The sequence below is a fragment of the Dendronephthya gigantea genome, unplaced genomic scaffold (genome assembly GCF_004324835.1).
Source record: "Dendronephthya gigantea isolate DGI-Jeju-01 unplaced genomic scaffold, DenGig_1.0 000066F, whole genome shotgun sequence".
Classification (NCBI taxonomy): Eukaryota; Metazoa; Cnidaria; class Anthozoa; order Malacalcyonacea; family Nephtheidae; genus Dendronephthya; species Dendronephthya gigantea.
Window position 1 is genome coordinate 136,095 of NW_021163076.1, and position 72,089 is coordinate 208,183.

Consider the following 72,089-nt stretch of genomic DNA (forward strand, 5'->3'; position numbering starts at 1 on the left):
TCCTGGCTTACCCCGTAGCCTCAAGGACGTTTACCCTGGACACAGATGCCAGTGAGAGAGGGATTGGTGCCTTCCTGTCCCAGGAACAAAATAACGAAGAAAGAGTTATTGCATATTTTAGTCGAAGTCTATACAGAAGAGAACGAAATTACTGTGTGATGTGAAAAGAGTTACTGGCAGTAGTCAAAGCAACGGAAAAATTTCATTATCTTTATGGCCGCCGATTTCTTCTGGGGACTGATCATGCTTCGTTGAAGTGGCTCTTGCATTTTAAGCGTCCAGAAGGACAAATTGCTTGTTGGTTACTGAAGTTACAAGAAATATAACTTTGAGGTAATGCATCGTGTGGGAAGGAATCATATTATAGCAGACGCCCTATCAAGACGACCATGTTATGAGTCAGCATGCAAAATCTGCTAGTGGCTGTAAAGTGAAGTATCTCCACCTGACACCAAAGGCGATCTAAGATGATGTTTTGCAAAACCTTCATGACTCTCCAACTGCAGGACACTTTGGCATGAAAAAAAACGTTAATTCGTGTTCGGCAACGTTTCTATTGGATAATCCAAAAGTGGGTGCGCATCCCGTAAAGATATCCTAGAAAACTCAAAACTCCCTTGAAGCTGTACACCGTGGGGTCGCCGATGGAGAGGATAGCGATTGACGTGTTGGGACCACTTCCAAGAACAGACTTGGGAAACCAATATATACTCATTGCTCAAGATTACTTCACTAAATGGCCGGAAGCCTGTGCTCTGCCGGACCAACAAGCGGTTACAGTCACAGAAGTGTTAGTTAACCAGTTCTTCACTTGGTTTGGGATACCTATGAAATTACATTCCAATCAAGGAAGAAACTTTGAGTCTGAATCCTTTCGAGAAGTTTGTCGATTACTCAGAATCAATAAAACGAGAACAACGTTTGTGAATGCTCATCAAACAGACTGGGATATGCATATTCCCTTACTAATGGCATACCCTAGTGCAGAACACACGACAACGAAGATAAGCCCATCTTGGATGATGCTTGGTAGGGAGATGAAGCTGTATGTAAGGCAATATTTTGGCTGCTAATAAAGTAATTTTAGTTTTCACAAGGTTTTTTTATTTGATTCTTCTGACGCTATCTCGTTCGAGTTTGGAACAACAATAGTAATCACAAATCAAAACACAATACAGCATGTCCGATAAAGATTCCCTTTACAAAAAATATGTGAACAAAAAGTCTGAAATTTGTAGAAATATCTTGATACTTATTGGGAAAGAAAACATGGCTAACACGGAATTTCAAGACAAACTGGAAAAGCTATCATCCTATTTCTTCGACCCAGAAAATCCAGACCAAAAAAGCATACATTGTTTAACATGTGGCTTCCAACACTGTGCGCACTTCCAATGCAACAAATTTCTTAACAAAGAAAACGGGCAAAAATCTGGTGACAAAGAATTTGTATGGTGTGAACATCTCGAATGCAAGCTCTGCGTTTCCGTGTTTGATTTTGCATAAAATGCATAAAAGGTATAGAAACAATTGAAATGACAAGTGAAGAACCAGTACAACTTGATTCAATGTAAGTACAAATCTTCCACTTACAATCTAGAATTTTTTTACAATCTTTTTTTCTTTTTAAAAATAAGGATTGATTTTCCTGAAAAGGAGAGTGGAAAGATGAGAGCTTTCACAGGAAAAGGTGAAGATGTGCTCTTCCCCTCACCGTATATGTTATGAAAAAAAAAACAAACAAATACACAAATGAGGATTTGGGGAGTATGGAATCACTTCCACAAGATGCCAACGAAGAAATTAAGCATCTTACCCTATAAGGTGAGCATGATTTTGTCCCGCACAAAGACCGAGTAGAATGTTCGGTAAATCAAGGCTTCAAAATCACACAGGCAGAGCAAAGTTTCATTATGAAAGCATGTGGGTGCGATTGGGAAGTTGAAAGATTTGAAGAATTATTCGAAAATGAATAAACAGACTGTTTTTTTCCCAGATTACCTTGACTGACGATGAAGGATATGCACTTTACCTTTTTAAAGACATATCAACGCTTAAAATCATATTACATCGATTGAAAAAATATGGGTACAAATTACAGACAAATCAAAACACAAAATAATGAATGAAAATAATAATGAATGAATTCAACGTTTTCTAATTACCATTATGCTCAACGAAGAAGCCGTTGAGGATCCATTATATTATTCTCTCCGAAATCCTAGATCCTAATAAACAACAAAACCAGATAGAAAATCACGGACGAAATCTTCATTCTGGTTTCGATTTGTCAATGGACACAAAATCAAGCATTATGTTTGACTGCTTGGCACAAACAAACCGCTTTGAATGATTAACTGCTTTGCACGTATTGTACTCATTAATTCAAATGATTTTTGGTAATAACATTTTTTTCTTAAAATAAAGCCATTCTTTTGTTAAAAGCTGTTACTGATTCGTCAATAGCTGTTACAACATTTCAGATTTTAATAAATAAACTATTTAAAGCTGTCACAGATGTGTGTTTTTCTCATTTCAATTCAAATTCATTTAATTTATTTAATAATATTTATACAGGAGTGTCCAGTTTAGCGAAGGCTGTTTTAAATGGAGTCCTGATTGACAACCATAGAGTTACACTACATATACATTTACAGTTTACACTTTCACTAAACATACATACAAAAATAATGTATGAAAGTATACACTAGATTAATTAGTATATCTGATTTCTATAATGTTTCTTAGTACCCATTTTAAATTTTACAAAATTTGTTTCGTTTCGAAATTCTTGTGGCAATAAATTCCACGTGTTAGCTCCATTTATTCTAATGAGTTTTGATGTTTCTGTAAACGAGCACGAGGTGGTCTCAGCATATCTCTATGTCTTGTATTGTAATTGTGTACGTCAGAAGAAAAGCTAAATTCATCTAATAAGTATTCTGGTGCTAAGTTGTTTAAACATTCGAAAACCTGTAAACTTATCTGATAAGATCTTCTAGATTGTAATGACAGCCAAGAAAAGGTAGCATCTAAGTTAACTTGATCAAAAAGATTAACCCCCTCAATGACTCTGGCAGCCCTACGATGCAACTTGTCCAGGTATCTCTTGTTAGTCTTTCCGCAATTATCCCAGACGGCGCAACAGTAGTCATAGAGGGGCAAAATCATGGCATTATAAAGTGTGATACATGCCTCTTTAGGAATAACCTTTTGAGCTCTCCGTAACATGCCAATCCTCGATGAGATTTTGGACGCAATGTAATCGATATGGTCATTTCAGGATAGGCATGGATCAAGCACAACCCCGAGGTACTTAAATTCATAAACCCTATTAAAAGTTGTTTCTTTAACTTTGACTGTAAAATCATTTACTTTGGCTAACCTCTGGTGTGTACCAAACAACATTATTTTGGTCTTAGAGTAGTTCAAAAAGAGAAAATTACTGTCGAGCCAATTGATTACATGAGTGAGATCATTAGTTAAACAAGATTCTATGTTTTCGACAGATTTACTTCCGAAATAAAGGACAGTATCGTCAGCATAGAGTTGTATACTACAGTCTTTGACTACGTTGGGAAGGTCGTTTCTATAGATTATAAACAATAAAGGCCCCAATATGGGACCCTGTGGTACAGCATGTAAAATAGGTTGAGGTTCAGATACTTCACCATTGATAACGACACTTTGAGTTCTATTCGTTAGGTAGGTATTAAACCAAACTAGTGTAGAATTTGAAAATCCTAACGAAGATAATTTTGTTAGCATAAGGTTGTGATCTAAAGTATCAAAGGCCTTACTCAGGTCCAAGAAAACCATTCCGGTAAGTAATCCTTTGTCCATATTATGAGACACCTGGTTAGTCATTTCTATTAAACTAGTGGTTGTTGAATGGAGAGGTCAAAATCCTGACTGGTAGGTGGAGAGTATTTTGTTTTCATGTAGGTACATATAGAGTTTATTGTGTATTGCTTGTTCCATAATTTTCATAAACACCGGCAGGACCGAAATTGGCCTATAATTTGAAGGGTCGCTTTTAAGGTCTGACTTGTGTATTGGTGTTATAAGAGCATGCTTCCATTCTATTGGTATAGCTCCTTCAGCGATAGATCTGTTCATGAGTAATGTCAGGGGTCTTGCTAGTTCTCTAGCACCGTCCTTTAATAGGCGCGCCGGAATATTCTTCAAGCCAGTAGACTTCGATGTTTTGATGTTATTGAGGCTCTCTTCCACAAAATCTTCTGTGATGGAGGAAAGTTTAAACTTTTGCAGATTGTTAAAAGAGAAACAAGATGTCCCAGGAGTCACACAATGTAACGACTCTCTAATGCGTAAGATGGCTGAGTAGAAGTACTGAGCAAAACCTTCCGCAATTTCTTTAGGATTGTACATCAAGCCAGTTGCAGTTTCTATGCATGCTATGTTGGTAGACTTGTTTGTACTAGAAATTACTGATTTAAGTGTTTTCCACAAGGAAGCACAATTTTTCTTGTTCTCATTGATAATGTTGGTGTTAAAATCGCGCTTTGCATTTCTAATCATGCTTGTTGTTTTATTTCGCAGATTTTTATATGTTTTCCATTCGGTCAAACATTTCGTTTTCTGAGCCTTTTTGAGGTGGAAATCACAAATTTTCATTATACTTCTTAATTCTTTTGACAACCATGGAAGACTAACCCCGCGTACTCTACTAGATTCGAGGGGAGCATGTTTATCTATTATGGAAATTAGCATTGATTTAAATGCAATCCAGGCCTCATTAACAGTCAATGATGTGTCAACTTTTTCCCAGGGGACAGTATGCAAATCTGCAAGAAAACTTTCGGTTGAATAGGTTTTAAAGTTTCAGTGAACAATATTTCTAGGAGAAGAACGGGGCCTTTTTGCGCGTCTAATCATAAATATAAGGGAATGATCACTGATTGAACATGGAATCACTCCAGATGAAAGTATCTTGTCCCTGTCAGATGTAATAGCTAGGTCAATTAGTGTGGATATTTGTTCGGTGACACGAGTAGGTAATTTTATAAGTTGAGTAAGTTGGTAGGTATTGAACAATTGTCGCAAATCTCTTGCTTCTGTAGATAGTCTCTTTGGGAGCATGTCTTGATTAAAGTCCCCTAATAATATGGTCTCGTAACCTTCATCCGACGTTTTTTCAAAAGATTTTTCGACATCGTTTTTAAAAGTCTTATAGTCTTCGTTTGGTGGTCTGTAGATTGAACAAACCAGTACTTTTTTCTTGTTAGGAAGAGTAATCTCAAGCCAACAAGCTTCAACATTTTGGCTAATATCTGTTCGCTGCCGGGCATTTAACTTTATGTTGTAATAGATTGCAGTGCCTCCCCCTTTTTGATCAGTAATTCGATCAGTCCTAATAATGTTATACCCATCGATATGCAGCTCACTGTTCGACCATGTAGCGTTAAGCCAAGTTTCACTGAGACATAAGACATCAAACGGATTGTCCATTATCAACAATTTTAATTCATCAATATGCTTCGGTAGGCTTCGAATGTTAAGATGAGCTATCTTTAAACCAGGAGATAACAGAGCCGAATCGGACCAGCCAGGATTTGTTTAGAAGAGAAGATTTGGATTAATATCGCCAGCTAGAAGAAACATAGCCAGAAGGCAGCACTGAAATATCTTGCAGGCTTTAGTTAACTTTTCCATTCTTGATGAAACACTTGGTTTTGTCTTTGGTTTAGATTTAAACTTCGACTTTGATATCTCGCTAGACATCAATAATTCACTCACAAAAAATGAACTAGCAGCAGTTGGAACGTTTCCCGGCAACTCCAAAGGTAGAATTCCTTTGAACATGATGTAAAGCGTACAGAAACAGTACAATTTGAATGGAGCTCAAAAATACACACCCGTCATGCTTCACATCCAGACCACTTATGACATCCAGACCACTACTCAATTGTTACTTATTTACTTTTTAAAACTACCTTCGTCAACAACTACCGTCGGGTTTCTTTTCTCCACACCTTTGACCCTGCTATGACGTCATTCGCCGAACATGACACCACCATCACAACGCAAAGTTCAAATTCACTCAGTCGGCTCAACCAAAGCTTCAGGTAACATCTCCTTCGCTCAGTAGCCACACGCTGACATGTGACCTGTTTGCCATTAACTTGCTTTAATTAAGGTCACATGACATGCAAATGTGAACCAGCACACTTCCTTTTTTCATACTGATCTCATTTTTTGAACAATCTGGATGGTCAATGTTACGGTACCCCATTTTTTGTAATACAAAAATATAATAAAAGTGTGCTGGTTCACGCTCCCCCCCCTAAAAAAAATCTTTTGTTAATAGTTCTGGGTTTTTCTATGAAAATGTCTCACAAGGTTTGCAAAGCAGTACTGTTAAATTATTCTACAGTGAAAGAATAATTCCAGCACTATTATTGCAAGTTCAAGACAACAATGAGAATTTCTGAATAGCTTGTAAAATACAAGGTCACCATTGATTTGATTTTTCTTATGAATGACAATATCAATCTGTCTATAATATTGTTTTCAGCCATCACAGCACACATGATATTAATAAACTAATAATTAAAATGTTTTAGTAATACTGTTAAAATATAGTTGTTTACTTGATAAGTCGCTTTTAAAGGTTGGACCAGGCAGCACAAACAAAGACAATACGATCAGCTTTAATAGTAATAGGATAACTCCCAAGAGAATAAGAAAGTCTTTAAGTCTTAATATTGAGCATTCAACATGTGACCTCAAGGCAGCAACTCGATGAGTGTGGGTACTGCATTGGCAGAAAGTCAAGTCCTCTACAATATGCTGGAGAAATAAGTTGGACTTTCTTAAAGGCAAGTAAATCCATGTCTAGGAAGCCCTTATCTGCCATTACAGCATCACCCTCTTCTAAACAGACACTCAAACCTGAATTTTTAACCATCTCTTTGCCTGAAGTAATCCCTGTCCAAAGTGGGGGAAGAAATGAAATGATCTCAGTAGGTGTAATGCCAACCAGTAACATTACTGTATTGTAGCTTTTGTAATTGCTGCATGTATTTTTTTGACTTTCCGGAATAACTGGTTTTTGTATATAAAATTCACAACAGTCGATGATTATCCGGATATTAGGAAATTTTTTTGAAGGGCTGTGGTAGCACCCTTTTTATCTCACTTTGACTTGGCCATGGAAGAACAAGAAATATAGCTCTTCTGAGGAATATAATCCAAGTATTATAAATACGAGACACCTGGCCAACGCTGATTCCAAAAGTATCAGCAAGGAAGCGAACATCAAAACCCTTTCGTGTTCTTACTAATGTAAGAACAAACTTCTCCCAGCATGACAGAAGTCTGGATTGTCCACCTCTCTTTTATTCTGGAAACTGGTGTATCAACAGATCCTTTCCAATACTTTTTGCCTTCTCTTTCACCAAATCAAAGACTAAAGTTAAGTTTTGGCCTAGAGATTCCAGTGTATCTAAAACAGTTTCTGTAATGACTGTTAAACTAATTATGATAAATGTATGGAAATTTATTCCTGTTGAACAGTTAAAAACCCATGAACATGAACGTGGAACCATTTTCTTTGTGTAGAATTGTTATTTAAGTCCGTCACCAAACTTTTTAACTGTTTTCATTATTGCCTGCGAAAGCAGAGTTTTTTTAGTAAGTTATCGCCTGTAAAGAGTTTATTAATGAGAATATATATACAAGATTGGTAATATGCGTTTTTACTTTGGAATATGACTGTTACTTCGCCGAAATTCACGAAGTAAAATCGAAACACCGAGTTCAAATTGGGACTACTTTACGGATCACGAAATTGACTAAAACCACAGAGAAAGCCTTATGTGATGGCTAACGGTGATTCGACGTTATAACCAACGAATTACACTCGAGACGTGGAGGTTATATTGATTTGTAATCGTAAACTGAAATACAACATATAGGAAAACTTAAATAACTATAGCTTGCATTATAAAACAAATATCTATCTTTCAAGAATACATGCAATCTAAAAGAAAACAGCAGTACGCTGCACACAGGACACCATAAATGCATGCGACTATAATTAAACATAAGGTGAACATGCAAACAGAGCGTATTAACAAAACCATAATTTAGAACTAAACCAACAAAGTTTCATGAAATGTCACTTACATATCAGTCCCGTTTTGCCCACAGCGCTGAACTAGTCCTTTCACCACTTTAACAACAAATTTTACTAAGTACGCACCAACTAACGATACAGGTGTTACTTCTGTGACTATCTCACACAAACTAAAACTATTATTAATCATACGTAGTCCGTGCCTTGCGTTATAGCCCCCGGGGCCGATCAACGTACAAAGACATACATTAGATGCGACGCTGGCACTGTGTCTAAAGATAAGCTAACACAACAAGGGGAGTGTCATAAGTCCTTAACATGGCTCCCCTGAAATATAGAACGTTAATATTTCACTAAACTTAACTAAATAAACCTTTATTGAATGTTTCGAAATGAAAATACCCGTTCTGTTCCACGACATCTTTATTCTTGAGGCTCCTCGGTTGGGATTCCCTCGGTCTTCTCACTCACCATTATACTACCGGGCTGTAGTGTATTTGACATCAGGAAGATCAATTTCTGCACTGGTCGGTCTAGAAGGCGTAGTGGTGTTCTTCTTTTACCATCCTCGCCAATACTTCGATCTGCGACGGCAACTTGAACCTTTCGAACCCTTGCGTCATCACTTGGATAGACTGCTGCGACACGAGCTAGTTCCCATTTGTTTCTTGGTACGTCCTTTTCTTTCATAAGGACGATATCACCGACACGTAGATTTTGACGAGTCTCCGTCCATTTCTGCCGATGTTGCAAACTTAGAAGGAATTCCTTTCTCTAGCGCGTCCAGAAAAGGTTCGCCAAATGTTGCACACGTCTCCACCGTTTTCTGCTGTACAAATCCGGGGATTCAAATATACCTGGAGGTGGTAGGATGACTTTCGACTTCATCGTGAGAAGATGGTTCGGTGTCAATGGTTCTGGTGAGTCCGAATCTGCTAGTTGGTCTACTGTTAACGGTCGACAGTTAACTATAGCTTCAACTTCACACATTAAAGTCCTTAGCGACTCATCGTCCAACTGGATTCCGTTGTTGTGCAGCAGAGAAGAGAGAACCGCCCGAACAGTTCGTATTTGACGTTCCCACACTCCACCCATATGACTTGCTGATGGTACGTTCATCTTGAACGTAAACCAATCACAGCTTTCTTCTAACAGCTTCAACTTTATTCTTTGGTGATCCATCGCAGCTAGAGCTTCCATGAGCTCTCTGCGAGCATCGACAAAATTTGAGCCTTGATCGCTTCTGAGCTGGCGAATAGGGCCCAGTCTGCTTATGAACCGTCTAAGAGCATTGATAAATGAATCAGTATCAAGGGAAGCTGCCGTTTCGAGGTGAACTGCTCGAGAGCCCATGCACGTAAAAAGAACTCCGTATCGTTTGAGTTCCTTTCGTCCTTCCTTCACGATAAACGGACCGAAATAGTCAACCGCGCAGTAGGTAAATGGTGGACAGCTTTCCGTACGATCCTCCGGGAGGTCCGACATTTTTTGTTCGATTACTCTTCCACGAAGCCGCTTGCATGTGACACAGGTAGAAATTAGATGCGAAATTGCAGACGAACCACCGATGATCCAGAACCCACTTGATCGAACTTCGTTTAATGTCAATCCCTTTCCCTGGTGTTTCACTCGTTCATGAAAGTATCGTACTATTAGGGTTGTCACTGTTGGAAATTGTGCGGATATATGATAATTAGCATAATGCATGCAAATGTCATAGGGATAATTAACACTGCATGAGGAACAATGATAAGTAAGGAATTGGGATGATTGAAAACAGATTGGAAGTGACGTTCAACTGGAGAGTATCAATAAGGGATTGCGATAGGGAAAGTGAATTGGCGTCTTTACTTTACTCTTTATTATTAAAAGTTAAACTATAATTGTGATTGTGTTGGTTCAACATAGCCTCTAACGGCATTCCCAACACAAGTGGCACCTCCGACGGGATCTTGTGAGAAATGGAAGAGTTAGTAAAGCGAATCGACACGAAACGTAAAGTGATCTTAAGTACAAGTGATACAATAAAGAGGGCTATAGAAAATCGGAACGTAGCGAGCATCGAACGTCAAAGGAATACGATGAGGAAAGCGGCGGATGAAATTTACGAACTTAAAGTGCAAGTACAAGAGATAAGAATTCAGAAGGACGACAATGAGGACGAAATTCAATCGTGGACAAAAAATATAGAACAGGAGCTCGAATCATGGGACAACGAAATAGCGGGCATTTTGGAAACTACGCAGGAGTGGAAACGGGAAGACAACAAAAAGGCGAAATCGCGTGAACAAGAAATAGCAGCAAAGGAACGGCATGACTTATTCAAGGAACAGTTAGAATACGACAAAGCAAAATTGGAACAGCAAACACAGCACGAGATGAAGATGGAAAAGTTGCGCAACGAACAAGGGAAATTGCAGGGTAAGAACGCGAAGTTACCAAAGCTTATAATAACGAAGTTCAACGGAACGCCGGTAGATTGGTTGCGGTTTTGGAACCAATTCGAAGCCGAGGTTGACAAGGCTGACGTGGCACCTGTTACAAAATTCTCCTATTTAAAAGAGCTTGTGGATCCAAAAGTAAAGTCTCATATCGATGGGCTACCGTTCTCAACAGAAGGCTACGAACACGCGAAGAATATCTTGAAGACAAAGTATGGTGAAATAAGTGAAATTGTGAACGCGTACGTAGAAAATATAATGAATTTGCCAACTATCCAGGGAACAAACACCGGTAAGATCCATGATTTTTATAGTAAGCTTTCGTTCAACGTGCAATCTTTAGAAACGCTGGGTAAGCTAAAGGAAGTTAATGGTTATGCGCGACTATGCTTATGCAAACTAGAAGGAATCAGAAACGATTTAGTAAGAACAGACGATAATTGGCGCCAGTGGGATTTCGTGCAGTTGGCAGACGCGCTTCGGAAATGGACGGAGAGGAATCCTGTCAGAATTAGTGATAAAAGCGATAAGCCAGATAAGCACGCGAGTTTTGGCAGAACAAATGCATACCAGGCGCATCAGCGTGACACAAAACAGAGACGGTGCGCGTATTGTAATGAGACAAGTCATGCGTCTGTCAATTGTACAAAATTAATTACGTCAGCGGAACGTAAGAAGTGCCTAAGCGAAAAACGTCTATGTTTCAACTGCACCGGAGTAGACCACCGTGCGGGCGAATGTCGTAGTCGAGCAGGTTGCACAAAATGTAAGCGCCGGCATCACACCTCAATTTGTGACGCCCCAAGTGAATCGCCACCCCCACCTGAGCCGAAGCGCGACAGATTGCTTAATACCGCAACCGATGCTAATAAGCCAGTCGTTTATCCTGCTGTGATCGTTGATGTGAATGGTGTAAAATGTTGCGCTTTAATCGATACAGGGGCGGGCAGTTCATACGCTTCGTCAGCGCTTTTAGACACGATCAAAGCCAAAGTTAAAAAGCAAGAAATTTGGCGCGTTGAAATGATGTTTGGCATAGCGACAAGGAACGTAAAAATTTATGATCTCACGGTAAACGAAACAAACAATAAATTCAACATTAAAACAGAAGTGACACGTGTTGAAAGGAATGAACTATTAACTTTAGACAATCCGAGATATGCGGACATTATTGCTAATCATTCCCACCTGCAAGGCATAAATATGCACGATAATGATCAAAAGGAGCGGCTGCCCGTCCATTTAATTCTAGGGACTGGGGACTATTCAAAAATTAAAACCGCCACAAAACCAAGGGTTGGTTCTCCCGGTGAGCCGGTTGCAGAGCTCACTAAGTTTGGCTGGACGATTATGTCCCCCGGCAAAGAGATTGATCTGAACAACATGTTTTCAACTCAAGTACATCGTGAGGAATATGAAAAACTTTGTAGGCTAGATGTTCTAGGTCTCGAAGATTCAGCTACGGGCGATCAACATGATGTTTATAACGAATTTAAGGAACAATTGTCGCGCAGTGGCGAGGGTTGGTACGAGACCGACCTGCCGTGGAAGGGAAACCACCCCCCGTTACCTAGTAACAAGACAGGCAGCCTAAAGCGACTAGACAATTTAGTGAAAAAGCTAGAGAAGCAAGATATTTTGGAGAAGTATGATAAAATCATCATGGAGCAAGCGCAGGAAGGTATCGTAGAGGTAGCAGAACCGGAGGCAGTCGGTAAAGAGTTTTATTTACCACATAAAGCAGTCATTAAAGAATCGGCAGAAACCACCAAAATGAGAATCGTTTACGACGCCTCGGCACGTGAAAACGAGAAAGCGCCTTTCTTGAACGAATGTCTCCAAACAGGACCCCCTCTACAAAACGATCTCTGGCAAGTGTTAGTTCGCGGACGATTCCACCCCGTTGGCCTAACTGGCGATCTTAAACAAGCATTCCTCCAAGTACGCATCCGAAAAGAACATCGTGATGCAATGCGTTTTCATTGGTTTAAAGATTTAAAGTCGAGAGAGGTAGTGACATTTCGATTCACCAGAGCGTTGTTCGGGTTGTCGCCCTCGCCTTTCCTCCTTGGGGGCGTTATTCAACAACATCTAACAAATTATCAGCAACATCATCCGGAAGTCGTGACAGAAATCAAGAAGAGTATGTACGTTGATGATTTGGTCAGCGGTGGTGATTCTGTAGAGAAAGTGAAGCGACTAAAGGAGAACGCCATTGACATCTTTCGGGATGCTACGTTCAAATTATATAAATGGCACTCCAACATAGCAGAGCTCGAAAGCGAAGAGACGAAGCCCACAAATCCGGAAGGATCATCAAAGTCGCTAGAGTCGTCCCAATTGCAAGGAGACGAAACATTTGCCAAACAACAATTCAGCACAAAGCCAGGTCAATCAGCAATACTTGGTCTCGCATGGAATAAAGACAAAGATGAAATCAAAATCGAGTTTCCTGCTGACCCAGCAAGTCCGACGAAGCGAGGAGTCCTCGGGAAGATCGCGAAAGTTTATGATCCCCTCGGGTTGATTTCGCCCATTACTCTGCAAGGGAAGTTCCTCTACCGCGACTGTTGCGACTCGAAGGTCCCCTGGGACGCCAAACTGCCTTGTGAGTTAGAAGCTAGATGGACGGCGTGGGAGAAAAGCCTACCAGAGAACGTAGCCGCGCCAAGGAGTCTAGCGAAGTTCCAGGAGCCAATTGAGGATATCAGGTTGCACACATTCGGTGATGCGAGTATTCAAGGAGTGGGAGCAACGGTGATAGCCGTGGTCCGACAAGCTAGTGGCACAACCCAAGGTCTCGTTGCTGCAAAGTCGCGGTTAGCCAAGAAAAACCTTACAATACCCCGCTTGGAGCTTGTATCAGCACACATGGCAACCAACCTCGTTGACAACGTCCGAGAAGCATTGGAAGGATTTCCGGTGAGCCAGGTATTCGGATGGTTAGATAGTACCGTGGCCTTACATTGGATCAGGGGAAATGGAGAGTTAAAACAATTCGTGGGAAATCGAGTAAAGAAAATCCAGGAGCGAGACTATATTCAATGGCGACACGTAACATCACGCGACAACCCAGCGGACCTTGCCAGCCGAGGAAGTGACGTAAGCAAATTAGACAAGCTGTGGTGGAACGGCCCTGACTGGTTGAACGACGAAGACAACTGGCCTCTGAACATCAAAACGCAAGAAACAACAGAAACGCAAGCTGAAACGAAAGCAGTCAAGGAATTGTTCTCACTGACGGTACCAGTGCAAGATGAATTAGATCAGCTTCTTAAGAAATTCGAGTTTTGGAAAACGATACGAATTACAGCAACAGCAAAACGATTCATGGACAACGCGAAAGACGGTCGTGAGAACAAGAACACCGGTCCTTTGACAACAGAAGAAACCAGCGAACAAGTCAAGTTCTGGGTGAAGAAGATCCAGGCGCGTAACGAAGGAACCGCTAAATTTGAAGAAGATCGAGAGCAACTGAATCTTCAGCAGAACGAAGCAGGAGTGTACGAGTGTCAAGGAAGAATCCAAGGTCATTTCCCTATCTACCTACCAGACAACGAGCTCTTGACTGAAAAGATCGTAGAACATGCCCACAAGCTTAGCTGTCACGGGGGAGTGGGGATGACAATGGCGAAATTTCGTGAAAAATACTGGACCCCTCGATTGCGAAACATCGTCAAACGAGTGACAAAGAGTTGTCATACGTGCAAGAGATTCCGTGCCATCGCAGTGGCAAACCCACCAATCGGAAACCTCCCAAGGGATAGGACCGAAGGGAACACAGCGTTCCAAGTGGTCGGCGTAGACTACGCAGGTCCGATAAAGTACCTTAAGAAGAGCAAACGCGAAGGGAAGGCATACATTATCCTGTATGCTTGCAGCCTCACTCGAGCCACATATTTGGAGCTTCTTCCAAATCAAGAAACAAGCGAATTCGTGCGAAGTTTGAAGAGGTTAGTAGCAAGACGAGGACGTCCCCAGAGAATTTATTCCGACAACGCCAAGACGTTCGCGGCGGCAGCGAAATGGCTGAGGAATATCATGAAAGATGAACGCCTACATGACTGGCTCTCCAAGTTTGAGATCAGGTGGCAGTTCAACACCAGTAGAGCCCCATGGTGGGGCGGTCAGTACGAGAGAATCATTGGCCTGGTCAAACAAGCGCTATATAAGACTGGAGGAGGCACCTTGCTTACGTGGAATGCATTGCAAGACCATCTTCTTGACATCCAAGTATCCTTGAATAACAGACCTCTCAGCTACGTAGAAGACGACATTCAATTGCCGCTGTTAACGCCAAACACCCTGATGCACAATAGACCAAACAATATCCCAACGCAAGACTACCATGAAGTAGAGGAAAGGGATTTGCGAAAAACAGCTAAACGTCTGGAGAAATGCAAGGACAAGTTATGGCGACGATGGACCGATGAATACCTAAAAGGGCTGCGAGAAAGACACAACTTGAGACATAACAACAAGCAATTCACGTTGAAGGTCGGTGAAGTAGTCATTATCAAATCAGACGAACGAGATCGGAACAAATGGAAACTTGGGATAGTCGAAAACCTAATCCGAGACGGTGTCGTACGCGTGGCGAAGTTGAGGGCGGGTAAAGGTCACCTGGAACGTGCCGTGCAACATCTCTACCCTTTAGAACTAAGTTGTGACATATTCAAACCGGAAAAGAAGGGACCGATCCTACGCCCCGAAGCTGAAGTATTCAGACCAAAGCGAGATGCCGCTGTGGCTGCAGAATTGCGAATCCAAGATACTGTGGCAAACGAAGATCAGTAGATCTGGTCTTACACGAAAGACAGTATAGAACTTAGAGCTTTAGTTTTAAACATATATTTCGAACAGTTACGTTAAAATTAGAATCAAATCAAGTTAATAATTATTGGGACGGTGAATACTGAACGAAGCACAACTTTTCATATTCGCTTCTTCGAAAATCGAATAGGGGGAGTGTGTTGGAAATTGTGCGGATATATGATAATTAGCATAATGCATGCAAATGCCATAGGGATAATTAACACTGCATGAGGAACAATGATAAGTAAGGAATTGGGATGATTGAAAACAGATTGGAAGTGACGTTCAACTGGAGAGTATCAATAAGGGATTGCGATAGGGAAAGTGAATTGGCGTCTTTACTTTACTCTTTATTATTAAAAGTTAAACTATAATTGTGATTGTGTTGGTTCAACATAGCCTCTAACGGCATTCCCAACATCACGTGACCTTTGCGGGGTAAGATGATTGGATGTTTAATTTTCTCCGATAGGTTCGCGCGTCGTAAACGCCCTCCGACACGCAGGATCCCTTCTTCGTCGAGGTACGGGTCGAGTTTGCGTAGTGTGTTGGTACCCTTCTTAGCATTGACGTTAACGTCCCGATTAGCAGCTGTATCTTTCTTCAACGCAGTTAAGACTTCAGAAAACGCAGTAGCTTGTGCCGAACGAATGATCAATTTTTCTGCAGCGCTCAATTCGCTGACAGTGAGTTCAGGTAACGTCAATGCCTCCGATTTCTTTCTTTGAACTCGTGCGCGAAGTTTTCTCACATAGCGGAGACATAAGGCTATTGCTCGCTTTCCTCGATACCAATCAGAGAAGTACAACAGTCGATCTTCGATAAGAGAACCAGTCGAATTTTCATCAGAATCCACTCTCGAGGTAGAGCAAACGACGGCTTTCTTGACTTCCGGATCAGATGAGCTCAGCTCGCGAATGTGCTGATTCTCCTGGTTGTTGGATGGCCATTGTTCTTCTGGTTTCCACAAGAACGATGGTCCAGAAAGCCACTTGGATTCTGAAATTTCCTTAGCTTTCACTCCGCGAGATGCTTCATCCGCTGGATTTGATTTCGACTCCACATATCTCCACTGATCGACTGAGGTATGATCTTGAATTTCTTGCACTCTGTTGGCGACGAAGATATGAAAACGCCGAGTTTCATTTGCAATGTAGCCGAGCACCACTTTGCTGTCTGTCCAGAAGATTTCCTGGTCGATTTCCAAATCCAATTCATGACGCAACTGGACGCTAACTCTGACAGAACAGACCGCGGCCGTTAACTCCAATCGTGGAATGGTTACCGATTTCAACGGGGCTACTCTCGACTTCCCCATCACGAAGGCGCAATGAATAAGATCACATTCATCAATAAATCGTAGATAGCTGCATTGACCATAACCTACCACGCTGGCGTCTGAAAAATGATGAAGCTCAGTCCTGACTACGCGACCAAAATCAAGAGGTTTATAGCATCTCGGTATGGAAAAACCTTTCATTCTAACCAAATCTAACTTCCATTCTTCCCATCTCGACTTTGCTTCGTCCGGCACAGCGTCATCCCAACCAATGCTTTGGCGACATAGTGCTTGAAGAATTGACTTTCCCTCAAGCAGAAGGGGGTCGACGAATCTAATTGGGTCGAATATTGAACTGACAGTTGACAGTATACCTCTTCTTGTGCACGGTTTCGCCTCAAGCACGATTGGAAATTGGAAGCTGTCCGACTCTGCGCACCACTGGATACCTAGCGCTCGTTCGATTGGCAGAGAGTCCAAATCGAGATCTATTTCATTCACCGCATCTGCTCTGTAACATTCCGGTATACTTCGAACAACGTCCTTGTTATTGGACACAAACTTGTGAAGGTTGAATCCTCCACGACTGCACATCTCCTTGGTGTTCTTGATCAGGTTCACCGCTTCGTCCACCGATTGCACGGACTTTAGACCATCATCAACATAGAAATCCTTTCGAAGAAAATCAGCTGCTGCGCTTCCAAGTGCCTTCTCGTTATCGTTCGCGGTCGTTTTCAAGGCGAAATTTGCGCAGCTAGGTGATGATGCTGCACCAAACAAGTGCACCGTCATTCTAAACTCATCTGGTTCTTTGGCAGTATCGCCGTTTTCCCACCAAAGAAATCGCAGAAGATCGCGATGTTCTTCGTTGACCTTGACCTGGTGGAACATCCCTTCTATATCACACATGAAGGCAACTGGATCTTGGCGAAACCGACACAATACTCCTGTAAGATTATTGGTAAGATCGGGACCTTGCAGCAGATGCTTGTTCAGCGATTCGTTTTGGTACTGTGCTGCGCAGTCGAACACGACACGAATTTTTTGAGGTTTCTTCGGATGGTATACACCATGATGAGGAATATACCAAATTTTCCCCTTCGTATTTTCTCGTTCGCTATGATTTCAATCTTCAATCACCCTTTCTGCAAATCCATTCTCAATAACTTTCCCCATGAAGGCAACGTAATCTTCTCGGTACTTTGTGTTGGCATCTCGCTCAAACTTTCTTTTGAGGTGATTCATCCGCCTCACGGCCACATCTCTGTTATTTGGAAGGTTGATATTTCCATCCTTCAAGGGCAATGGCAGTTCGTAGTGATTGTTATCAAGTTGATGAATACCTTGCCCGACAATCTCAAGGAATTTTCTGTCGTCTCTCGATAGGCTTAGGTTTGATGAATGTTTCTCCGAAAAGTCGAGTTCAAAGAGTTGCTTCACGACCGATGGGTTGATTTCCTCTTTCGTCGAGGTATTCAGGGCGAACGTCGGTCCCAAACGAGCTTCAGGAAGGACTTCACGAGTAGCTATACAGTTGCAAGTGGAGGGGCCAATATCGACATTGTCGGTTGATTCAGAGGCAGAGGCGACAGGTCCGACTATACACCATCCAAGGAGCGTTCTTACAGCGTATGGTTCTTCTCCCTTGCCTGAGATCACTTCCTTTGGCTTGATTGCTTTCGGGCAGTTGCACCCAATCAGAAGACCAATTTGAAGGTCAGCTTGACACGGAGGTATTTTATCCTTAATTTTCCGTAAATGCGGCCACTTGTCTGCGACTTCTGGCGTAGGAATTTGGTCCCGTCTACAGGGTATGTTATCTCTGGCGTAGACTCTCGGTAGATCCACATGCGCACGCTTATCTGGCCGTCGTACAACCAAACCTTCGACTTTACACGCAGAGATTTCTTCACGGCCAAGCATGGTGCTCAAATTCAACTTTGTGTCAACCCCAGAAACACCGAGCCTTTGTTGAACACTGTTCGTTATAAACGTAGTGTCACTTGCATCGTCCAGAAGAGCATAGACGTTGACTTCCTTTTCGGGGTTATCCTTGTGAGACAAGATGACTGGGACGATTTTAGAATTGGTAGTATAGTAACAACTGTTCGTATTGGTGTGTGTAGCACTGACGTTTGCATTATCCTTACTAGTAAGAACTTCCTCCTTTTCTTTATCTTCAGGTTTATTACTACTCTTCGTTTCATCAAATTTCGAAGGCGAATCTTTCTTTGTCTTTGGTTTTGCTCCATGTAGCAGAGTGTGATGTCGCTTTCCGCATTCGCTGCACGCAGCAATGTTGGGACAGCGGTTCGATAAATGACCCTTCGCGAAACATCTGAAGCAAAGTCCATTGCTTCTTATGAACTCACTACGACCTTCGACAGGTTTATTGATGAACTTTCGACACTTCATGAGGCTGTGAGAACCTTCGCATAATGAACAACGTAACGTCTTCTGCCCGTTTTGTTCTGTTTGTTCTGCGCCAGACGTAGCAAATGAACCATGACCTCTTTTAGGGAGAGCTGGCTTCTTTCCATTTTCTCTCTCGTTCAACTTGAAGCCACGCTTTCTTTCCGTCTTAATTGCGTTTAGCGAGAAAACTGGGTCATTGGCAAGCTCCGACTCTCTTTTCACAAACTTTACGAAGTCACAAAAGGTCGCGTTGATAGTGCTGGAAGACTTCTCTCTAATCTCACGGGCTTTCCGGCACCATTTCACAGCACAAAACGAAGGCAATTTTGCACAAAGTTGACGTATCGTATGCGCAGAATCAAGTTCGCCAATGCATTTGACAGATTTTGCAGCTTCTTCGCAACGTACTAGGAAATCAGAGAAGTCTTGCAAGCCTTTATTATCAGTGTCATTAATCTGTGGCCAATTTCGTAAACGAGACTTGTAAGATTCTGCTACATGCAAGGGATTTCCAAATCTATCTTCTAAAAGTTTACGAGCTTCTTTGTACGAGTTTTCTGAAGCCACCGCTAAAAAGCCTTTGACAATCTCATTTGCTTTGCCTTTTGTGTATTTTTCCAAGAAGTACAAACGATCACGGTCAGACGAAACTCTTTCCGAGATAATACAATCGAAGGCTGTGGAGAATGCGGGGAATTCAAAGGGGTCACCAGAAAACGTAGGTGGCTCTTTAACGGGAAGATTAATAGCGTTTTGCTGATCAATAAGACAAGAATTTAGTTCAGTCTGTTTTGCTTGCAAGTCAACTATCTCTTGGAATGCTGAATTAAAGGTACATTCGGCTGAAATTTGTTGCGTCACAGGCTGAGAGGGGATATTGGGTGAACACGAGGGTGCCTTCGGGGTAAACGAGGCTGAATTCGGATCTAAGACTAAATCTGCGCATTTAACGCTATTGCCAGTTTTTATCTCTGTCTTTACACCTTTGATTTCTCCGTTAACACTATTCTCCTCATTGATAATTCTTTTAATTGCATTTTCTTGAGCGTTCGCGATAGCAATTTCCTTTTCTAATTGTAAACGTCTTATCGTTCTTTCCTGGTCAAGACATTGCAATTCCGCTTCTAATTTGGCTGCCTTGGTGGCCGCATCTACGCGAGCAAGAGATAAGGAATGTTTCGATGATGAACTTGCCTTAGAGGAAATTGATTTGCCGCGCCCAGATCTTAAACTTGATTGTACGGATCGCGCTCTATTGGATTTCCTTTCGAGGACATGGATTCGCTCACAAATTCTCATTCGACATTCGATGTACTCGCGATCTCGAACGTCAAACCAGCTAGAAGAAGCTTCTATATCTTCCTTTGAATTTAGCTGCGAATTGTATTCATGATTTGCTATGTCAAAGTCATCTCTAAGGAGATCTAAATTATCTCGTTCCCTTTCAAATTCTTCTACGTCCGGATTTGAAATATCTCGCAACATGTCATGAATTTGATCGATTTTTCTCTTTAATTTTTTGTAGGAAGAAATCCTGTTCACCTCTTTTAGTTCGAATTGATAATTTTTCCATTTTGCAGTTGGTTTTCGCTCTCGTTTAGTCTGTTAGACTTTTCGGTGATTTTGGCGAGTTATGTGCGCGGGCAATCTGGTCTTCGTTTTCGCGACGTTCAAGGTGCGCTGGCGCGCTGTTTGCGCTATAAATGCTCATTGATTCAATACAGTGCTTTACAAACCACAGTTATCAATGCTCAGCAAATGAATGTCATTGTTCAATGAAATCGAGCTTGACTAGTCCACAACCGTTGGGAATTAAATGTTTGATGATATTTTACTGTTACTTCGCCGAAATTCACGAAGTAAAATCGAAACACCGAGTTCAAATTGGGACTACTTTACGGATCACGAAATTGACTAAAACCACAGAGAAAGCCTTATGTGACCGCTAACGGTGATTTGACGTTATAACCAACGAATTACACTCGAGACGTGGAGGTTATATTGATTTGTAATCGTAAACTGAAATACAACATATAGGAAAACTTAAATAACTATAGCTTGCATTATAAAACAAATATCTATCTTTCAAGAATACATGCAATCTAAAAGAAAACAGCAGTACGCTGCACACAGGACACCATAAATGCATGCGACTATAATTAAACATAAGGTGAACATGCAAACAGAGCGTATTAACAAAACCATAATTTAGAACTAAACCAACAAAGTTTCATGAAATGTCACTTACATATCAGTCCCGTTTTGCCCACAGCGCTGAACTAGTCCTTTCACCACTTTAACAACAAATTTTACTAAGTACGCACCAACTAACGATACAGGTGTTACTTCTGTGACTATCTCACACAAACTAAAACTATTATTAATCATACGTAGTCTGTGCCTTGCGTTATAGCCCCCGGGGCCGATCAACGTACAAAGACATACATTAGATGCGACGCTGGCACTGTGTCTAAAGATAAGCTAACACAACAAGGGGAGTGTCATAAGTCCTTAACAATGACAGTTAGCTGTTTTGGCAGTAATAACAGTTTAAAACTTTGAAGAGTTAAAGTTAGGTTTAAAATGGACCTGACTAGTGAAATGTCTTGTCAGAGTTCAAGGACAAGATCCCAACTATACACCTTAAAGGACATAGGCAACGAAAATTTTTATTCCTTATTTACAACAAAGTTGGGTCAGTTAACATTGGATATGAAATTATTTTTTTACTGAACTCTTTTGCTCAGGAGTTATTTGCAGCTAAACAATTTATCACTTCTTTCGCAATCTTTGATGAAATCCGTAAAAAATTATCTATGGGTCACATAACCTGTTGTGATGTCATTGGCTGGGTTAAATCAAACAGCAATATGGAGCTGACCAAAAGACAACAACATTAATTGCGGACTATCTCTCAAACCGACGTCAAAGAGTCAAGCTCGGAAACAACTATTCTTCATGGGAGAACATTTTCGCAGGAATACCTCAAGGCTCTATCCTTAGGCCACTGCTTTTTAACATCTTCATGAATGACCTTGCATATGCTTTCACACAGGGCAAATTATCAGCCTATGCAGTGACACACAGATCTCTTATGCAAATAAAGATCCTGCAAAAGTGGAAGAAATTATTAATCTGATTTAGCCAAAGTCGACCACTGGTATAAAGAAAACAGAATGCAAAGAAATCTTTCCAAGTACCAAGCAATTGTAATGGGAAAACCAAAAGTCAAAATCTTGAATTCCGCTGTGAAAATACAACTATCCCCAACTGCGAGGAAATGGAACTTCTTGGGGTCACTATGGATAATAAGCTCAAATTTGAGAAACACATAGGGAAAATTTGGTCATTAAATCATAGCAACCATCCAGAGAGCTTAAAGGAAGTACTAAACCGAAGGCAAAGCAAATACTCACTGAGAGGAAAACACATTCTTCAAATTCCAAAGGTGAATACAACTACTTATGGACTGAAATCCTGGAGATACCAGGCAGTAAAACTATAGAATTCCCTTCCCGACACTGCTAGAGGGGCTGAGAACTACCGAATGTTTTTAAACTACCATATATAACTAAATTATCAATGTCATCGGTCATCAAACACTTGCTAACAAAACAGATCGCGTTAAACGTCATTACTTCCCCATTAATGAAGAAAGAAGAGGCATTGCCAACATTGGAGCCATCATTGCCAAGGGTCCAATACCCCCTTTCTGTTTATGTATATTTTTTTCCCTTTTCAATAATTTTTTTTCTGAAATCACCTTTGTGATTTCAAAGTGTGCTAAATTTTTTCGTCGTTTAGTTCGTTGAATTATACTATAAGCTGATTGTCATGAACATCTTGGTGATGCTGCTGAAGTGCACTCATTTCAACATCAACATTGCAAATGATACATTTAATTAATGGCTCATCAATGGAATGCTCTTCAAAATCATCCTAAGATGCAATTGTTGAAATATATGTACTACAATGATTTATCTTAATCAATTAACATATCATAATTATCTGTGCATTTATATAATGAACTTACAATTATAGTGCTACTCAAATGGGAATCTTCAACCAGATCCTTTTGTAATGGCTTCATATAAATTTTGCATTGCACAGCCACCTCTTTTAGCCGTTTTGGGATGTATGGTGGTTTAATGGGCAAAATGCAGAATTGCGGGAAGGTTCGACGTATGCAAAGTCAATGTTCATTTGTAGACTAGTCATCTCGTATTGTTTGTTTTCTGAATTCTCTTGTTTGATAGCTAGAAGTTTGATATAGAGTCAAATGACTTTATAAATGTAGAGTAAGGATGAGACGATATCATGGTAATTTTCCAACTAAGGTGCGTATACCAAGATGTTCATTTTCATAACAGCGAAAATACGAGGTTCGCATCGGTCTCGGGTCTTCATATTAAAGCACAAACAAATCAATTTCACAACAACCTGACCTGAGCTTGACATTTTTGACGTTTGACAAAAGACAAGCTCGAAACATCGAGAACTCGTTTGTATGTATATTTTTCATATCCTGCGTTTAATATTACTGAGACCTATTAATACTTATTTAAGAGGGCTCAAAATATTTCAGTTATTTTAGGTGCTGGTACAGTTGCACTAAATTTTTATATCCATTTATAATTTCAAAACCTTCAGTGATATACCAATGCTTACCCAGGGCAAGTTTATGTTATGAAATTTGTTGTTGTTGTTGTTGTTGTTGTTGTTGTTGTTGTTGTTGTTGTAGATGCTTGGTGTATACCTATTTAAGTGAGGCAGTATACCACACAGTAAATTGGTCATGCAAAGGTTGTTTAGCAATCCACTTATACCTCCCCCCGAGAGCAGTTTGCTAGGCATTATAAGATGACATAGTCCGATGATATCTTAATGTATTTTTCTTCAGAAGTACTATAATATGTGCTTTTCATTAATATAATTGCAATAATAATATAAAATCTATATTCAGAAAGTATTTTTGACCAGTATTACTTACCATTTCCAACAGGTATCATGGTTGTGTATTATGGTAGAAGAAGCTTAGAACTTGTGGCTGCAAATAGAAAAATTAACATTAGAGCAAAATAAAGTAGCAAAATAAAGTAGAAAAATTTACTCAGTGCTTTTTCTTCTCTATACTCTACCTTACATCTCCTGCACTCATAATTGTATAATAGTCCAAGAAAATATCCATAGGAACTAAACCATGTATAGGAACTGACGTTTTGTGCTATTCCATTTTCTAAGTGTGCTACAATAGCAATTATGTAACATACAATACATTTTATTTTGTTAGGGAAAGGCTGGGGTATGCTGTATACCTGGTTGTCCACAATTAGGCAAATTCTTAAAGTGACTTGACAATCATCTTTCCGCTCGCCATAAAGGCATAACACGAGGCATGAATGACAATAAAGTTCTTTTGTCAAGTGGTAGGCAAATGGAGATATGCCAAGTATCAGGTTGTGGGAAACAAGTGATACACCTCCGTCGTCATTTAGGGAATTTTCACAAAATGGACATGGGATCTTACCTTGCAGAAATTAAAAAAAATGCTGAGAAAAGATTGCAAAGAAGTCCAGAAAATAAGGTCAAGACTAATTTTAGCAAAAAAATGTTGTTTTAAAAATATAATAGTACCAATTAATCTTCATCATTAAAATAATTTGTTCATTATAATTATATAAAGTATTCAAAATGAGAATGATTACCACCATCGGCTGTTTTGCAGGCTCGCTGTTCTTTCCAGCGGAATATGTAATAATGTAAACAAGTTTTAGCCTCGTGACTACATTTTAAAGAATATAGACTAGCCACTCAAAAGAAGCAATTTTTTCCAGTATCAGGAAACCTCGCTTTCCTATTAGAAAAGTAAGTGTGATAATGGGATTTATTATTTATTTAAAAGAATTCACAGTCTGTGATTGGCTAATAGCCATGTGTGAAATCGTCATATCCAATGTGTGACGTCATAACGTGTGATACGACTTTTTTTAGTGTGATAAATAGTCGTATCTCACATTTGACGTCACACGAATGGCGAAGACATCAACACAGTGGCTTCCTCAAGTGAAATGTTCAGCAACTTTGAGTTGTCACACAGTTGTCACAACATAATTAATACCTAAAATGCATTGAAATAAATATTCATACCAAGTTTGATGAAAATATTTTCTAAAGGTTTCATCAACTCAGATAGTACCTTCTCTTTTAGCTCTGACTCCTCATCATCATCAACAGCATATCTACCATTTTTTTTGGAAGTTCACAGTCCTCTTCCATGTTTGGGAGTATCCACTAAACCAGTGTCAACATATCTTGCACGAATCTCACGAATTTTTTCATAGTCATCTATTGCAATACATAAAAAATATTAAAATAAATTAACATTAATGGCTTAGCTTCAGTCATTAACCCATTTCAAGCAGTTGTCATAAATCTAATACTTGATGGGTTAGTTTATGCCTAAATATTTACTGATTTAAAAATTTTTCTCCTTTTATAAAGTTATAGAAAAACAAAATAATATAAGAAGAAATTTGATCGCATGTAAAACCCTAGAATAATATAAGAAGCTATCAGAAAAATATACGATTTTGCATCTCTTCTTGATCAGCTTGTAGTCATACACTGGGTCGCAGAGCTTGATTGATCTCGTGGCTTAGGCTAATTCATAATCTTATAAAGATCAGGCATATCTAAAGATAGCTACTGTATACACAAGAAAGGAATTTAAAGACTAAAACGCATGACACAAAGGCCAAAGCCCTAAACGGTATTTTGCGCAAACTCAATCAAACTAAAATACAAAAATAAAACGCTCTGTGTTTTAAATTATATGATTTTATACATACACTTACCACAAAATCTTATCACCTTAGCCACGCAAGTCTTTGTAGGAACCAATGTTGGATCAATTGATCCCTTTATTATCTTCTTTGAGACTTTTGTGAATTCGTCTGGCCAAGCTACCATAACGTCTTTGCTTGTGTCCCAAGTACTATTTTGAAATGTAGTAGGGTCTTCACGAATAATCCAACGTGTTTCACCGATCTCGCTCGATGTATCACAAAACTCGAATATTGCGTACTTCATATTGTCGGAAAAAGGAAAGATTTTTGAATGTAAAAACGTTAAATATTATAAAAAGAGCGCTCTTTCTGCATCTACCGTAAAGCGCGCATAAATTTTTAAACCAGTGAGATGAAACTTGATACAATTTGTAACACGTGACCCATGCGTGAACGCACGAGATTTGCCATAGGCTCGAGAATTGCCCATGAGTCTTGGCGACCTCAAAGAAAGATCGCAGGCGAATTTTGTGACAACAAGACCAAGGCCATTTGGACGTAGCAAATTAATATTATTAAAGAAATAGAATTGAAAACTTTGAAAGCAATGTCTAGAGGACCTTATAAGCGCTATGAACATGATCCTACTATCTCTGTTCCAAGAACTACATCATTTAACAGAAGAAAACGTAAACACGAGGAGGCAGAACCGATCGGAAATATTCCCTTAGTAACAACGCGTGGCGTCTATAGTAATGATATGGTATGCGATATATTTATACTACATTTTCTGAATGGCTAGGTATACATTGTCTTTCTTAGTTTACCTTTTGATTTATTGAAAGTGACTAGTCATTGGGTTAACAATGCCTGATACATCATGTTTTGATTTCATTCATTAAACACTTAAAACTTTTCTCACATAGCCTGAAAATGTAAGTGAAAAATTAACCAATCAGAGTGAAGATGAACCTACTGGAATAAACACTAACGGCAGAACAGATGAAAGAAATAGTAGCGATGAAGAGGTAAAAGTAAATGAGTTAGCAGATATTAGATATATGGCAGCTGACACCATGCAAGCTCAAGTTACTATATGATTTTAAGTAACTACAATTTCAACACAAATTTATAATAATTTTTGTGTCATATACAATTTAGTTAGATGGAAAAGAGTCAAAAAACAGGTTGATTAAGCAACTCTCTGGCAAATAATGTACATGAGAATGAGATGAGGGTGCATTATTATTATTTTTTGTACATGTTAGCAATCAGTGAGCTAAATATTGTTGCTTATGTGAATCTCCCATAGATTTCAAATATAAGTGAAGAATCAACTGAAGAAAGTGAATATGAATCTACTGCAGAAACACCGATGGAGAGACAAATGAAAAGAACAATAGCAGTGAAGAGGTAAGAGGTTGTATATATACCAGTTATAGTGCATTTAAGTATGGCATATTATAAATATGCATGTTTATCTTTCTTTTTTATTAAGCAGTCCTGTTCTAATTCCATTTTCAGAGCTTAAGTGGAGAGAAAGATCCAATTTATCCAGGTTCAAATGTTACAAAAGCTGAGAGCCTCCTGCTTATCCTTTCCTTTGTTTTGAGGCATAAACTCACTGATGTAGCATTAGCAGATCTGCTGCTGCTGTTCAACACATTTTTCCCAAATACTGTTCCAGCTACCAAGCACCGATTCTATAAATCGTTCCAACCAGAGCAGTCAGAGGTATGTGTGCCATACATTATTTTTTAAATTTACAAGGTGTAAGCCATCTGGAGCAAAATATATAGGAGTAATGAAAAACATTGTGCTGCTGCCAGTACCAGTGCCACTTGTGTTCATTGGATTAAATGCATTATTATGTACAGAACTATTCTTTAACAAATTTTATCCTTTGTTATAGAAACACTTCTACTGCTCCTTCTGCAAGTCTTACCTGGGAAAAGAAAAAAACATAGAAAACTGCAGTTCATGTGGCAACATATTCAATGAAGATGACAGTGTAAAGGGAGGTCATTATTTTATGTATATTCCTCTCCAGCAACAAATTAAAACCTTGTTGTCAAATAGTAAGTTATCCCCATATCTCTTCAATAGAAACTTAGATGTTAGTTTGAAATCAAAGACTGTGAATGATATCACTACATCAGCTTTGTACAAGGAGCTTATAGTTAAGCATGGCTTTGGTCAAAACGACTTATCATTGACATGGAATACAGATGGTATTCCTATTTTCCACTCTTCTAATTATTCAGTCTGGCCTTTACAAGCTTTTGTAAATGAACTCCCTCCACACTTACGAGCTAGAAATATTATTTTGCTTGGGCTTTGGTTTGGTGGGAAACCAGTTATGAATACCTTCTTGCAACCATTCGTTCAGGAATGTAGAAAGCTTGAATCAGATGGTTTTTTCTTTGGTAATGAGGTATTGCCAAGGAAGGTATTTGCTTTGCTTTTATCTGCAGATTCTCCTGCTAGAGCAATGGTACGTAATACCAAACAGTTCAATGGTGAGAATGGGTGTGATTGGTGTGAGTTTGAAGGAGTTTGAAGGGGGTTCTAAAATAGGGTTAACCTTCCGATTCCTCCTGCAAGGACCTACCTCTTGTAATAATTTGTAGGTATCTTGATTAAATTTTTTGATTGATTGATTGAGTTACTGTTCCAACAAACAATGGTCCTCCTGTTAGATACTATCCTCACAGAACACCAGTTGTTTTGCTTACTGCCAAAAACCAAGCTGCATATGCTCTAGAGGCTACGCCTAAAGCTCCGATTAAAGGTGTGAAGGGAATGAGTTTTGCTGATCTCTTGCCCACTTTTGACACAGTCAGGGGTACAGTTGCAGACTACATGCATTCTGTGTGCCAAGGAGTTGTACGGCAAATGGTTGACCTATGGGTTAACAGCAGCAATCACAATGAAGACTATTATATTGGCCAAAAGGTCAAGTTAGTTGATGAACGTCTGCAGTTTATTAGTCCTCCAAGTGAGATTCATAGAAGCCCTCGTAGTCTTTCTCAAAGATGTTACTGGAAAGCATCAGAATGGAGGGCATTTCTCTTCTATAGCTTAATTGTACTTCGTGGAGTTCTTCCTGCTTGTTACCTAAACCACTTCTTTCTTTTTGTGTATGGCATTTACACACTTTTGGGCGACTCTATCTCTGATGAGTCAATTGTCCTTTCTGAGATTTGCCTTACAAAGTTTGTAATAAAACTTGAGGAGTTGTATGGCATTCAGCTGCAAGTTTAATGCACACTGTTTGACACATCTGGCACAATGTGTTAAAGCATGTGGTCCATTGTAGGCAACTTCTGCATTTACCTTTGAATCACACAATCATGTACTTGTCAATATGTTTCAAGGAACACAGAGTGTTCCACAGCAAATCGCACAGACGTTTTTGCTTAAAAACAAACCTGCTTCACTAGTAAATAGTTGGGTTGATGATGATTCTTCTGTGAAGGATGTTCTTGTCAGGCTGATGGATACGGCCAGGTTTACACACAACGATTCCAGTGGATTAATCCCATTAGGTTCTGCAAAATCAATTACTTTGGATGCTCATAGAATACTCGCTGTGGAGGATCTTTTAAACATAAATCTTTATAATCAAGTTGGAAACGTTTTCGAAAGATTTGTTTATAATCACCAGATATATTCTAGTGTGACCTATGTTAGATCAAAACGCCACTCAAACCACAATGTGCTGTTTAAGCATTCTGCTTTTACTTATGGAGTAATCTTAGGTCTCTTGAGTATCAAGCCATCTTGCGATTGTTCCATACTTAACTCCCAGTACTGTCAGTGCCCTTCATACAGCATAGTTCTGGTAAAACCAATGGAAGCTAGTCAAAGAATGTTGCACAGAGATGTGGATTTTAACATCTGTAGTACTTTTCTCACAGAAGTTCGAGAAACTAATTCTATAATTGCTTTATATCCTTCACAAATTGAACGGAAATGCATAAGTTTAAGTGCAGAGAACAAGTCATATTTCTGCCCACTGCCCTACCGTATTTGTGATGATTAGTAAAGTAGCTAAAGTAGGTTTGTGATTATTTAGAACTTAGGCTGTAAAAAGGGTATAAGGGATGGGAATAAAGGGTTGGAACTGACTGGGATTGGTGTGAAACCTGAGCATCTTCACATCTATAAAATGTCCCATATAGTCCCCATGTCCAATCAAACTCCTTTTGCTTTAGAGAAAAGGTGTGAAGGCGTGTGCTGGCGCCTAAAAACCAGTCTGCTCGACAGTCTTACATAAGGACTGTCCATGTCGGATCACAAGGTTACCATGTGGTATGTGTTTCCTAGGCATGCTGATGAGCCCTGACATTGGGCGAAACAGTCATTTTTGTTTGTGCCATATGTTTTCTCAAAACCCTTTTCAAAAAGAACTAAGTTTCAGTACAATTGTAAGGAATCACAGCTCGAAAAACTTCTTTATCCATTTTTTTACTAAAAAAATCCAGCTGGCAGTTTGATACTATGCTGCTATTGAATATTCTAATATCGAATATGCAACAGATTTTATTCAGAAGATAAAGGAACTATATAGAATATTCTATAGGATATTCAATAGAATGTAAAGTGCTTAAAAAATATGAATATGGGGCTATTTAACTTTTGTGTTTCTGGTAAGATGAAAACACATTTCTCGACTAATCAATATTCTATAGGATATTGTGTACAGCATATTCTATAGAGTATATTATTGGATATTTAATGTTAATGTACAATTCAATATTCTATAGGATCTGTAAAATAAGTACATTCGTTCAAGATGGTGGACTCTCAACAGCCCCGACAATCTTCATTATTCAAACCTAAATACTTTACAAATATACTCACCCGGGAGGGCAGAGTATGCTTATGCTAATTATATCACATCTTTCCCTTTTTAATAATAGCCTAAATTCTAAATAAATTAAAGTTCAAGTTACTAAGACAAAATGGTAAATGTTCTAGATAAAGCAAAGTCAAATATAAACGTAAGATAATAAGTTCATTAAACTTATAAAAATAACTAAAATTAATGTCAAATAATGTTTCTAACGTTACCACCCAAATCGTTTGGGTTTCACCACTAATCGACCACTTCTTGTAACGTACGGGCTGGTGGTCTTGACAGGTGGTCCAGGTGGTGGGGATATTTCTGGTAAGGGTAAGGGATCTGGATTCACGGTCGATGAGGCAGTGGATTGGTCAGAACCAACGGACGGTGAAACTGCATTCTCGGGAGATGACATTTCTTTGTCAACTGCCGGAGCTATAGTTTGGTCGTTACTGTCAGATCCAAGGGCTGGTCCAACTCGCAAATGCTGTCGATTGCGGCGATACTTTCTTCCATCATCCGTTTGCACTATATATGATCTTGGCGTATGGTGATGCCCCAGTACCGTCGCTGGTTTCCATTCTCTGGAATACGTCCACGGTTCTAACCGGACTTTAGCTCCAGGCTGTAGTTCTTTCAGCTCCTTACTTGCATGCTTGTTGTAGTACTTTTTCTGGTCTTCTTTAGTCTTCATTAAATATTCGGAAATACGTTGTGGGCTGGTGTTAGCAGGTTGAAGTAAACCTTCCATCACAGGCAAGTCGTTTCGCAGTCGACGTCCCATAAGTAGTTGAGCAGGAGACAGTTCAATGTTAGGTAACGGCGTTGTCCGATAGTGAAGTAGGGCTAAGTACTTATCATTATTTTTTCGCCACAAATTCTTAATAGTTATGATGGCTCTTTCTGCTTCTCCATTTGCTCTTGGAAAGTGCGGTGAGCTGGTGGTATGTTTAAAACCATACTCTTTTGCAAATTCTTGGAACTCGCGACTACTGTATTGGGGCCCATTATCAGAAATGACCTCGGCTGGAATTCCATGGACACCGAATTGGCGTTTGAGCTCGTCTACGACAGCACTACTTCTTGTAGATTCCATCTTGGTGACCTCTGGAGAACTTACTGCGGTAACACACAGAAACCAAAAATGTTCTCCACGAAATTCAAACAGATCGGTTCCTATCTTTTCCCACGGAAACTTTGGAGGGACGGTTGGTTTCAAAGGCTCTGAAGGCTGCTTCTTCGCATAATCGGCACACACGCTACAATTAGTAACCATTTCTTCAATCTGTACTGACATGCCAGGCCAAATAATACATCTCTGGCTCTTTGTCTACATTTGACTATCCCCAGATGACTCTTGTGAATTTGACGAAGCATATCTGGTCTAAGAACTCTTGGCACGATTAGGCGTGTTCCTTTAAAGAGCAACCCGTCTGCTGTTACAACTTCATCTCTGAATGTCCAGTAAGGTCTGGCTGCGACAGGAACTTGTTGTTTCGTATCCGGCCAACCACTCTTCACTAACGTAATGACGGCTTGTAGTTCCGGATCGGTTTTGGTTTCTTTCTGGAATTCCTCATATCGCTCGTCCGAAACTGCAAGAACCATATGAACTTCCTGGAATTCTGCATAATTTTCCTGTTCGCTATTTGGCAAAGATGCTCGACTCAGAGTGTCAGCCAATACTTGTTTACAGCCAGGAACATAACGGATCTCCACGTCGTATCCACGCACGTTAAGAATCATTTTCTGAAGTCGCAACGGAACCTGCGATAATGGCTTGCTGCTGATGGCTTGTAGTGGTTTATGGTCTGTCTCGACAATCACACTTCTGCCATATATACTGATGGAACTTACGACAAGCGAAGACTACTGCAAGCATTTCGGCTTCAATGGCAGCATATCTGCTCTCAGTGTCCGTAAGAGCTCGAGAAGCATAACACACTTTCCCTCTTGTAGTAACACTGCTCCTAATCCTTTGCCACTTGCATCACACTGGATTGTTACCGGTTTGGTGACATCATAATACTGTAGGACTGGTGATTGTGAGACAAGTTTCTTGATCTTCTCAAAGCTTATTTGCTGTGGTCGATCCCAGTGAAACAGTACGTCGGCTTTCTCAAGTTCTCTCAGCGGTGCATCCACTTTGGATAACCAGGAATATATCGACTTAGGAATTGCACAAATCCAAGAAACCGTTTGACGTCTTCTTTGTTATTTGGCGTTGGCATTTCTCGAATAGCTTCAACTTTCCGAGGATCCATCTTCAAGCCTCCTGCTGTGAGGAGATGCCCTACATAAGGCACTTCTGTTTGGCGAATCTTACATTTTTCTCGATTGAGCTTTAACCCTTGCGTCGATGCTCGCTCCAAGAATTTGTTCAATCGTTCATCATGCGTTTTCATCCCCGGCGACGATTACATCATCCATAATAACCTCCACACCATCTAAATCTTCAACCATTCTATCCATGGTTCTTTGGAAGATCTCTGGGGCACATTTTACCCCAAAAGGTAGCCTTGTAAATCTGTACCGTCCTATTGGTGTGTTGAAGGTACAAAGGAGTGAAGACTCTTCATCCAGCTTCAGTTGCCAGAAACCATTCTTCGCATCCAATATGCTAAAGATATTAGCACCTTCGAGACGACTGGCGACTTCATCCACAGTCTTCGGATGGTGGGACCTTTTCATGGCGGCATTCAAATCCCTCGGATCAATACACAGCCTCACTGCACCATTAGGCTTTTGAACCACGACCATCGAGTTAACCCAATCTGTCGCTTCTTCCTGTCGCACAATCACACCAAGTCTTTCCATTCTTTTAAGCTCTTCGATAACCTTTTCTCTTTGTGGAATGGGTACTTTTCTTGGAGCATGAACAACAGGGGTGGCACCTTCATTTAATTCGATATGATAACCAGGTAAACAGCCCAATCCTTTGAACAGCTCTGGGTAGTCATCCAATTCAACTTTCTCTGGTGCTGCTTTTTGACTTACAACTTGGTAAACTCTCTTCAGCAAACCAAGTTTGACACAAGTGTTTCCACTAAGGACAGATTCAACTTCAGCTTCCACAACAAAAAATTTTACATCTTCTATGTGGTCTTTATACTTTACTTTTAACACAACTTCTCCAAATGGTTTTAGTTTATGCTTGGAAAAGAAATCAAAACCATATTTGTTTTCTTCAGTGGGCGGAGAGATGTACACTTAAGGTTGTAATAGGTCTTGAGAGACATAACATTCGCTTTCGCCCCACTGTCCAACTGAAATTTAACCTTAGTACTTTCTACATCAACAGTTTCGTAAAACTGTTCGTCCTCAGATGGAATGGTTGACCCAATTGCATATACAAATAAGGATGAGTAATCATCACTATCCTCGGAACTAGTGTCCTCTTTTTTGTGTAACTGTACGTTGTTAACTGGTTTGGCTCGGCAAACCTTTGCGTAGTGATTCATCTTTTGGCATCGTCTACATTGTTGACCCATTGCTGGGCATTTCTGGTGACTTTTATCGAAAACCATCTTCCACACCTATCCTTCAACATGCTGTCCCCTTCCGCATTCGGGTTTTCTCGCTCTGTCTGCCGTTTATTTGAATATCGACGATTTCGAGGGTCCCGCTGACGATACTGTTCCTGTTTAATGGCATTAATGCTGGGGTCTTCTTCTTTTGTGAGCTTCTTTAAACTAGCTAAATTGGTTTCATGGCTTCGTCCAATTTCAATAGCCTTTTCTAATGTCAAAGTATCAGCCAAATCGATACACTTCTCACGAACCTTTATATGTTTACAACTAAACCAGATCGCATCACGAACCATACGTTCCTCGTCTCTATAACCACAATCCTTTACCAAAATCCTGAGGTCTGTTACGAAGGACTCAAAACTCTCATTCTCTCCTTGACGTCTTTCATTGAATTTCAAAGCGGCCATGATATAGTTCTTACGTGGAGTACAATAGTCCTCGAATTTCTTTAATACAATGTCTAATTTCTTTGCATCGGCGGGTTCAGCGAATGTAAATCCTTCGAATACATCAAGTCCTTTATCGCCCACCCACAATTTAACATAACTGACTTTAACGCTATCCTCTTTATCGTGTAAAGGACCTTCAAAAATACACATTGCTTGCCTATAGAATCGACGCCATTCTTGATTTAAATCTTGTGCAACCCAAGACATTTCTGGGTCTTAAATTTCGCCATTGGATACTGTGTTTTTTTTTCCGTTTACTGAACTATTATACTTAGAAAGAACTCTTCTTTCTATTTTCATACAGATTCAAGCACGATGGCTTGAATTCGGCACGGATTCATAAGGAACCTGACACCATGTAAAATAAGGACATTCGTTCAAGATGGTGGACTCTCAACAGCCCCGACAATCTTCATTATTCAAACCTAAATACTTTACAAATATACTCACCCGGGAGGGCAGAGTATGCTTATGCTAATTATATCACAGGATCTGTAGATTCTATGGAATATAAGCAATGGTAAATGCCATAGGATAAGAAGTCCTATAGAATATTCTATAGGATCTGTAGATTCTATAGATATAGGCAATGGTGAATGCTATAGGATAAGAAGTCCTATAGAATATTCTATAGAATCTGTAGATTCTATAGAATATGGCAATGGAATATGCTATAGGATACAAAGTTCTATAGAATATTCTATAGGATTTAGAATATGCTATAGCATATTCTATAGGATTCTATAGAACATTTTCGTAAGGGATGTTAGTTAATCCGCTATAATATCACAGAAGTGTAGGTTCGATTCCTGCTGGAGGACCCGAGATGCATTTTTCGCAATGTTTTTACCTCGTCCATTTCATCATCTGATAACTCAGAATCAGCATACATCTCTTCATCTTGGTCCACAATGTTATCTCCTGTTACACATACACCTTGTGATCTCACATGTCTTGAAATCACTTCAATCTTTGCTCCCTTTTGCAGTTTCAAACATTCCTTCATATTGTACTTGATAAAGTATTTATTGAGAGTTTCGACAAGGAGATTCTTGATGCTTCCATCCTCAACTTTGCCTAACCAGTTGATGTCATCAAAACCCTGTTTCTTCTCTGTTTCTCTTCTTATTCTACTTTCTTTTTTTCTCACCTCTTTAGTCATATTTTTGAAAATCAGGTCATCAAGGGCAAGTTTCACAATAGTCTCAGGGACAATGTACTTTTCTGAAAAACTAGTTATTGTTGAAGGGTCTTCGTTCTTTACTGCACCTTGTTGGAACAAATTCTTTAACTGGACCCTTGGATTGAATTGATCCACTGGTCTCGGAGCGCCATCTTTCTCACTAGGAGTATCTTTGACATGCAAGTACTTAAATTTATTTGACGTATTATCGGGAATTGGCTCCGGTATGCGGTGGCAAACAGCATCAACCCAACCAGATACAAGACAGTGTGAACATGCAGAGTTTTTATGTTTTTGACAAGCAAACTTCACAATCTCAAAGTACTTCTCACCTATTTGGGCATGATTCTTAAAAATTTCTCAACCTTTGAAAAGTAGTTGTGACCTGGAACAATAGAGTTGCTTTTCCTCTCAATGAAATCTGCCAGATATGGCTGATCCCAGTACAATAATTCATCTGTTGCACAGCTCACAAAACTCTTCATAAAACCATCAGGTGCCACTGCACAGTCAATCCTGTCTGACACTTCTTTCGCTACCTGAAATGCATAGTTGCAATTGCTTTGGCATACAGGATATTCATTAATGAAAATTATCTTTGCAGAAAGGGTAATCAAATTCAACCTCTTCATATATGCATACTTAATAACATAGCTTGTCTGACAGTCATGGCGTTCGGACGTGTATTTTCTAGCTGCGTAAAATGCAGTATATTCTCAATCTTTTTTGGATACTTACTCGCCTTCTTTTGTCTTAAACAAGGCGAGTATGTTAAAGTAATATCTGTACTGCTAAATCAATCTACGGCAGCCCAAATCGACATATCACTTTCAAACAATCTGGAAGGTCATTCTTCGCTAGCCGAATAACGTATTATGCAAACAGCACGAGATGCTTTCAATTGCATCGCCTACTAGTATTGTCGGGAGACATTCATACCAATCCTGGACCGAATACAACAACATCAAAATTGAACAAACATGTTTGTAGTGATTGCGAGAAGACCATACGAAAAAACCAGAAGGCGCTGTCCTGTGCAACGTGTCAACAATGGTCACACATGAAATGCCTCACTAGCTCAAAGGTGATTGCTGAATATTATATGTCTAATCCGAGCGAATGGTCTTGCACATTGTGCGCCTTTCCTAAGTTTAACGATTCTTATTTTGTGGAATCAAATACTGACCACTTATGTTCAACTGCGGAGCAATCTGAAAGTACGTATACCTCAGGAACTTATAACGTACATCAACATCTAGACGTTATTAAGCAAACTCATCCTAATAACTTTCGACTTGGTCATTTAAATGTCAATAGTATGGGTGGATTCAAAATGTTCGAGCTTAAGGAAATTATAGCGTCAAACTGCTTTGATATATTTATTGTTGGTGAAACTAAACTTGACGCTACTTTTCCCACCTCACAAATTGCAATCCCCAGCTACAAAGTTATACGAAAGGACAGAAACAAACATGGGGGCGGCCTTGTTGTCTATTTGCGATCAAACATTATTTCAACCCGTCTGGTCCATCTTGAATCAACATCAGTAGAAACCATTATTATCAAAATCAGCTTAGACAAGAAGTCATATCTGTTAATCGCTGCCTACAGACCACCTGGTCTGTGTAAGTCAGTTTGGTCGCCCGAAATTCAAAGAATTTTGGATGCCGTTACGATAGATTTTACTAACATATTACTCGTTGGTGATCTAAACTGTGATCTAATGAACCAAGATAACAATATAGGTTATGATGCTATGGAGCTCAAAGATATTTGTGATATTTTTGACATGGACTGTATTATAAATGAACCAACCAGAATAACAAACAAGACAAGTACTTTGCTTGATGTCATGCTTACAACATTTCCTCAAAATTTTATGGCATCGGGAACGATTGATACTCAATTAAGCGATCATAAACTTATTTATTCTGTCATGAAGACCAAGCTTGCAAGACCAAAGCCAAAAATCATCAAATATCGTAGCTATAAATCTTTTGACGCAGACAAATTTCGTGACGACCTTGTGGCAATTCCCTTTCATATCACTGCAGTTTTTGATGATCCTGACGATGTTAATTGGGCATGGAATAAGCTATTGAATAATGTAATTGAACTTCATGCCCCGTTGAAACAATGCACTATTCGTGGTGATCAAGTACCATTTATGACAAAGGAACTCCGCAAATCAATTATGACACGTAATCGCCTGCATAGAAAATTTCTTAAATCAAAATCAACGGATGACTGGGAAAATTATCGCACTCAAAGAAACCAAACCGTCACGCTACGTCGTCGTTGTATTAAACAATATTTCAAGAATAAGGCTGAAGAGGGGACTAAGAATCCATGGGCATTTTGGTCAACATTTAAACCCTTTCTACATTCAAAAAAATCATATATCCGTACAGATTTCCACCTTAAGGAGAATAATACCGTTGTTACCAATAAGACTGTAATTGCAAATATTTTGAACCAGCACTTTGTTAATGTTGCCGCAGGATTTAATACATCGACTGCTCTGCATCGTGATTTACGACAACACCCAAGTGTGAAAGCTATATATGAACATTCATTTAGCAATTCTACATTCCAATTTAATACCATCAGTCCTAACGAAGTGAATAAAGTTATTAATGATCTTAAACCCTCCAAGGCCCTAGCTCATGATAATGTCCCAGTCAAAATATTAAAGTGTGGTGCTCCAGTGTTGGCGAAACCTTTATCGGGACTGTTAAATTATCTTATTAAAAACAACAGTTTCCCTGTTGCAATGAAATGTGCAGATGTCACTCCTATTCCTAAAAACTCAAAGGCAAATACTAAAGATCAAATACGCCCAATATCAATTCTACCTGTTGTTGGCAAAATTTATGAGAAATGTCTCAACTCTCAGCTATCAGCCTATTTTAAAGATCGAATCAGCAAATATCTTTCCGCTTTTCGCAAACATCACAGCTGTCAGACTGCATTGTTACACCTTATAGAGGATTGGAAACATGAACTGGACAATGGTTCAGTTGTTGGACTTATCGTGCTTGATTTAAGTAAAGCGTTTGATTCTTTGCCTCATGATTTATTAATTGCCAAACTTCGAGCATATGGCTTTGATGAAGCAAGTCTGCAACTTATGAAATCATATTTGTCTGATCGTTACCAAAGAGTTAAGATTGATGATTGTTACTCAAATTGGGAACAGATCATAAACGGGGTTCCACAAGGATCAATACTGGGACCAATTCTCTTTAACATCTTCATAAACGACTTCTTTTATACCATTAAAAGAGCCAGTCCACATTCTTACGCAGACGATACCCAACTCTATCATTCAAGTAAGGATCCTCATATAGTGGTACATACACTTAATGAAGAGCTCACCAAAGCACATACTTGGTTTTCAAATAATGGTATGAAAGCTAACCCAGATAAATATCATGCAATGATACTCGGTAATTCATCTAATTATGATAATTTTGAAGTAGACAATTACATTATCCCTGTAGAGAAAACATCGATCTGCTTGGTATTAACTTAGATAATAAGCTAAAATTTGATAAACATATATCTAATCTTTGTCGTAAGGTTAGCTCTCAACTTGCTGTTCTAAATCGATTTAAGAACTTAATATCAAGTGATGCTAAAATGAAGATCTACAATGCCTTCATACTCTCGCATCTCAACTATTGCAGCATTGTATGGAATCATTGTGGTGCCCGGAATCAACTAAAACTAGAGAGAATTAACAAGCGTGCTTTACGTTATGTCCTTAACGATAAGACTAGCGATTACGATTCACTGTTAAACAAAAGTAACACTGTTTCACTTAAACATCGTCGCATTCAAGATATGCTTATCTTGGTCTACAAGTCCTTAAATGAAGAAGCTCCTGCTTAAGTACAAGAACTGTTGCAGAAGAGAACATACACATCTCTTCATGGTGAACTTAAATTAAAAATACCTAAAGTTAGAACTACTAAGTACGGTTTAAATTCTTTTAGATACTGTGCACCAAAGTATTGGAATGAGTTATGACACTGAAAGAACAGCTATAAACCTAAACTCTTTCAAATCATTGATTAGGAAAAAATTACTATAGATATATTTGGTTTTAGATATTCATTACTATAGATATATATTATTTTTTAATTTTTATTTGTATATAACTTTTCAATAATTCGGAGATACTAGCATACTTTTTGCTAACTTAAATCCGAATTCAAATAAAGTTTCTATCTATCTATCTATCTATCTATCTAAAGAAATATCTGCTTTCATATACTGTACCTGGAATGCATTGAATTTCATTCTCTCCATTTCTAGCTCTTCAAGCTCTCTTGTGGTTACTGTGGACACATCCAATTCAGATAGTATATCAGATTTTTTCTTATACTCCCAATTTAGGGCACCTCCATCGCACACAGCGTCTCCTTTGAAAACAATAAATTAAGTATATAGTGATATAGATACTGTTTCAACCAAATTTGTTAGGAGGATTGGGGAGGAGGGGGAATAGTCAATTATGTAATGAAACTAAAAACTGAAAGTTGACAATATCTCCACCTTACCTACATAACTCTGAATTCTCTCCACTTCATTGTGGCTGCTATCTCCAGGTGCTAGATGATGGCGGATATAATAGTCGTAGTTCATGAATCTTGCTTCTTCCACAGCCCAGAATTTAACCTCATGGTTGGTGATTCCAACACCAGGTCCGGCATCAGTAAGGTCAACAATCCTGGACTTTAACTTTGGGAGCTTGATTTCTTTCAAAAGTTCCAGACAGTCATTCATTGAATTTTTCATTTTAGCACTGCAAGGATGTGCATCATTAAGTCCTTCTTTATAGCTAACAATGCATGCTTGAAGTAGATTCAGTTTTGATGCTGTCCTTTTCAAAGCAGCAACTTCCAATTCACACAGCTCTTCACTGATTTCCTGCAATTTAGTTTGGTGATTATGTACTCTTGCTTCAAATGTTTGCACTTTCCTCAACTCATATGTTTTAAATGGACAACTTTGGCAATCCTTTATATCAATAAGCTGCAGGTCATTTTCATCAAATTGGTATAAAAAATAGTGCAAGTTGTCATGCAGTGCACTCAATGCAGATCTAAATGGCTTGCTTTGCCACTCTGGAGGAAGTTCAGCTTCATACAAACTCGGTTCTCTGTGCTTGATGTTTATTAGGTGGCTTGCCCAGACTGCCAGAGCTTCCAACAAAATACTTCGGTTTTGTTACCACAACAGTTTGTTGATCACATGTCTTTACTGACTCCTCATTATCAACCATTTGAGTTTCTTTACTCATAAATAAGAAAGTCCCTGGTGTGCAGTTTACCATGCTTTCTGGAAAATCGTACTTGGGTAACTTCTTTGATAAATTAGGGTCTTCTGGTTGATAGATCTTCTGTGACCTCACCCCAGACATTCCAGTGCTAGTGCCAGGACAGAGGTATGCCTTGTCATCAAAGCTCCTATAGAGAGTATAAGCTTGATTTGGAAAACATTCTGTGTCACTTAGTGATCTTTTTTTGAGCTCTACAAAAATGTGTTAAAATTCCTGAATTTTCCTCTGCCTTTGGTGGTTTTTTACAGCAAAACAGTCCTAAACCACAATGCTTTTTGGCTTGTAATGATCTTTTAGATTTTGGTCTTGATCTGTTATATGCTGTTGTTGCTGACTTGATAGGTGGCAGGTCTCTACCTTTACGACTGAAAATTAACAATTCGTAGAAAATCTTTTTTTTTTTTACTCTGTGATTAAGATACATAACTGAATCATGCCTTCTACCATGGGCTGTTGCTTTTTCCGTTATGCTTTCTATAAGAAATTGCTCATCAATCTCATCCATGCTCCTCTTGCGACCGCTACCTAGTTTTCTTAATTTCAGCCTCCTGTCTCTAATAATATTTTTCTTGCAACGATTTAGCATACGCTTTTTAGGAACCGATTCTTCTTCTTCTTTTAACTTTTTAAGAGAATCAACAACATTCTTTAGGTCCTCAATATTTTCACTTTCCTCTTCAATTTGTGTTTTGCACCAAAGTGCTTGTTTAGAGTCTTAGCAGCTTCTTTTTTGAATTGAGTAGACTTTCTTTTTTTTCTATTCGCTTATCAATCTCCTGTGCTACTGCAAATGCTGCTTCTTTCTCAATCTCTTCTAGCTGATCCAAATAACCCAAAACGCACTGTTTATCCTGACAAAGGGAATCACTGTCTATACCTAGAGCATCTAGTTCAGCCCTTGTCCTTGTTGCTCCAAGTATAACTCGTAATACTTTCTTATCCCATTCTGTATCAAGGGCATGATACAATGCCTGGACAGTTTCTTTTTCGAAAAGAAATCGACTGACTGGTATATTAAAACAACTCTCATACATATGTAAGTAAAAATCCTCCAGATCAACGTCATCGGATCTTAGAACTACAAACACTTTTCCTTGTAAAGTATCAACAAGATAAACTTCTTTGAAATGTTTCCTTTTGTCAGTGTCTTTAACGTTCGTACTTCCATAGGTACAATAACTCAAAAACAGAAAATATGCTTCTTCAAATTCAATATAACTTGTCACTCGTGTTGACCCATCACTACATGCTACATTCGCAAGCAAGCAGTCCAGAATAGTGCGAAGTCCTCGCAGATGTTCCCAGAGTTGAGAGCCTGACGATACTTTAGTAATCTTGTCTTCTAGGACATTTAAATTTTTCTTTAAGCTTACAGGATTGTAATGAACTAAGAACAACTTTATTTTTCACAATATTACTTCTAATAAAACCTCTAACTTCATTTCCAGACGCCATCATGAAACTCGAAGCACATGCTTCGTGATACTTAGTGTAGATTCTTGTTATAGTGTATTCAAAACCGCATTTAGTATGTTGCACAGGCTCACTGGATCACATGTTTCAAAATGATTGTATTGTAATTTGTATTTATACATTGGCTTTATTTAATGCTATTTGATATGCATATTAATCCAAGCGAAAGTGCAAATGATGTTTATCTATTTTTAAAAGAAAATAATTTTCAACAATACTGGTCTAGCTTCGATAGGGAGGGCTACGATGACATGAAACAGTTGCTGGAGATGACACCAGATGAATTAGAACAGGCGCTAGCACAAGATATCGGAATTAAGAAAAAAGGACACCTCAAGCGATTGAAGGCTCTTTTAACTATCCATTCTGCAAAAGGCAATTCGAACGACAAAGAACACAAAGATAATGATGCAAAGAAAAGTTCAAACAAGACCCAGAAATGTAGGTACACTAGTGTTTACATAATACATGCATATCAGGCACAGTACCAAAAAGATTTGAAGATATTCTCTTTTAATTACGTACTGCAGCTCTGGTGATTTGATAAATATATAAAATCGGTATTTTCCATATCTGTTTGTTGTGTAGTGTCAGCCTCAATTGAATCAAGGCTATTGATACCAAATCCAATCATGGAGAAACACAAATTTTACAATGAACTGCTCTATGAACTGTTTAATGATTCTTATGAGATGATGACACATGATGCTTTTATATTGTATGTTACTGGTCAGAGAGAGTCACGATGGAAAATCAAGCAAAGGATGGAAAATATTAGGTTATATGAGATGAAGTTGGCTGAATCTAAAGATGGACATTGGCAGAATATTAAAAAGTATGTTGGTGATCAAGTGATGCTGTCTTCAAAAGACCTGGAACCTGCAAAAAGATGTGTAGAATTCATGGCAGGAATGATACAAGAGGTAGACTCATTCATTGTTGAGTGCAAATCACAGCGATCGCACTTATTTGGTAAGGAAAATACTGTGAAACCACGGAAAGCCAATGAGTTGCACTTTTTAGAGAACATAATTAAAGAATTATCAGCAATTGAAACAAAGATGGTGAAGACAAAGGGTGACATTTTTCAAAATGTCTGCTATTTAAAACGAAGAGTGTCTGAAAGTGAAGCCATCAAACATGATAGCTGTCGCTCTAACAGAAGAATGAAAGAAAATAAGCGCAAGGCATCAAAGAGAAAGGAGAAACGAAAATTGGGAAGCTGTTGTAAGGTTCTTCAAGAAATAATTGGATTGAAAGATGATGCTCAGGAAATGATAGCCAAGGTGAACAAGGGTGACTTTAGTTTTGTCATAGACAATTCAGACTTTATACCTGAAAAGTTGTTGGTCCTTCAACCAAAACTCCACAAATCAGGCCTACTTCTACTAATTGAAAAAAATATATTTGTGTCTGGTGAAAGCAAAGAAATGGCAGAAGAGACTGCCAACAACATGGACAAACAGCACATGTCAAAGAGGTCCACAGTTATTAAAAAGCGCAAAACAGGACAACAACTGTCTATTGAATCTGCATTTGCAAATGCAGTGCGTGACCAATCAGACAACTCAACAAATTGTTGTGATGGTGATGGTGATGATGATGATGATGATGATGATGATGATGATGATGATGATGATGATGATGATGATGATGATGATGATGATGATGATGACAATTTCCGTATCCTCTAGAACACAACTATATGTACACTGTATATATCCATTAATACTTTTTTGATATTACATGTTAAAAACTATTCCATAGAATTTACTTTTTGTTGCCCCCCCCTTCGTGTTCAAAATTTTTGCTACCCCCCCTTCACTGGTCAAAAATTTTTGGTGGCCCCTCCAAATTTCCTCCGGCCCCCTACCCGGCATTAATAATGACTGGTCCCTTATGGATGAGACACTTGTCAATGTCAACTCTTGAGCAACATGGATCAGCTATTTCAGAAATCCACATTTGTAGAGAAGATGTTGCCAACCAAAGGCAACATACATCACCACAAAATGTTTAGAAGATTAAAAGTCAGATGTAATATTCAACTCCACTTCAATCTGTAAATCATATACTGTGTTGGTTTGATTACCGCAGCTGTATATAAGACTGTGCCATTTTACTTGAAAACCAATATCAGCAGAAAGCATCAATAGCTTCTGTTTGCCACTGATTGTATGCCACTGATTAGATCCATCTATATGAATTATGATAACTGTATATGTAAAGTTCTTTTCTTGTTTGTATACAATATTTCTTATGTCCTGCCAGTGAGTTGTGAGTTGTTGTACTTCCAGGGTATAACATGAAAACCTATATTAGCAGAAGGCATCATAGCTTTTGTTTTTTAGAGTGAATTGTATGACACTGCATGATTAGGGGCCATCGAACAAATAGATTTTGTCTGGTAATCGCAGACTTGTACCGCGATTGGGGGGAGGGGGGTAGCCTTCAATCCGTGATTAAAACAGAAATTAGGATGAAATCTGACTTAAGAGTTTTTTAGGTGTTACACAATGTTATAAACTTCGTAATGGTTGGAGAAATTTTAAGCATAAATATACTGCCTTTGCAGTGTAGACTCGACAACGGTTTGACACAAGGTTTTTGATGGCCTGGGTATGAACTTGTTACGAGTCGTTTTTTGAATAATTTGATACATAATTAATATATGTTCAAGTATTTTATCATTGACTGTTTTAAAGGACATTGGCAACGAAAATTTTTATTTGCCAAATCTGTTAAAATCATCTAGGAAATACTTAATTTAATGTTTTTGTGTGTCTATCATGTTTGGTTCTTGAGAAAATTTCCAAAAATGTTCATCAGTGGTCCGCCATTTTGAAAATAGAGCCTTATGCTAATTTATGCCAGCATACGTTTGTGACATCATTTGATAGGTTCGGGAAATATGATTATATAAACTATTGTTGTATTCTCATATGGCAACTTGAAAAATTTGGTAAAATAGAGTATAGATAGAGGGGGAACAGAATCAAATACCTATGCAAAATGAATGCATCAACATTGCGGGGACATGTTTTTCAAAATATTTGGAAGAAAACGTTGATTATGAACTATGTACACACATATTTACACACGTAGTGCATGTCGATACACAACACAATGTTACGGTGACAACACAACACAACTAATAACCAATCTCCCAAAGTTTAGAATTCTACTTATATTTAGATTAATACTAAAGCTAAGGCGCGCATATTTTCCCCTGTTTACAATTTTACTATATTTTAGCATAAACAAGACGCCTTTTCTGGCGTTAACTCTGGCGTGCCGCACACATGCTAGTCTTCAATATAAAGCTTCTGAACATAAACAATACAGTTCATATTCATTTAGATGCCTTGCAAACCTAAATGTTGTTCGATCGCGAAATTCAGGAGCTCATTGTACTTTAAAAAGCATAAAAGTTCAATTGTTCAAAAATGTAAATAAACCGCATGATACGTTCACTTTGTCTTACACTTTGGAATTCATGCTTTATATATTAAATCTTCAATCCCGTGCAAATTAACTGCAACGTGTCAACGCACCCAAAAATGATATCTTGCTAAATGGCAAAATAGCAGCGATAATATTAAAATAGGACCAGAATCTACATGTATTAAATATATTCTTTCCCCAATTAAATCTAAACTTAATCGAACAGCATCAAGCGAACAGTTTATTTGTTCCTTTTGGAGGAATTGCCGTATCATGTGAGAGAAGTCAAATGAACATGTCATATGACACGACAAAATATTATTTGAGTTCACCACACGACAAAGCGCGAGTTTGCAAAATGCTCGTATTTGTCGTACTCTAGTGGTTTTTCATAGCAGCAATAACATTCTACAGTCCTTGTTAATAATGCGCAATGTCCACATTTACACCAAGTAAGTTCTTCAAGGCGCCCGGCATTCGCTCTTTCGAACTCGCAATCGAAATCCTTGTCAGAGAAAGATGGATCACTACCGTTTCGGCATCGCCATCGTCGCTAGATTTATATCACAAGATTTTCCCTGCGCCTCTGGCTCATATTGATAGGACAGCACTTCCTCTAATTGCATGGTTTTTATTAATATGTTCCATAACAATCATAAAAAAACTACAACTCCCTTTTTAAAGCAAAAAATCTCGATAAACACAGTAAACACACTAGTAAAATATATTGATGTGTTTAGGGAACCCATCAAATGACGTCACTTCCGCCAAATATAATTTCAAAAATTGATCCAATATGGCGGACTAGGTCCAAATTTTAGCTGAATTGTGGTGAAAATAACTCGTAAACGAAACATTTTTGGAACAAATTAATGCCATATGTACAATTAGACGGTTGAACACTTTAAAAATAGCGAATAAAAATTTTCGTTGCCAATGTCCTTTAAGCACGCAATGCAGCGATTGAGATAATATTATAAAGAGAACATTACAAGAAAGGTAGGCTTCTTTATTTTTGATATGCATATACACCCATTTAATATATCAATAGCATATCATTTGAACAATGAAAAAGGAAGCCTAAAATAGATTTTGAAAATGGTACTATTGCTGTTGGTTATTATTGCTAAAAGGATGTTCCTAAATTGCGTGCCTATTAAACATTAAAATTAATTTCTAACAGAACTCTTTAAACAAATAATATGAAGCAGAAGTGTTCCACAATGTCCACTTTGACTGCATGTTCAATAAATTACCTTTTACATGCATGTAATGTACTTAATGAATTAATTACTATTACAGCAAAACCATACACCATCGCCAACTAAATTATTTTGCCATATCTTGCTCACACAATAGATGTGGTACCATTTTTGACATGATTGCCTTTCACACTGCACCCAGTCATCCATACCTCCTGCCTCAGTTTCATCAACTTCTTCCATACCACCTGGAATGGCAGTAAAAGAGAAAAAATGCCTCCAAGTCCTATGTATCAAGAATTTTCATATTCAACTCAAATGAGTTGGATGTACATAAAGAAATGTATCAAACTTATTTATACAGTATACACAAGTAGAAGTTTTTATTTTTTTACACAAATTAAAAACATCCTCTTCTTCCTCATCATCAATTGAACCCTCATTTTGACGAGAGAATACATATTCGAGTCTCAGTTGTTTTGGTTCTCTGGCTGCCACTTTGGAAACTTCATGTGATTTGCGTTTCCTTTGCGAGTGATTAGCTTGGGCTTTGTGTGCAACTAACTTGTTCTTTGATGGGAAACAAGACCACATCTTTTGGACTCTCCATTTGATTTGTCAATAAAGTTGCACCTGTGTGTCTTTTTCCATATTGGATCAGAGTCTCCTATAAACAAGGTAAGAAAGATGTAATGAACATTTTTTTTATAACTTAACATATTCATTTTAATAAAGATATACAGATGTAATTTAACTACCTTTTTTATCATGATAAAGCACTTTTAAATGGCGTTCCTTCTCAGCTTCCGACATAAACAAGTAGGATGGGCAGTATGGACATTTGGCAATGGAAATTGAGCTTGGCATGTTTGTGTCACCTTTAATAAACATAAACTTGATATTAACTTGAAGTTATTTTGTTAAAATGCAAGTTTTGTGTAATAAGGTCCCAAAATATAAAAGCTGCATTCATAATGTATAATATCCTTACAGCAAATACATCCCTCAGATAATTACCTGTAGTTTTCTGGTCTCGATATTTATGTGTGCCAGGATCTTAGTTATGAGTTGGTAGTGAAATAGACTTTCCTCTCAATTCAGGAGAGAACAAGGCTCCCAGCTAAGGAAGTATTTGTGTCGTAATTATCGAAAGGGTGTAGTGATGACACATACATTCACCTATGTTAAATCATAACCATTTACAAACCTGATGGAAGATCCTTCTTGTCCATCTGTAATGCCTCCAAGAAAGTCGTAAAGTGACCTGGGTGTGTGGTGCTGGGTACTGGGTTAAACCACTTGAACTGAAATTCCTTTAAGAATTCCCACATTTTTAACGCTCTAATCAGATGACTGGAACAATAGGAACAATAGGAACATGCTGGGTCCACACAGTTGGAAAACACGATCTCATTGGACTTACAGTCAACGTGCTTCATTAAGAACCTCAACTTGGAGACAACATCCTTGCTACCGCGAAGTTGGGTAATTGAACCTGAAAGAATCTACAAAAAGAGAAAATTAAATCAAACAAAAATTAAAATTAAATGCTACTTTATATCTATACTCGTACTAAAAAGAAAATCTACCTTATGGACACAGTCGTAATCATCATATGGAGATTCCTTCGTTAGACACTGTTTGACGTTAGTGGTGACTTTGTTGCCATTAAACTCTGCTTCCTTCCGATACTTATCCTCAATAAGCATCATTGCCCTGTCGAACAATGCTGCTTCTTTCAACCTCAACTCGTCCTGTTGTAATTCAGTCTGCAGATACGGTGGATTATCTTCACCTTCAAGGGTAGATGGCAAAATAACTGAAGACAACTTTTTGCTCACTGGACTCCACAAGTGCTTGATCTGGTTGTATGCGGAGTACTTTGCTGCATAGCTTACCACACCAAGAATGTCCAGACCAGAGTCCCTTCACAAGCGGCAAAGATACAAGGAATTCACTACAGATCGAACTTTCCAATTGCTGCCGTTGTCAACTTTAATGAATGCAACAGTTTTTCCATCTTTCACCTGTGCTAACAAGATTGGTAGTAGAGCGTTGGCGTGAGTCTGTCCGCTTGACTGTGTGAATTTTGCCGCTCGTAATACAAGCAAAGCCGGACCATAAGTGGTTTTCCTGAAATGAAGACGACCCAGTTTATCCCGGTAGTTATCTTTGTCTGTTGGCTGCACGGAGCATTCCTCTGGTACGGCAGCTTCTGTTACTACATTGGCAGTATCAGGATCTTCAGAGCAATCATTTAATTCAACTGTATTCAGCTCTTCTTCTTTGAGTAGGTTGTCTTGCACTGCTCCCGCTGACTGCATTTGGTACCCAGATGTAGTAATTAGGTATTCTGGGTTTGGAAAGTCGTGATCCCACAGATTTGGAGCGTCTTCCTGCATGTAGAAGCGATGCTGTTGATGGTATCTTGAAACAGCAGGAGATGGTGGGGCCATAGGGAGTTTATTCATATCATCAGATGAATAAAATCTTGCTTCTTCATGGAACATGGAACAGAGTTCCACCCGGTAATTTACTCTTGCAAATAAAAAGTGTTGATTTACACTTCCTTCTTGGTAGTTGTTTTTCTTCGCAGTTACCTTTGCATTGATATGTCCTTTATAGCGATCGGCTTGGCTGCTGTTCTTCTTTGGGGCAACAATTAAATGATGAATAGTATCTCGCGAGATTCTGTGTTCTTTGAGACCAGGAATATTGTATAGCAGATGTTGCTGCAAGTCCTTGAGGGTTACTCCTGTTCCCATTCCTTTACTTTTGCGTCTTCTATTATGCGCTGAGAATGAGTGTTGTTTGATGAAGTCTGATGTTGCTTCCACAATGCCAGGGTACTTTAACCATAGGGGCTGGCGACCAAGGCGGCGTTTTGGGCCTTCTTCCATTGAAATTATTCGCATTGAAACACTCTGGGTCAAACATTAACTTCTTGGTGTCGATAAGTACATCTTATACTTTGCTACGATTCCTTGTCGCTCGCATTACAGGGGAATTCGTAACGAGAAGCTCGACTATCTGCTCTCCTTCTACTTCATCAGCTGCTTCAATCCCAGATACCTGATATATGAAACAACTTTCTATTTGGGCTGACGAGGAGACTTTTCCAGAAAAAAGATTATTCTCGAGTCTCGCATAAGCGTTTTCCCAAATTAATTCCGAATTGTAACATTGCAATACAGTTTCAGGTTGGCCGATTCCTTTCAGTGTTTTTGGTTTAAGCTTCGTTTGCTGCGAAATTTGTTTTTTTAGTTTTCGAAGAACACCACTTGTCTCAATCAAATGTCGTATTTCCAATGTCAATGTCGTCACCTGTGTCAGCATCATCTGCTTCTGCGAGCTAAGGGACGCACAACCGCTCTGTACCAAATGATATATCGATCTTTATCTGACTAGCTTCTTTCAACTTTTCATCAAGGATTTGAATACGGCTTTTGATTTTTGTGGGTAGCCTGCGCATGCGCAGCTAACCACTATGTAGTCGAAAAAGTGTCCGGATCTGTGTGTGTGTGTGTGTGTGTTTGTGGCGATCGTCGGATAATCTTCGGCAATCGTCGGATATACGAAAGATGACGAACGGTACGTTCTACTTCCGGAAAATTTCGTGGTTTTCGAAGGACGGAAGCAACGTTAATACGTTTGTCAAATTTTAAAGCGAAGTTGAGTACTTTAAAGACGAAAAAGCGGTGATCGGTGAGGGTCGAATCTACAACTACAAAGTTACACTAATAGAAAATAAATAAAACATTGCCTTATTCGGCAAATGGTAGTAACAAGTTGTCCTGTTGTATAAATTACAATGCAATATTTCACCTGTCAATTTCTTGCTTGTGGACATGCGGCTATTAAACCAAATACATTACCTTATTGCAAATGGTAGTAACAAGTTGCCCTGTTTTATAAATTAAAAATTATTATGCAATATTTCACCTGTCAATTTCTTGCTTGTGGACATGCAGCTATTAAACCAAATACATTTCCTTATTGCACATGGTAGTAACAAGTTGCCCTAATTTATAAATTATAATTTGGCAAATGGTAGTAACAAGTCGCCTTGCTTTATAAATTATAATTCAATATTTCACCTGTCTTTCTTGCTTGTGGACATGCAGTTATTAAACCAAATACATTACCATAATGCAAATGGTAGTAACAAGTTGCCCTGTTTTATAAATTATAATGCAATATTTCACTTGTCAATTTCTTGCTTGTGGACATGCGGCTATTAAACCAAATGCTTTGGAGTTCAAAAAACAAAACTGTTAACAAAAGTGCATTTCAACTGATCAAAAATCTTTAAAATATTGTTCAGATACATAGATAAATCCTTAAAAAATTGTTAATGTTAAACATTTGAAACAATTTTGGACTCTTTGTTATGTGACTGTAAAATGATCTGGCAAATCAAGTAGTTTATCCTCAATGAAATCTTTGTTAAGATCTTTCTCCTTCTAAACTAAGCTTTATGTTATCAGACGATGTGTGCCACCATCCCGGAACCTTACTCGCCTTTTTGTTCTTTTAAAAAAATTTCATTTCCTATCTCTTGTAAAAATGCTTTTATACATGTTTTGATCTGTCCTAAAGTGTATTTAATTCAATAAAATATTATAATATATAGATTGCGTAATAAATCGACTTTGTTATAACTGTATTCAACCAGCAAACTATAGGGCGTTTTTTCCGTTGTCTATGGCATTAGAACATAAGACTAGAAAATAATATTTTATTGCATCAGTTGATATTTACTCGCCACTATAGCAGCTTTATCGCATTACAGGCTACCCACATGTACGCATTGCGTACCTATTTTTTTAACTGTTTTTGATAAGTCAGTTGTGGAGGATTTTTTTTCCTGTTTGGAAGAGTACTTTCCCTCAGATGCAATCAATTCTTTTAATTTCGGGCCATGGCTGAGATGAAGAATTGATTATTTAAAACATCTTCGCTGAGTAAATCCGGACACCGGAGTGTGACTAGATCAATAACTTGCTTCTTTTCAAGACTAACATTCAAGGACTTCTTCACATCACTATTTGTCATGGAAACCAAATCCGGCACCACTTCATCTTCCATGGTTTCTGGCGGTCCTTCTCCCAAATTTGGCTCTGCTGGTGGTGGTACCGTTCTCGCTGGATTGTTTGACGAGTTTGTGGATGACTGCAAATGGGTTGCTGGTTTCTTGTTTGTCTGGAAGAATCCAGGTAACGCCTTGTCTCGAGCTTCCTCTACCGTTTCTTCAATACTGACAGTGAGTTTACCTTTTGAATCGAATCTGCAGTCAGCAAAAATTAACATCAAAAGTTCGCCGCTTTTTTAACACGATATTGTTGAAACTGTGTCGACTATTATTGGTATAACAACTTGGATTTTTTTAAAAACACAAAAATTAAATTACCTTTGAAATGGTTTTTCGTTCTCTTGCAGAATCAAGTATTTCTTAATTTTTTCTTCGTTCCCCTTGTAAACAGTTTTCCACTCGTTCTGGGCTTCTGCATGAATTTTTTGATTATTTATTTGCCCTCGTTCTCGTTTAGCCCTCAAACAATAACGTTCAATAAAACTCTCATAGTCTCCTTTGGGATCCCGATATACGACATAGCTCTTAGATACGGCACAAGTGCCAAACAGCGTTGAGCTGCATGTTTTATTAATTTAAGTCACATATTTAATTTCACAAAAATATAGATTGATTGATTAGTTTTGCTTGACTGCTTTTGTAAGTTAAATCCGATTTATTTTAGAGTCCAAAGTACACTGGTCTTTAAACAATGTGTTTCATTCAGTGGTTTCATTTGAAGTCCGAATGCCTCCGAACCCCGCTGATGAAGAGCGAGTTTTATAATAATACCGCTGGATTATTTATTTGATCGCGGTAAAAAAACATGGCGTCAGCTTAATATTGGTAATAATTCCATGTTCAGCATACACCAATATACATACAACATCCTTTCTTAAACATCTATTGTATCATATCATATCATTAAGCATCATACTATATCACACCATATCATATTGCATCATATAGTATTGTACTATATCATACCGTATCATACGGTGTCACACTGTATCATATTGCATCATACTATATCATACTGTATCATATTGTATCATAGTGCATCATATTATGTCATATCGTATCATATCGTATCATAGTGCATGATATTATATCATATCGTATAATATAGCATCATATAGTATCATACAATATCATACCGTATCATACCCTATCATACAGGGCCTCTTTTAAGATTTTTTGCGTGGGGGGGGGGCAATTTCCAAAGAGGGACCTTTGCCTCAATTAGAAATAACCAGGGGTGGCGCCAGGAATTCCCCGACACAAAGGCTAAGTTCCCCGACAGGGGGGCTGGAGGCCATATTCCAAACAAAATTGTTTTTGCAGTCATGCTCACCTGATGGTATGATCGATAGTTGCTGTGGCAGCTGTGAAACCGAGTTGTAATGGCCAGGACCTGATGAAACATATGAAAGAAACAAAGCCCTAGAAGTAATTGCTTGTTGGGGACGTACATTAATGGATTAGAGTGCTCTGACGTTATTATCACAATTGGAATTCCTAATAAATTAGCCATGCCCATGGCAATAAGGTCTCCGAGAGGACCGCCAAAAAAACAGTTCGTTCGTAATGTGTTACTTCCGCAAAGTAATCCACATTTTCGGGTATAAATCTACCATATTCTTGTGACCTATCACTCCTCCATTCTTGTATCAGTAAAAGCCTAAGCAATTGCGATAACTGCTGTACGTCCACATCACGTGTTAAACCTATCGTACGCAGATGGCTTATAATGTTTTCCACAATTGATATAGATGAAAATAAATTGCTCAGTTGGAATGCCACAGTGGTAAAAAAAAAATTGTTATCTCCCTGTACTTCAACTTCTTCAAGTCCAAATCCTTGCAAATGTCCTGCAAGAGTCATTTTATGCGACACTATATCACCATGATTCGAACTTGTAACTAAAGAACTAAATTCTTGGAATTGATTATCAAGACCAATAGATCGTGGAATGTTACTTTTTTTAAGTAACCAAGTCGCTCCCAAATCTTCTAAATTTCGGTAGATTTGAAAGAAAATTTAAGGCTGAATAAGCCACTGCAAGTTCCGGTTTGTAGTTACTTAAGGGGTCTTTATGATATGCATGGTCGTTGACTTCATCGTTTTCGTGAGGAAGAAAAGATAATATAATATTTTTTATCTTGTTTATATCTTCTGTTGCCAGTTCATTGATTGTCTTGTGACAGATGACCGTCTTATCTTGTGAGACAATTTCATCATCATTTCCAGCTAAATCCTCAAAGCCAAAATGCTCTGACCTCTTTGAAATGTCAACCAGCCCTGTTCGTGAATTTGTATTTGTTGAGGAAGCAAAAGCAGCGACCATATCACCGGAATCCTGTGTATTTAGCTTATTAAAAAGCCTACTACAATCATGGAAATTAATTCGTAGACAAAGTGTCATTTTGCACATTTCGCCCCCTCTCCCCACATACAATGTTGATTTTTAAGTGAAATCGCTTCCATGTTCCATGTCTTGATCAACATTGTACTTGGGGGGGAGGGGGATATCTTACACTCGTATTACATTGTATATTTTGGTCATTTATCACTGTAAAGTAGATTGCGAAACGTTGATAATAAAAAGTCTACGTATATTATTTCCATGATTGTCTGAATTTGAAGACAAAAATTGAACGGCAATCTAATAATCTATTATAGAAACAACATTACAAGATGAGTCGACGGCCTAACGTGAAGGCGCACACCATATATTACATCTTAATGATTTCATGAATATGCATATTGGTATTGTTATTGGTATATAAATCGTAGCATAATATGATAATTCATAGCAAAATATAAAGGATATCATTTACAATTTTACTAACATAATACGACGCTTATTTGCTCTTCTATGAGAAAGATAAATCGCTTGTGTTGCACGGAGGTTTTTTGATCTACGTTACAGTTTATATTCGCTTGGATTCGTTTGCTATGAACAAACGTTGAACAACCAACAATACATGGCATTATATGACAACAACATTCACTTATAATAGTTAATAGCTAATAGCTAAAGAATGCATTAATCAGAAGATGGAAAATATCCACTTGGATAAACATAATACCCACAGTAGCATTACTGCTTTTGAAATGCAAATGATTCACTGGAAATTTGGCAAATATTTTCCATCCACATGGGGAAATAAAATTTATAAATTGCAAATTTGGTACAAAATATATTTGGTGTTGTAGATAAGGCTCGTCAGTTCTGAATTATGGCTGAAAGTAGCGATTCCATAGATCCTGATAAACCACAGAGAAGTTATTTAATAACTTACAGTCAAGCAAATTTAAAGAAGTTTCCAACTAGACAATCATTCGGGGCGGCTGTCGCTGAAGCGTTTGTTTCATTACGAAGTAAAGTAACACCACAACACTGGGCATGTTGCTTAGAGAAACACGCCGACGATGGTTTTCACTACCACGTAGCTTTGAAACTGACCGGTCCCAAGAAGTGGTTAGAATGCAAACGTGCTCTGCAAACAAAGCATGGAATATCAGTCCATTTCTCAGATCACGATGGATATTACACAGCGTACAAATACATTACCAAGCATGACGACAATGTGTACCATAGTGAAAATCATCCCAACATGCAAGAAGTTGGATCTCCCAAAACGAAGAACTGCCAACGTGCGTATCGTGCCAGGCGTTCAAGCCGTGAAACTGCGACAAGTAGTTCTCAGAGCAAGCAGGAGCCTCCTAACAAGAAACGCAAAAGGCTCTCAAACGTCGATGTGTCAGAGTTTATTGTAAAGCATCAAATCAAAGATCAAACTGCACTACTTGCAGTTGCTAATGACCAAAAAGAAGAAGGGAAAAAGGATTTGGCACATTTCGTCCTTTCTCGCCCATCAAGGTGTCTTGACGAACTTATTAGCCAAACCTGGAGAATGAATGAAGCACCAAAAATTTTGATGAGACAAAAATCATCCCGAATGGATGTGATACGCGAAGCAGCTTTGGGAGACTGTGTTGAAAACTGTGAGGGATTGTGGCTGCGATGTGCCAAAGAAGTATTATATAACAACAAAATTCACCCAGTTATGTACGCGGCCACAGTAAGAGATCTGTTACTGCTGGGAAGAGGGAAGTACAGAAACCTCATCATTGTCGGCCCGACTAATTGTGGCAAGACATTCATGTTCAAACCCCTCGAGATGTTATTCAATGTCTTTTCCAATCCTGCAGCTGATAGGTATGCATGGGTAGGAGCGGACAAGTGCGAAGTGATTTTACTCAACGATTTTCGCTGGACAAAAGACTTGATCGAGTGGAAGAGTCTCTTGCTGCTCCTTGAAGGTGATTTGGTGAATCTTCCAGCTCCTAAGAATCATTACGCAACCGATGTTTGTATCAAGACAGACATTCCAATATTTGCTACATCGAAGGATATCATTAAATACAGAGGAACATATAACACACAACATAAAGTTAAAGATGATATGATGTCCTCACGATGGAAAGTGTTCCAATTTAATCATCAAATTACGAAGATAAGAAGGTATCTCCGTGTCCACATTGTTTCGCCACACTCGCACTTACGGGAGACTTAAATTAAACAGTGTTAAACGTTCCACGCTTTAGCTGCTGAATTGAACATGTCACTTTGTACATTACTTTACTTTATATATAAGATATTATTACTGCATAACATTATCTTACTGCGATTGTTGTAATCTTTGTAATAAATTTCTACATGTTACCACATGTTACTGTACATGATGTTACTGTACATGTTACTATAAATATTGTATATATTATTATATATTTTCACATGTTACTACATGTTACTGCTACTTTATAAAAAGTATATATATATACTTTTACCATTGCTGCAAACAGCTCACCTGTGATCGTCCCTTCATACTGCTCACAGAGAACAACGCCTTTGCCGTAAGCTATAACTATCATAAAATTAACATTAGTGGCACCTTCTTTTTGACCTTTTGCAGTGCATCGGAACTTTAAACCCTCGCAGCGTCTTCTCCATATGCGAGCACGGGGTGCCCTCGCTTGATCATTAGGGTTGCTCTTGTATTGAAATCCTTTACCATCCAAATAGAAAGAGATTCCTTCGGTCCAGAACTTTTGACTAAGTTTCTTACTTCTGATCTTCTGGCAGAATTTTTTTCTCATTTTTAGATCACCTGCATGCAGCAAACCTTTCTTTCTTGATGTTAGATATCGGTAACCATCTTTATTCAATACATTTCTAACCGTTCTGTTACTAACATGTGTGACACCACTTTCTAACTGAACTCTTTTAGATGTAAAGTTTCCCAATTCTTCACGTAGTTTTGGAATTGTACGAAGTATGTTCCGTTCATCTTGAACCGACAACTTTTTTGGTCTGCCTTGATTCATTTTCCTCCTATCAAAAACTGGCTCACCATTCAATGGTTTTTTTGCATGTTTGTATATTGCCGCCTTAGAATATTGTGGAAACATTTGCAAAAGCTTCTTACCTCTAATATTAGACAACTGGTATACAGCTCTAATTTGGGCAGAATGCTCTGGCGAAATTTTATTCATCATCTTAAACAATAAAAGGATTAGTTCTATCAACAACGCAGAATTTGATGTACACAAAATATATTGACTAAACGTTACGGCCATGCTGTTGACAGTTTTCGTTGGACGCCTCTCTTAGTTAATCTATACGATTTTATGATTCAAAATATTTCCATACAGAAATTAATTGGAGAACCATACAAATGCATATATCCGCATTTTCTATGATTAATTGAAACTTACAGAACCCAAAAATTTAGCCAATACAGTCACATGGTCATTTATCCATAGTTAAAAATAATATAAAATTTAATGGTAATATTCAAAATTTTGTTGAACCCTTCCCCCCCCAATTATTTAAAGATACACCCCTTCAAAAATGATTTTCATTCCACTACGTTAATCTAATTAAAAAACTTGTAAAATCATCTACAGTTTGAAAGACAATAGCATACAATGCCAACATAAGACATAATTCAGCATATAATTCTTATATAACACCCCCCCCCTGGCCGCCCCCTCCCCCACCTAAATTATAGATTGTAATATAGCAGTAGACCGTTACAAGAACAAAATGTTGAGTAAGTTTAGCAGTTAAAATTAGATAACTCACGTATAATGCCTTTCGTTGCTTGGCACAAAATGACCAATTTACGACTTTTTACAGACAATCATGGAAATTAATTCGTAGACAAAGTGTCATTTCGCCCCCTCTCCCCACATACAATGTTGATTTTTAAGTGAAATCGCTTCCATGTTCCATGTCTTGATCAACATTGTACTTGGGGGGGAGGGGGATATCTTACGCTCGTATTACATTGTATATTTTGGTCATTTATCACTGTAAAGTAGATTGCGAAACGTTGATAATAAAAAGTCTATGTATATTATTTCCATGATTGTACATCTTATATAAGCTGTATCCATGCCGATCTTGTTTGTCTGGAAAAAACCGTACGCTCTACAAATATCCGTTTTCAATCTCACAACCATTGGGATCGTCTTAACAAATCGCTGTACCGCATGAAAAAGATCTAACTTAACAGTTACATCTGGAAAATCTGTTTAAATAACCCTTTCCATTCACAACAGTTAGCTATGATTATGCCTTGTAACCTTGTCCCTGCTTTTTCATAACATTGTTTTAATTCAACAAAAATTCCACTCACTTCCTTAAAAGATTCCCCGCTGGTGAATCACCAATGAAGAACTTTCTAATCTCTCCCTAACACACAGAACAAGCATTTTCAAACTTTTATCCATTTACCATCAGTTTTCCTATTGAAACCAATGTTCCCAGCACTCATATCGTTATAAAACAGGTTGTCAAACATGAAAGAATAAGATATAAATGCCGACCTTGAAATCTTTTATGGGTATATGTACATATACACACATATATATACACACATATATATACACACATATACACACACACACACACATACACACACACACACACACATACCCATACCCATACACATAAACACACACACACATACACACACACATACATATATACGTATACACATACACATACACATACACATACGTATACATATACAGATACACACGCACACACGTACACATGCACATAAATATATATATATATATATATATATATATATATATATATTATATATATATATATATATGTATGTATGTGTGTGTGTATATATGTCTGTAAATACGTGTGTATATATACGTGTGTATATATGTGTGTATATATGTGTATATATAGGTTATATCGTTATGTTTCGCGCACGAATATATGAATATTACGTAATCAGCTATATATTATATGACGTCATATAAACTTCACTGGTATTATATTATAGCTCTATATATACGTATGCATTATAAACGTTATTGACGCTATGTGTGTTATAGGCATTATAGGTGTTATAGGCGTTATTGGTGTTATTGGCGTTATTTGCGTTGTTGGTGTTATTGACGTTATTGGGACACCGCGGAAATTGGTATAGACTTAGCCGCAATTCTCAATACTTAGACTTCAAACTTGGTGAGAAAAAAGATTTATAAATATTCAAGAAAATATGTCTTGCACAAAATATTTGAAGCTTGCACACGGTAAAAACGAATCGTCTGAATTAATAACCTTGTGTATACTTTAAGCCTCAAAATGGCCATTTCACAGCGGTCAGATGTGTTCGATGAGCAGTCAAAAGATTGCAGAATGCGTATTCAAAAGATATATTGAACTTTTTTTAAGATATTCAAAAGGTTTCTCTTTGATAGCGGTACAGGAATGCACAATTGTGAACCAGCGATTAGATTTTCGGGTTGAAACGTCTTAAACACCAATTTCTGCGGTGTCCGTTATTGGCGTTATTGGTGTTATTGGCGTTATGAGCGTTATAGGCGTTATAGGCGTTATTGGTGTTATAGGCGTTATAGGCGTTATAGGTGTTATAGGCGTTATTGGTGTTATAAGCGTTATTGGTGTTATGAGCGTTATTGGTGTTATTGGCGTTGTTGGCGTTATAGGCGTTATTGGTGTTATAGGCGTTATAGGTGTTATTGGTGTTATAGGCGTTATTGGTGTTATGAGCGTTATTGGTGTTATTGGCGTTATTGATGTTATAGGCGTTATAGGCGTTATTGGTGTTATAGGCGTTATTGGTGTTATAGGTGTTATTGGTGTTATAGGCGTTATTGGTGTTATGAGCGTTATTGATGTTATTGGCGTTATTTGCGTTGTTGGTGTTATTGGCGTTATTGGTGTTATAGGCGTTATAGGCGTTATTGGTGTTATAGGCGTTATTGGTGTTATGAGCGTTATTGGTGTTATTGACGTTATTGGCGTTATGGGCGTTTTAGGCGTTATTGGTGTTATTTGCGTTATTGGCATTATTGGTGTTATTTGCGTTATTGGCGTTATTGGTGTCATAGGCGTTATTGGTGTCATAGGCGTTATAGGCGTTATTTGCGTTATAGGCGTTATTGGTGTCATGAGCGTTTTTGGTGTTATAGGTGTTATTGGCGTTATTTGCGTTATTGGCGTTATTTGCGTTATTGGCGTTATAGGCGTTATTGGTGTTATGAGCGTATGTATGTATGTATGTAAAACTTTATTTAAAGACACAACCCCCGACAACAATAAGTTGATTTCCATGGGGGGCGTCTACAAGATTAAAAATTACAAAAATATAGGGAAATAAGGACTATATACAAGTTGGTGTGACCCCAGATATTATAGTTAAAATGTGTTAGAATATATTCGTAAGGTTGGAGTTACGTTTCAGCTGGCTTTTGAATGCATGAATGGACTCAGCCTGTCTGGTGTTGATAGGGAGACTATTCCATAACTTAGCTCCACTATATTTAAAGTTCTTTTTTAAAAATTCTCTTTTGGGCTTAGGAAGAGCCTGATCTGTAAGACTATTTCTAAGTTCATAGTTAGTTTGCATTTGATTGCGTCTAATCAAGGTTTCTTTCAACGTGTGACCTACGTAGTTGTTCAAGACTTTGTATATTAGTATTGATTTACTAGTACGTCGTCTTGTCTCTAAGTTGTCCCAATCAAGAGATTGAAGAACATCAGCAGATCTAACGTCGTAACTCGCACCGGTTATGATTCGGGCTGCACGGTTTTGAAAAAGCGTTTTTGGTGTTATTGGCGTTATAGGTGTTATTGGCGTTATAGGTGTTATGAGCGTTATTGGTGAAATTGGCATTATTGGCGTTATTGGTGTTAGGAGCGTTTTTGGTGTTATAGGTGTTATTAGCGTTATAGGCGTTATTGGTGTTATGGGCGTTATAGGTGTTATTGGCGTTATAGGCGTTATTGGCGTTATAGGCGTTATTTGCGTTGTTGGTGTTATTGGCGTTATTGGTGTTATAGGTGTTATTGGTACCATGAGCGTTATTGTAAAAATAATTCCAATTTAATTGAAAACAGAATATTACTGCATGTGAAATACTGACACTCGTTCCGTGTTTCCCGTGGAAACAACACTGCACACAGTTTTAAACTGTCTAGAAATACCATCCTTTTTACATGAACAGGTAATTGCTATATGAAGTAGGCACAGCTATTTTTTATATCAATGTCACTTAGGTAATGCATTTGGACACAGTATCATTTTCAAGGGCAACATCCTGATTCTATCGGAGTAACCACTTCCGGTATCTAGGTAATTTAAGCCATTTACGATAGCGGACTTAATTTGAAAACAATGATATTTGGTGATAATCGAAAAGGTTTATTCAGCGAAATTACAATGCAATGACGCATACATTTTGACTTTTTATGGTTTCAATTCCAGCGCCTTTTCAGTTAAGCGGCAATTAGTGGCTTGTCGTACCATATCGAGTGTAGTGTTGTCATTTGTCAAGGAAAGCTATTGAGATATATGAAATTCTGTACTATTAATTAAATTTATTTGTTAATATTGGGGTTCAGGTTCTTGCAAGCCCTAATCAAGTGGCCACCTTTAGAAATGTGCATGTCTATAGTTGATTTTAGATCCGAATACTAGCAATGTTCTCCCCTGCGGACTGCGGTGGAGGAGGTGCATGCTGCATGTCCTCACTCCTTGAGCTCCAGGAGAAGAGGCTACGCGGAATGCATGATTGATTTTTGTAAGTTTATGTTATTGTTAAAAGCCTTACCTAGTCATGTCGATAATTCAGGCAATTAAAGGCTCAAAGGCAAAAGTAGCCCTGGATATACAAATAGCTGTTCATCAGATTTTTCTGTATTGGTATACCAGACCATTTATTGTATTTTTGAGTTTCGCCTTTGAATACCAAATATTGAATAATTGAAACGTAACAAGCCTATTTATTGATAAGATAACTTTTAGGATCAAACGCAAAAAGATACGAGACGGGCAACTTTTTTTCAGTGAAAATGTCCCACCTAAAATTTTAAGAAAACCGTGGAAAAGTTAAGCCCGTTTGAATCTACAATATAAATTATACGTTCTTATTTAAGACTTATATACAAAGGGCTATATATATACGAGACTGACAGCGACTTCAGCGACTTCAAATGTTTTACTCTCTTCAGTTGGCTCAATGGTTGTTAGCTATAACTGAGATGTGCTGACGAAACGGTTAAACGTTTTGGTCTTTGAATAACTTCTAAAGGTCTTTGTCTGCATGGAGGGCTAGTATTGCGAAAGACCTTTTGTTGTAACGCCGAAAAGTGCTTTGCCTATTTTTGATTGTATACCACGTTTTAATGAAAAGGTGTATAACTATATTCGCACTGGAAATTTGATTCAGGTTCAATTATATAATTTTTAATTCCAAAAATTGTCCAACTTTATTATATTACAAAAATAAACACTAAGGAATAATTAAATGAAGTTCTTGCTATCAATTTTAAAGATAATTTGAGAAATATAAGAGTGAATTTTTTCCACTAGCTAATTTATTTATCTCGCCTCTTTTTTCCTTCTGGAATTTTCTCATTCACAGAGATGAGTCCTTCAATGTGTTTATTTCAGATTGTCTTTTTAAGGCTTTTCTTTTCCCTCCGACTTTTCTTTTGGTATTAGTTGTTTTTGTTTTGCTTCCTGCTTTGCTGACTGCATCATTTAAGACTCCGCTATCTAGTAAACATGTGCCAGCAGATATATTTGTAACAACGTTGGACTCTTTTGTTGTGTTACTCTTCAGGTCGTTGGCTTCAGGCTTTTTTACTTCATCGTTCGATTCGCCGTCTGCATTACTCCCCAAACCGCCGTCAGGAATATTGGTAATATCGTTGGACTCTTCAGTTGTTTGACTCTTCAGGTCGTTGGCTTCGGGCTTTTTCACTTGATCGTTCGAATCGCTGTTAGCGTTATCCATCTGAGCTACTACTTCTGAAATATTTATTATTAAATCGTTGGATCCATCGTCATTAATTCCCTCTAAACTGCTGTCGTCATCTTCGTTATCTTGCTCGGTACGAAAATCTGGAATAACTGAAAAAATAAAATTTTTGCCTGATTAGGATTTACTAATGAGAGTAAAAAGGAATCCTTTCTACCAAAAACAATCTTCTTCGGTCATTATTTAGTTCAATTAAATGCACACAACATCGGGCTTAACAATTATTTCGTTGTACCTCTTTTTAATGATTTTAATATTTTCTCTGGCAACGCTGATGTCAACGCAACTGTGCAGCTCACACCTTTCATTGTACCATCTTCCTGAAGAAATTCCCTTGAATCGGACACTTTGCATTTGTCTTTAAATGCATTAAATTTTCTAAACAACTCGGATTTTGCCATTCCCACGTTTCCTAAGTTGGACCACCGAAAAGCAAGAGCCTCTCTGCCTTGCAAGTGCATCTTCCTCACTAAACAGGTGACCTTGAGAAAAACATTAAGTCCCTATTTTCAAGTAATATATATGTACTGGCACGGCCCGTACTCTTTGATGCAAAGATTGGAATGTATTCTCGACTTGAATGTGACTCGATTGATAGTGGTTTTATTCTGACAACAGATTACAACATATTACTAATAGGCGCTTTTACAAATTACGCATTTTAACATTAATTGAATACACTAATACATTAGTACAAACTTACCAAATGTCGAGGTACATTGATAGAAACAACTAGACTATAAAGTAGCGAAAATTAACCCTAAGATTCTTCTGTCTGATTGCCGCACCCTCAGATCGTTCCTTCGAGGGTGCAAAGTTCAACTGTTCTTCTCCTGTTAACGCTGGCCAATTTACACTGTTATGCTAATGCATGCAGATTATTGACAATTAATTTGTAAAGTCACACGATATATTGAGGGCGCCTCAACATGGTCCCCCCGTTGAACGGTTCGCAAATCGTTCAATATTTAATTTAAGGATTAGTTTCCAAGAGACAAAGCTTCGTAACAGGTCTCACTAGCGTTGTCGACTTTGTTCTCACCTCTGCTGTTCGCACCAGACCATCATTACCTGGGAATACCTTGATTACACGTCCAAGACTCCAGTGACTTCTGGGTTGAATTGCGTCAACCACAAGAACGAGATCGTTGACGTTTAAATTTCTTTTGGGCGTCAACCATTTCCTTCTTTGCTGTAGTAAAGGAAGGTACTCCCGAATCCACCGAGTCCAGAAGTGATTTGCCAATACTTGTCCTCTTTTCCATTGCTTGCGGGAAGAGATTTCCGAATTTTCAAATATGCCTGGTGGTATAGCCAATCCTTGTCGTTGTTGAAGGAAATGACTCGGTGTTAATGCTTCCAGGTCATTGGGGTTGTCACTACTCGAGCATAAAGGGCGTGTGTTGAGGATACCGGCGACTTCGGCAAAGAGAGTGCGTAGTGTGTCCCGTTCTATAAAGGCATGTGGATGTCCAAGAATGCCCTTCATAGTTCTCCGTACACTTCGAATTAGTCGTTCCCATACCCCGGACATATGACTCGCGGTTGGAGGTTGAAAATGCCATCTGTTAAAAGGTTGAAAATACCACTCTACTCCTTTCTCGTGTGTGTATTCGATTATGGCTCTTTGGTTCCACGCTTGCTTTGCCAATCTTAACTCTTTCTCTGCTCCAATGAAATTCGTTCCGTTGTCGCTCCATATCTCTTTAACAGCGCCACGCAACGAAACAAAACGCCTGAGTGCTTGTATGAAGGAGTCCGTTTCCAATGAATCGACATCTTCGATATGAACAGCTCTTGTTACGAAACAGACAAAGATATAGCCATATATCTTTTGGGAACCACGTCCACGCTTGACAAGGAATGGACCAAAGATGTCCAATCCAGTGAATGTAAAGGGCGGATCGTATGGTGTCACTCTGGCAGCGGGAAGTTCACCCATCATTTGAGTCATAGGTGCTGCATTTCGCTTCCGGCAACTTACACATCGACGGAGAATCTGACGAGTTAACGCACGGGCGTTTAGGATCCAATAACGCTGTCGTACTAAGGATAACACATGCTCACGACCGGAATGTCCCGAAACATGATGGTAATAAGAGATGATCATTTCCGCGATGTGATGTTGGTTGGGGACTATCATCGGGTTAGTAGATTCGGATGTTATCGGCGCATGTCTCAATCGACCACCAACGCACAAAACTCCTTTCTTCATCACAGGACAGAGATTCACCAATCTGCTGTTTGACTTGATTCTCTTGTTCGTCTTCAAGGCTAGAAGCTCATCTCGGAAATATTCTTTCTGGACGAATTTCACGATCAAACGAGCAGCATTTTGTATTTCAAGCAAGGTAATCTGTGTTGACGAAGGGTGAAATGTTGAATGATTTTGAATGAATTCCACAAATCGGATCAACCAGGAAACACATTTTTGTAACTTCGACCAGGATGATAAGCAATTAAGTAATTGAGAGAAGGCTGTATCCGAGGTAGACGTGGTTTGACAAACTCGATTCTTCAGAACTTCTTGGTCGTCCACCGGAACCTCAGCAATCTTCAATTCGGGCCATTTATTCGCATCTTCAATCAGGAATTCAGGGCCTGACCACCAACGACATTTGGATTGGAGAGCTTCTCCCGGCAGACCTCTTGATCCGTCGTCAGCTGGATTTTGTTTCCCTGGAACATAACGCCACTGCTCAGGCTTGGTGTGCTCGTGAATCTCCTCGAGGCGTGTAGCAACAAACCGGTGGAATCGTCTATTCTCATTGTAAATGTACTGTAACACAGTTGTCGAATCTGTCCAAAAGGTCACGTTCTTCATAACCCAGTCCATTTCCGATTGTATCAGGTTGCTTAGTCGAACAGCCATTACACTCGCCAGTAGCTCTAATCTAGGTACAGTTGGTCGTTTTATCGGTGAGTTGCGACATTTTCCCATTACAAACTTGCAGTGAACGCCACCTTCATAGTCTGTTATTCTGAGGTAGGCAGAGGCTGAATAAGCCACTTCGCTGGCATCACAAAACACATGAAGCTCGATACTGTGGACTGTGACCCTAGCCACAAGATAACATCTGGGAATTCTGATGTTAGATAACTGCGGAAGCGATCGAAGGCAATTTTGCCAAACTTTGAGTTCTGTCGGCTGTATTTCATCATCCCAACCCACTCCTTGACGCCAGAGCTCCTGAAGAAGTACTTTGGCGGGCAAGACAAATGGAGCCAAAAACCCAAGTGGATCGAAAAGGGAGCTGACGACAGAAAGGATTCCACGTTTAGTTGAAGGTTTATCCGTTTTGATGGATGAAAAGTAGAACTCGTCAGAATCCGCGTCCCAGCACAGACCCAAGGTACGGCTTATTGGCAACTTGTTCAAGTCCAAATCAAGAGCGGGCGTAGCTCTCTCTTTCGAGGGAATCGATTTCAAAACTTTCTTCCGATTACTCATGAACTTTGTCAATCGGAAACCACCTTCCGCGAGGAGATCGATTAAGTTCCGAGCCAACCTAGTAGCGTCTTCAACCGTTCCAGTAGATTTCAGTAGATCGTCTACATAGAAATTATGTCGTACAATGTCCGCGACATCCTTACCGTATTTTATTTCGTTATCGTCAGCTGTCTGTAGTAAGGCTTTGTTCGCGCAACACGGCGATGACTTGGCTCCAAATATGTGAACGAGCATTTTAAACGATACCGGCGGCCCTTGGATGTCACCATCCCACCACAAAAATCGTAAGGCATCACAGTCTTCTGGACGCACTTTAACTTGATGGAACATCGCTTCTATATCGGCGATGAGAGCAACTGGATCTTGTCTGAAACGAATCAGGATACCCACCAAGTTGTTTGTGAGGTCGGGACCGACAAGAAGCTGGTCGTTGAGTGATGTAGCTCCATATTTCGACGCAGCATCAAACACAGCACGTACTTTGCCGGGTTTGTGAGGATTTACGACGGGGTGATTTGCGACGTTTGCCCACTTGTTGAGAAAATTTGCTAAGTCACTTAGTGTAGGGAATCGTTGTTCTTTTGACTCTAGATCGTGCGCCAACGTTGCGAACTTTTCTTGCAAATGCCTCGGCAGTCGATGGGACATATCAACCAGGTTTCCTTGATTTACTTCCTTCAGACAGTCTAAAGATCTCAAGGTTGCCTCTGCATTCGAAACGTCGTCCGAGTACTTTCGTAGCGCGATTCGATCTCTGATAGCTATGAGTGGCCCCTTTGTCAGGCTTTCTACGATGGAACTTACAACCAAACACTTTCTTCCGTATCTTGCTTCCAACACTTTCATCGCTTCGTATACGCCTCCTTTCACTACTTCATAACTCTTTACGGCTTCCTTTGCCTCGCCATCAAGGAACTGTAATAACCGCAGCATCTTTTCCCCGTCATCGAAGCCATTGTTGGACATAATTCGTTTCTGAAATCTTTGCTTGAACAACGGAAATTCGTTTGGCGAGCCAGAAAACTTATCTAGTTGTATAGCAGGTAGATTAAGACCCGACGCCAACCGTTGTTGCACCAACGTGATGCTTTCCATAGCTGACGCAACCGACTCTAAGACATCCGCCTTCTTGTTAGAAAGTGTCGAAGCTGCCTCTCTAGAAGTTTGAAACTCCGTCGGAATAGCGTGAGATTCGTGCTCATACAGAGATGCCTTAGTTCTTAAGCTATTTTCTGGAGGTCTTACCGCAATTGGCTGAAACTCCTGGTGACTGACGTCGCTGGCTAACGACCATGTTGGCGATGGAACTTTCGGTACCAATATGCTTTGGTACCCTTCGGAACAGACTGGCGGCTGATGAACTTGTTGACTGTGTTGTGGTACGGCGTTAAAAGAGTTCTGTGCGCGCGCCAGGTCTTCTTCGCGTTCGAGACGTGGTATTTTACATGAATGCGCGACATTCGTTCGCTCTACTGTCCAGCTTGGTAAGTTTTCCTTTGGGAAGATATTCTGGCTTCCAACATCAACAGCAGGAGTAGAGGACTCTTGATAAGCAAATACGGGGTGCTTTAATTCATCTTGAAGGGGCTGGTACGTTGGAAAATTCTCTATATATGGAGGTGGAATCTCATCTTCGTAAAGGTACGTAAACGGTATGTCTCCGGTTTGTTGTTCGTAAATCTCACCCCCGACTACAGAGACCAAATCCATATCGATTTCTTGATTGCCATCAATCTGTTCCTCTAGTTGCGCTTCAAGATTCATAAAGGCGGCTTGTTGACGTACTTCGGCGAGTTTTCGATCGGCTTCTTGTTTTAACGCTTCAAGCTTTCTTGCGCTTTCAAGTTCTTCTTCTTCTAACTTCTGTTGTCTCGCGAGTTTTCTTTGCTTCTTTTCAATTTCATGGAGTCTGAGTTGCCCTTCAATCGTTCGACGCCGTTCTTGTTCTGCCAACTGTAACGCCAAGTTCGCTTTCGCTGCTTCAACCCTTTTAACTTGTGTCGAAGATCTTGAGACAAGACTTGACCTTCGTGAAGTTATACTTTCAGCGTAAGTATGTTCGCCTTTAACAAACGTAATAGGCTAGATGGTCTTTCGTAACTGCCCGAAAGGGTTATAGCAGAATCATGTAGATATAATGTGACACGTTGCAACAGTACAGCCTTCTCTTCAAGCAAAAGATTAAATTGTTCAACCGCTTCGTAAAACGCCGTGCTGTCCGGGGGAAGCAATGACATATAATAGTTGTGTGAGTCCTCAAACTTACACCATGCGTCTTTGTAACGCTCATTTAGGGTTTGAACTGTCTGTACATTCCCGGTATTAGCCAAAAGTGCTTCTATTTGTCCGCGAACGCGAGAAACGGCTGCAAGAAAACCAGCTCTTGACCTTTTAGATGAGCAAATTATTTCATCGAGTGCCGCAGTGGACAAATCTAGGCCACGTTGCCTTTGTTCTTTTCGATAGTTCGTATCGTCAGGATCCATAACTTCAGCGTTGAAGGTTTAGGATCGCTAGTTCGATTTACCAAACGTCAAACAGTGCCAGACAGCTCAAATTCGATCAACACGCCAAAACAATTTCGTGAAAGGTCATACCTGCATCGCCAGGGATTTCATTTTACCAACACAATTAATCTTCTCGTGAATTCGATGTCTCCGTCTTGATCATTTGAATAAAACTATGTACTGGCACGGCCCGTACTCTTTGATGCAAAGATTGGAATGTATTCTCGACTTGAATGTGACTCGATTGATAGTGGTTTTATTCTGACAACAGATTACAACATATTACTAATAGGCGCTTTTACAAATTACGCATTTTAACATTAATTGAATACACTAATACATTAGTACAAACTTACCAAATGTCGAGGTACATTGATAGAAACAACTAGACTATAAAGTAGCGAAAATTAACCCTAAGATTCTTCTGTCTGATTGCCGCACCCTCAGATAGTTCCTTCGAGGGTGCAAAGTTCAACTGTTCTTCTCCTGTTAACGCTGGCCAATTTACACTGTTATGCTAATGCATGCAAATTATTGACAATTAATTTGTAAAGTCACACGATATATTGAGGGCGCCTCAACAATATATATACAAAGGGTGATTTTTTGCCGGGAGAAATTTGGTAATATATAGGGCGTATGGGCCAATTTTTAGGATATAGACTGCATGTATAATATTGGATGTAAACTTACCTCTTCAGGTGTTTTTTTCCCCAATACATCAATCAAAATCGATCCAATCTGGCTAAAAACGTCTAATTTGTCCTTTTCCGCTTCTTCAACACACTCTTTACTCGCATGAGGCACGGATGCAGCGACTCCCCCTTTCATTGTTTTTGCCTAGTAAATATAGAACGATAACAATATATATACAACATAGCTATATAGAATAATAGTTTACAAACTATACAATAGTTATCCTAGATTACCCTGTTAATATTTACACGTTGACTCGCAAAATACTTCACAAGTTTTTCCACTGTGTCTGCTGTATTTTCATCTACTTCTTCTGGTAAGACAAAGGCTTCCTTTGTCACGGTATCGGTGTTTTCTTCTAAGTAATATTTTAAAGCAGAGAACAGTACATGAACTACAGCACTAAACCTAAAAAAGGAAAAAGGTACTTTTTGGGAAATAGGGGAATATTATCTCTTTGTCGACATGCACATACATGCACAAAAAATAATGGGGTACGCTGATTACCTTGCTATATATACCGGAGAAAAAAAATCCAAACTACAATACTTTTAGCCCCTGAAAATTCTATGACTTGATTAAGATTTAAAAGAGTTATACCTTATGAAAATTTTCCTATCTTTGGACATGTTATTTGTTACAACAACATCTTCTTGGAGCTGCTTGTTCATACTATTTACGATTTCATCCGAGTACGCATTGTAAATTTCTCGAGCCTTTGCAGAAAATTTGTATGCTCTTCCTCCTGTGCTATGTGCGTCAAATATCACCTTATACACATCTTAAGAATACAAAAAAAAAGATAGCAACACTTCTGAATTACAAGTCAATTAACATTATCTTTGATCACAAAATCGAAGGAAAATATCAAACGAGGTTATCTTTTTGGCGTGCCTTTTAAGAATCTTATATTATTCATTTACACTGCTTTTGACATTTGTATATAAAACTCACCATTAAATTCAGTTATGTTATACGAGTCCAAGACTTCGTTCCACTTTTGAACTTCACTCTCCTTGAGTATTACTGAATCTACAATGCACATGCTTATCCGGTCCACGAATCCATCATCTGAAGAACCAAGCATCTGATGTAAGTTTAGGTATGGCTGAGGTTGGCAGTACCCTCCAACTGACAAGCAACATTTCTCGAGCTCCTCCCTTTCGTCCTGGCCCTCCTTCTTTGCTGAGCCAGCCCTCCCATGGCTTGTTCTTATAACTTTGGAATTACCATCATGGAAACGGCAGAACATTTGTCGCTCACTGGCACCATCTGTCTGTTTCTTCAATAAATTTTCGAAGAAACTCGTCATTTCAGCGTGGCAAATAATTGCCCTTCCTCCCCTGCTCTTTAAATGTTCAAACAGCCCTTTCGCGGTATAATCATGCACGAGTAGCTTTTCGTCAAGGGCATCAAGCGGATCTTCGATGGCAATTTTATATGCCTGAGTTTTTCCAGTCCCAGGCTCACAAAGTCCAACAGTGAACAGATTGCATGGCTTGTGGTGGCGTGGTCGAACTTCGAATACCGTGTGAGGACCCATAAGACACGAAGTTACAGTCATAGCTCCTAAAAGCAAAAATTCTGCTTGAGTATTAACCGCCCCTGCCATTGCTTCTAACCACGGTCGCACAGGATCAGGAATTGCTTCCCAAGGAAAAGG

At 38.8% G+C, this 72,089-nt stretch overlaps 5 protein-coding genes across 5 annotated transcripts; 2 read left to right on the forward strand and 3 right to left on the reverse strand.

Moving 5' to 3' along the window:
• Nucleotides 1–10,062: 10,062 nt before the first annotated feature.
• LOC114530777 lies at nucleotides 10,063–15,339 on the forward strand. The gene has a single exon (XM_028552398.1). It carries the CDS (start codon nucleotides 10,063–10,065, stop codon nucleotides 15,337–15,339), a length of 5,277 nt encoding a protein of 1,758 aa, XP_028408199.1.
• A 361-nt stretch (nucleotides 15,340–15,700) lies between these two features.
• Nucleotides 15,701–17,428, reverse strand: LOC114530778. Its single transcript, XM_028552399.1, has one exon. The coding sequence runs from the start codon at nucleotides 17,426–17,428 to the stop codon at nucleotides 15,701–15,703; it is 1,728 nt and encodes a 575-aa protein (XP_028408200.1).
• A 13,480-nt stretch (nucleotides 17,429–30,908) lies between these two features.
• LOC114530779 (uncharacterized protein K02A2.6-like) lies at nucleotides 30,909–31,781 on the reverse strand. Its single transcript, XM_028552400.1, has one exon. It carries the CDS (start codon nucleotides 31,779–31,781, stop codon nucleotides 30,909–30,911), a length of 873 nt encoding a protein of 290 aa, XP_028408201.1.
• Nucleotides 31,782–33,076: 1,295 nt separating this feature from the next.
• LOC114530780 lies at nucleotides 33,077–34,871 on the reverse strand. Its single transcript, XM_028552401.1, has 2 exons — nucleotides 34,164–34,871; nucleotides 33,077–33,838 (listed from the first exon to the last, which is right to left on the reverse strand). The coding sequence occupies exons 1-2, from the start codon at nucleotides 34,869–34,871 to the stop codon at nucleotides 33,077–33,079; spliced, it is 1,470 nt and encodes a 489-aa protein (XP_028408202.1).
• Nucleotides 34,872–60,717: 25,846 nt separating this feature from the next.
• LOC114530781 (putative cuticle collagen 75) lies at nucleotides 60,718–61,837 on the forward strand. Its single transcript, XM_028552402.1, has 2 exons — nucleotides 60,718–60,919; nucleotides 61,575–61,837. The coding sequence occupies exons 1-2, from the start codon at nucleotides 60,718–60,720 to the stop codon at nucleotides 61,835–61,837; spliced, it is 465 nt and encodes a 154-aa protein (XP_028408203.1).
• The last annotated feature ends 10,252 nt before the right edge of the window (nucleotides 61,838–72,089 follow it).

Coding starts and splice junctions, on each gene's coding strand:
- LOC114530777 (XM_028552398.1), top strand. CDS start 10,063: ATGGAAGAGTTAGTAAAGCGAATCGACACGAAACGTAAAGTGATCTTA.
- LOC114530778 (XM_028552399.1), bottom strand. CDS start 17,428: ATGACGGTGCACTTGTTTGGTGCAGCATCATCACCTAGCTGCGCAAAT.
- LOC114530779 (XM_028552400.1), bottom strand. CDS start 31,781: ATGGAATCTACAAGAAGTAGTGCTGTCGTAGACGAGCTCAAACGCCAA.
- LOC114530780 (XM_028552401.1), bottom strand. CDS start 34,871: ATGTCTTGGGTTGCACAAGATTTAAATCAAGAATGGCGTCGATTCTAT. Junction 33,839..34,163: donor CCCAGCAATGGGTCAACAAT/GTAGACGATGCC, acceptor TTCTTTTCCAAG/CATAAACTAAAACCATTTGG.
- LOC114530781 (XM_028552402.1), top strand. CDS start 60,718: ATGAGCGTTATTGGTGTTATTGACGTTATTGGCGTTATGGGCGTTTTA. Junction 60,920..61,574: donor GAGCGTTTTTGGTGTTATAG/GTGTTATTGGCG, acceptor TTGGCGTTATAG/GTGTTATTGGCGTTATAGGT.